The 72,089-nt window shown below is 37.5% G+C and overlaps 1 long non-coding RNA gene and 1 pseudogene across 1 annotated transcript; both read left to right on the plus strand.

Annotated features, from left to right (window-relative positions):
* The first annotated feature begins 6,534 nt into the window (after positions 1-6,534).
* Positions 6,535-33,917, plus strand: LOC115300102. Its single transcript, XR_003912503.1, has 3 exons — positions 6,535-6,609; positions 16,910-17,042; positions 33,559-33,917. It is a non-coding gene; the product is annotated as an uncharacterized LOC115300102 (long non-coding RNA).
* On the plus strand, positions 21,720-21,789 carry LOC115300553 (annotated as a pseudogene).
* Positions 33,918-72,089: the final 38,172 nt, after the last annotated feature.

Consider the following 72,089-nt stretch of genomic DNA (forward strand, 5'->3'; position numbering starts at 1 on the left):
GACCTCCATCCCACCAAAGGCAACCTATTCTATTTTGATTGTGCTCTCTAAGGAAGTTTTTCCTTATTTTGCATTAAAATCTGCATTTCGGAGGGGGTCATTACAATTATAGTTTAGTTATCATTTTTTTCTCAGGAGGGTGCCGAAATAAAAAAAAATTAGTCATTTAAGTTAAATCTCAATTCTGGTGTTTTGGTTACAAAAAGTAGCGATAATGTCTTTGGCAGATTTGCCTAAAAGGAAAGTCTGAGTAGGATTTTAGAAAGAGAAATCCCTACTAATCTGTCTTTCTTGCTCTGAACCTGAGAGGGGAAGGGGAGGAGCACCCCTCAAGCAGATGTCTTCACCTGTGGGACAGCTTTCCCTCATACAGTCATGGCCAGCCACCACCAAGCAAAAACACTGTGCTCTGGGACTGTTCCAGTCTGTCAGGGAGGCAGATGCTAGATAAGAAGATGCTGACAGGCGCTCTGGTGTTGTTCCAAGCTCCCCGTCAGAGTTCAACACCTTTGTCCTGATGTCCTCATCTCCATGAACCCTCCCCTCCCACTGGGCCGGGGAGAAATTGTTCTCTTGCCACTCTCCCTTGCTTAGCTGAGCACCTCAGTGTGGATTATTGCAACCGATGTTCTTTTGTAATCTAACCTTCTTAGAGCATGTGTTTGTGTGCATGTGTTTGTGTGCATGTGTGTGTGTGTGTGTGTGTGTGTGTGTGTGTGTGTGAGAGAGAGAGAGAGAGAGAGAGAGAGAGATAGAGAGATAGAGAGAAAGAGAGAGTTGGGGAGGGAGTGGGCTTTCAGAAACAGGGACACAGGATGACCTGCCTTCATATCTCCTACAGTCTTCTCAGGTTTGGTCTTGGTATCCTCCCTTCTCTCTTTCTCTAGTTCCTATTCCTCCATTCCACTTTCTTTCTGCTTCTGTATCCATGTGATATTCCTCTCCTTACTGAGGATTTCTCTTGAGATTTTTTCTCTATTAAGGAGGTCACTCATCTCAATTCCTTCAAGGTTTTACTGTTCAATTATGAAAACGTATTCCCTGTTTCAGAGTTGTCTCTTAGTTTCTCTCACAAACAATAAAGTTCTTCCTAGCTCTGGCTCACCTCAGAATATTCCAGTGGGACAAAAGGTTCATAACTCTCTCTCAGCAATGGTGCTTGGATTCAAGGTTAATGAATATTAAAGATTTGGACAGAGGTTCAGGCACCAGGTTGAATGCCAGATTTCCTGCTCATTATTACGAGTCTGCCATGTTAGTTTTAGGATTGACCTCCAGAGATTAGGTTTTGAATTAACAACAAAAAAGAGGGGGGACTTTAGTCCCACAGACTGAATATAGTTTGATTTGAAAATGGACACAGATAGGGGAAGGCTTTCAGTTTTTATTTAAAGTTTATTATAATCTTAGGTTGTTAAAGGTTGATACATTGAAGAAACTGGAAAATTGTCATTTCAATCTTTATCAATTCATTTACCATGATTTTCTTGTACTATTATATATATATTCTTCTACTATATTATATATACACATATACATATGTATATAAACACTCTCTTCTATCTTTCAAAGAATGTCAAAATTTATGGTAAGGTCTAGAGATTCTTGTCTATGTCATCGTGTATTTATTTTATGGGTTATTAAAGGTTAGAATTGAGTACGTGCTGAATTTCAGTTGAATTTCTCTACCAAAATATAAAAATGAAAAAATATGAAAGGTATTGAATCATTGAAAAGGAAATAAAATAATAAAATTAAAGAACATTTGTTAGATCTACCAAAGTGGCAAATGAACCAATGTCTGAAAGATTCAAAGCTTCAAAAAGATTCATACTGCAATGTTATCTGGCAACAAAGAGTAGCAAAAATGTACCAAAACATTTCAATTGAAGTATATACAAGAGTTATTCATGAATTACATAAAAATACAACAAAGCTATGATAAAAAGTAATTTTAGACATTATAGCATTTATTCCATGTTTTTAAATTTAAAGAAATTTTTTATTTTTTAATATAATTTATTGTGAAGTCATTTAACATACAGTGTATACAGTGTGCTCTTGGTTTCGGGAGTAGAGTCCCATGATTCATTGCTTACATACAACACCCAGTGCTCATCCCAACAAGTGCCCTCCTCAATGCCCATCACCCATTTTCCACTTTCCCCCTATACCCCACCCCCCACCATCAACCCTCAGTTTGTTCTCTACTTTTAAGAGTTTCTTATGGTTTGCCTCCCTCCCTGTTTGAAACTATTATTTCCCCTTCCCTTGTTCCTGGGTTTTCTGTTAAGTTTCTCAAGTTCCACATTGAGTGTATACTATGTTTTTAAATGGATGGTTAAAAGATCACTTAATGCCAAGACAATGATCATTTGATAATCTCTCAAGTCCTATTCTGGTATTTTATTTATAGAATTCTTACCTATTATGTTTAGATTTTGTGTACATTTTATTAGTGACTGTCTCAGCACCAAACCTTATGTTCATATCTTTGCAGTAAAGCTATCTATATATGAACTAAAAAAATGATCTGTTCTGATTCAGCTTTTCACATTAGCAGAATATTTTGGCAAAAATATTTGTTTCACATTTATAGAAGAAGATAACCATGGTTAAATGCAGAAAAAAAACAGTGCTAGGTAAATCAACAGCTCTCCATGAGCACCCACTCCGTGTACAGCAGCACCTTACACCCTGGGGAGACTATGAAGATGTATAGCAGCCTCTGCTTCCAGGACTGTACAGTCTATTACTTGTGTCCACACTTCATACGAATAATAGTTACGAGTGTAAGATATGGATAATAGTTGTGAAAGATAAATAATAATACAAGATAATATATAATAAGTGGCTGGTGAAGGATGCTGCTAATGAGTGTAGTTCTAGAAGAAGCAGGTGGTTTTTTTTTGCTTTGTGAAGATAGAGCATTTTCCAGAGGAGGGAAACTGAGAAAACTGGGGAGCGTTTTTACTGAGAATGGGTATGCTGATGTACCACAGATCTCCCAACTTGAGGAAAAGAGAGAAAATATTTAAAAAATTAAATAAAAGTTTTATTTGCTTACCGAACACAATTGTTTAAATGAGGATCCATCCAAAGCAGATGACATTGAATTTTGTCCAAATCAAGAACTTGGCCACTCTGCTCTTCCTAATGCAAGATGCTGTTGTAGGCTACTGCAACTAGATAATATGTTGTAAATTACTTTGGGATTTCAAAATTGTCTGGATGCATTTCTACATAGCTGCTGTGTCTTCTCTAGGTGATGTGTTGACTCAATGATTTATCTTATTATATACACTTTTTATTTTTTTCCCCTGCAGATACTTAACTAAGGGTGACCTCACTGGTTGAGTATTTCTTTGTAGAAATCTTTAACAGTGGTGCTTACACACATACAAATTCAGAAGAGTTTACAGAGGAAAGTTGAATACGCAGAATTCCAGGCATGTTCTGTACAAATATTTGACTCTATGTAGTCTTCACCTAGTATGTCTGATTGGTGTTTACAAAATTATATTAACACTTACTTTTTATTTCACTGCTGTTTATCAAACTGTTACAGACTTTAAGACTTACTGTTTTCCCAATCAATTTTGCCCAAACCATCTTATTATCATGGACCTTTCCCAACTGACTAAAGAAGGTAACAATTAGCCCTATCATCCAGGAGCAAGGTCTTTTGAGATGGAAGATTTAAATCTTTCAGCTTTATTTCATACTTCAATAATAGCTATAATTTGGCTAAGTAGTCTCAAGTAATTTCATCCAAATGAGTAGTCTCTAGGAGAGAGAAAATACATTTACAGGTGAGGACTTTGTAAGAAAGTATGGAATAATTCTAAAATGGCACCTCTGAGATACAAAAAATACACAGATGAGACAAAATAGTGGAGAGAGCTACTTGGAGACAAACACAAGGCAGAAATACTCTTTAACATGGTATAGAAACATCCATTAAGATGTTGGGAAGTGAATTGCTAGCCTTCAATTCAGGGCCTGCCTGGTCTGGAGAGAATTATCTACAGAATTCTCTTTCTGACTGGTGGAAGGCTTTCCGTATATGGAAAGGGAATGGGATCTGGAGTTTGACAGACCTGGACTCAAACCCAGTCCCCATGCTTTAGGAGCAATATGACCTTGAGCACATTACTTTGTCGCTTGGTGCCTCTGTTTTTCCATCTGTAAAATGAAAGCAACATCACTCATCCTTGAGGGAAGGCCCAGAATAATGCCCAGAATAACACTCCATAAATGTCCATGCCCCAGTTCTTCCTTTCCCACGTTGAGCAAATGCTCAGTCTAACAATTGCATTGTCAGCCACTGTCTACAGACTGAAAATTCTTAGATAGATTTAAAAATAAAATAAATATAAGAGAAAGAATTTCACATCTCTGCACAGATAGAAAGAAAAAGAAGTCAGGTGAGAAATTACTTTTATTCCAAAATGAAAGCCTGGATGGAAGTGAAGGAAACACAAGGTGGTACAGAAGAACAGTGGGTTGATTGTTAGAGTAATTAGTGGCAAAGCTTATATGTCAGGTTGTTTTTGGATCCCCAAATTACCACAATAAACCTGTGTGAAGCTTCTCTCTGTGAGTGGCAGCTGGCCAGCACATGGGTGCAGATATTGAAGTGTCCTAGAGACAGGGTATGATACCACCTGCACTGCTTTGGACCCCGGGCTTGAGGCTGGCTGATGGGCCCACAATGCTCAGCACGAGTCGTCCTGTATATAAGTTAAGAAAGCCCTGGATGTTTTGGGGAGGCTGCCTCTGTAGTCCCGGTTAGAGTGTGATTTGATAGTAAACCTCCAAAAAATATTTCCTCACCTGCTGTCCCCTTCTTACAAGTTTTGCTGTTAGGCATTTGTTTCTTTGGGTGAAAGTATTATCGTTTTCAGATGTTCTGTTGGAAGAATGGAAATAGGAGAATCTGCAAGAGGTTTTAGTGCCACCAGTTTTTGTCCTATTTCTTTACTTAGTCCTAGTAGGTAGTGGGGAATCAACTTGATCCTGAGCTTTGTTCCTTCCAGGACTGAGACATGCTGGGTATGTCTGGTGAGATGCTGGGGCAGTTCACAGAACTGTTTATACAAGCTGAGCATGTCTGGGTGGAAACTTCATCCTAAAGGCCAAATGAGCCAGACCCCATGCTTGGCTGAGTCATACAGTCTTAGACATTGAAGGAGAAAAATGATTTTGAACATGAAAGCATAGTGTTTGTCTTTTGACAGGGAAAAAGAATCAGTAAAAATCCCTTTCACTAAAAACATAAACAGTGAAGTATGAGAAACACCCGTGAGAATCCCTACCCTTAGAGATTAACCCAAGAAGGGGAGAGGCATTACCCCATTGCTACGTAGGTTACCTCGGAGGCCCTGGTTGCATGTGGATCGGTGGCCAGGGCTGGGTGGGACTTTTACCGACTTTGTGTGTGGGGCTACAAATTCTATGTTAAGAGGTGGGGAAACCTGTCAAGTCTGCTCGGGTCGCAGGTGGAAAATGTATGTATATGATCAGACTTGATAGCATATATATAAGGAAAGAGAAAGCAAAGGCATAGATTTTTAAATTTGATTATATTCCTATTCCCCTAACGGTGGAGAGATGAGGTCTGGTAAAATAAGGGGCCAATGTGAAGCAGATTAAGAGTTAGAGCAGCTGGGGAAGGAGTACCTTCATTCTCTGTAGAACAGTTTTGGTCCAGGAGTGATTTATTGTAATGAAAACAAAATGAACAAACAAAAAGAAAAAACTAGCTCATTAAGGATGTGGAAAGAATTCTGATGGAAAAATCTATTTAGAAACATCTGTCAAAAAATTTTCAGAAAATTTTACTGAAAAAAAAAATTAAATAAAAGCATTTAGTAGATTCATGTACCCCGCAAGTGATATCTTTGGTCTAAGAATTATTTGATTCAATTATGTAATGAATGTAACTTTATTCCTTTTTAAGTGGATGTTTTTAATTTGTGAAACAAAGTCAGGTTTATACAAAGTTGGGCTCAGTGTTTGGTAAAGCTTATATTCTCATCATTGGTGCTGTCTGTCTGGTGGCAGTGATTTGAAGGATGAGGTACAATTCCTGGCTGGGATTTCTGAAGTCAGAACAGGAATGACTTCAAAGTTCTCAAATGCTCAAATGATATGTCGGGAGTAGAAGAAAAACTATTAGTTGTGTTAGTTATCCAGGTATTGGTATTATTTAAAATAGCAGAGAATAGGATCCGAGGAGTTGGATGGGATGGGAAAGAGAAAGAAGGCTGCTAGAAGAAGTAGAAGGTGGACCAGATGTGTGTGTGTGTGGGAGCTTTGGGCAGCCCGAGGTCCGGCAGCTGGGAGGAGTGTTCCTGGGGGCAGGGAGCCAGGGGGAGGAGGGGCAGAATGGTGCTGCCTCCTGGAACACCCGGCTTGGACACACCCCTTAGAGACACACTCAGGGTTTCCTAGGAGATTCATGTGCCAACTTTTTCAATAATGGCTTAAAAGTTAGCGTCCTACTTCTTAGAACTCAAGCACTTTACCAAACATTTCACATGGCACTCAGTTATAATGATTGCATTTGCAAGAAACCAGTGCAGATTTCAAGAGTTTTGAAAATTGGTAACTTTAGCAATTCTCTCTCTTCAATTCGATGTAACAAACATTATTAGTGAGCATTATTATGTGCCAGGCACTGTGCTCGCCCCTAGGGATAAGAAGATAAATAATAAATGAATGTTTGAAGAGTGATTTAGAGGGATAGGTGTATGGGTGGGGCGTGAGTAGAGACAGATGATGGTCTAGGGCTTTGCTGAAGTGAAAATATTTGTCAGAAAGAACAGATCAGATAGAGTCATTACTTTTTCAGGAAATAGTATAATTTGGTGGGATTTGAATATAGGATGTGGAAAAGAATCTAGTGAGAAAGTTAGTAAGTATAAGTTTAGCTATTACTTTTTGAGCATTTTCTTTGTATGTAGAATTAAGTTAATGCCGATTGTAATGCCTTAAATGTTATGTTAAGAGATTTATATTTATATGTTATTTGAATAAGATAAGGATAATTCCCTGTAATAGAACTGAGAAGGAATTCACAAAAGACTGTAGCCATGTCATCATGGCTATAATCATAGAGTATTTTGTGTCAGGCATTTGGGCTAACAATGTTAAACATTATCTCTTTTTTTTAGGTCAGAGTTTATTATACTAGTTTAATGAGATGTGATCAGGGACTTGATTAGATTTTTAATGATGGGGCTAAAAAGGGGCAATAATTTATACAGTTGTGGGAAAAGTGTTTCAGAACCTTAATGATTCATTCATTCACTCACTTATTCATTCAGCAAACATTTATTAAAGCACTCACTCTTTGCCAGGCTCTGGACTAGGTGCCAGAAGTCAGGTGTATGTGGTATGAGCTTACTATGTGCTGAGAGCAATTCCAAGTGCTGTGCAGGAAGGTATCCTATTATTATCATTATTACAGATGAGAAAATTAAAAAAAAACAGAGAAATCAAATAACTTGTCCAAGGCCAGTGAGCTGCCACACAGGGTTTGATTCAGACCATCTATCTGGCTCCAGAGTTTCATTTCTTAACTCTCCACACTGTGTCCCACAGGTAGACTTCTGACCTCAAACATGTCGTTTTTTAGTTGGGTACAAGAACATAGAAGCAAATAACTAAAATGCTCCAGGAGTATAATTCCAGTACACAAAGTACCATGTGTCATTTTCAGTTTTAGGCTATTATGAATAAAACTGCTATAAGCATCCACGCACAGGTTTTTATGTGCACGTAAGTCTGCCTGAGTGTAATTGCCCTTGGATTGTACAGTAGCTGCATTTAGTGTTTGAAGAAACTGGTAAAATATTTTCTAGAGGAGCTGTGCCATTTTACATTCCAAGTAACAAAGCTTGAATGATCCAGTTTCTCTGTATCCTTGCCATTTGTATTGTCACAATTTTTTTGTTTTAGTCATTCTGATAGGTGTGTGGTCATAAGTAATTGTGGTTTTAATTTGTGTTTCTCTAATGGCTAGTGATGTCCACCATTATTTGCTTATTTGTTATCTGTAGATCTCCTTCAGTCAAATGGCTCCTCATGTTTTACCTGCTTACTAATTGGATTGTTTTTCCTGTTGAATTTTGAGAACTTTTTATATATTCTAGTTACTAGATACCAGTCCTTTGTTGGATATGTGGTTTGCAAATATTTTCTTCTAGTCCATAGCTTGTAATAAAGAGGTCTTTTCACACAGAAAAAGGTTTCATTTTGATGAAGTCTGATTTATCAATTTTTTGTTAGGTACCAAGTCTGAGAACTGTACCCAGTCCTAGATTCTGAAGATTTTCTCATAAGGGCTTTTCTGAAAGTTTTATAGTTTTCTGTTTTTCACTTAAGTCTATGATCTATTTTGCATTAATTTTTGTATAAGGTAAAGCTTAGGTTACATTTCTTTTTTTCTTTTCTTTCTTTCTTTCTTTCTTTCCTTTTCTTTCTCTCCTTCCTTCCCTCTTTCTTCCCCCCCCTCCATTTTTTTCTTCCTTCCTTCCTTTGCCCATAAGTGTCCAATTTCTGCAGCATAATTTGTTGGAAAGGCAATCTTTCCTTCATTGATTTGTTTTTCTGCCTTTGTCAGAATTTATTAGGCATATTTGGTACTCTGTATGTTATTAGGTTTTTGGTTCTCTGGTATGATCTGTGTGTCTTTCCCTCCAACAAGATCACACAGTCTTGATTACTACAGTTATAATTCTTGAATTCAGACAGACTGATTCCTCGCACTTTATTTTTAAAAACTATTTTAACTATTCCAGTTCCTTTGTATTTCCATGTAAATTTTAGAACAATCTTGTCTATATCTATAAGAAATTTTTATTGAATTTTGATAAGAATTGTGTTAAATCTTGTATATCAGCTTGGGGAGACATAACACCATTTTATGCGTAAGGGTTCTAATCTGTGACTATGTTTATGTCTTCATTTATTAGATCTCCTTTGATTTCTTTCATAAGTATTTTATACTTCTCAACATGTAAGTCTTTTCCTTGATTTAATTCTAGTATTTTGTTTTTTTGAGCAATTGTAAGTGGTATTGTATTTTCAATTTCAGCATTTATGTGTTCATTAATAGTATATAGAAATATAATTGATTCTTGTATGTTTATGTCTGTGACCGTGCTGAACTCATTTATTAGTACTAGTAGGTACTAGGGGTCCTTTTGTAGATTCTTTAAGACTTTCTGCATAGACAATCATGTCATCTGAAAACACAAGCAGTTTTATTTTTTTCATTTCCAGTATCTATGCCTTTCTCCCTCCCTTTCTTTCCTTAATGTACTAGTGAGAACTTCCAGAACTGTAGTGGTAAGAAGGCTATCACTGCCTTGTTTTTGATCTAAGTGGTGGTTGTGGTGGTGGTGATGGAGGTGTGTGCATTCAGCCTTTCATCATTACCCGTAGTTTTTTTGGTAGATTTTACAAATCAAATTGACAAAGTTCCACTTTATTCCTAGTTTTCTGAGAGTTTTAAAAATCACCATAGTGATTTTAAGAAATGCTTTTTCTGCATCAATTGATATGATCAAATGTTTTCCCTTCTTTGGCCTGTTAATATAATAGGTTAGATTGATTGATTTTTAAATATTGAGCCAGCCTTTCATTCCCAGAATGAAACTCACTTGGTTATAGTGTATACTTCTTTTTGTATTTTATTGAATTCTATTGAGTAATATTATATTAAGGATTTGTGTGTCTATGTTCATGAAGAATATTGGTCTGTGTACAGAATTGATGTATGTTTTTTAAAGTTTGGTAGAATTCTTCAGTAAAACCACCTATACCTTGAGATTTCTTTTTTGATAGGTTTCAGTTGGTGAATTCAATTGCCTTAATAGTTATAGAGAGATTCAAATTATGTATTTCATATTAGTTTAGTTGTGGTAGCTTGAGGAATTGGTCCACTTAATCTACTTTGTCACATTTATGTGTGTAGATTTAGTCATAGTATTTCTCCATTTTCCTTTTGGTGTCTGCAGGGTCTGTAGTAACATCCTCTGTATCATTACTGGTATTGATAATTTATGTCTTTTCTCTTTTCGCTTGTCAGTCTTGCTAGAGGCTCGTCAATTTTATTGATCTTTGGAAAAATAGCTCTTTATTTTATTGATTTTCTCTGTTTTTCTGTTTTTAATTTCAGTGATTTCTGCTCTTATTATTTCTTTCTTCCTGCTTACATTGGGTTTGATTTGCTCTTCTTTTTCTGGGTTCTTGAAGTAGGAGATTAGAATATCAATATGAAACTTTTCTTCTTTTCTAAGGTATGCATTTCATACTATAAGGTTCCCGCTCAGCACTTGTGTAGTTGTGGCCCACAAATTTTGATATGTTATATTTTCATTTTCCTTTAGTTCAGCTAAAGGAGACTCTTGAGACTTCTGCCTTCATCTATGAATTATTGTGTTGTTTAGTTTCCAAGTTTGTATATTTTCCTGTCATGTTTCTCTTACTGATTTCTAATTTGTTGTGGCTGGAGAATACAGTCTGGATGATTTCAATGCTCTTAAATTTGTTGAGAATTTTTTTGACACTTCTGATACCAAATAGGTGGATTCTCTGTCCCACCTCTCTCCCCATACCAACCAATTTCCCAACTTTCTGGACATCAGCTGGGTATCATATAATTTAATTTATTTCTGACACTAGTTAGTGTCAGACTCCGCAATTTAAGGGCTTAATCCCACAAGACTGTCCTCACTTCAAACACTAGCAAGTAATGGGTCCCCAGGATACCTACACTTTTCTCCAACTTGGTTACAAGTTGGAGTTTGCCACAAGCCTCCCTCAGATTTGATAATTTGCTGAAATGACCCAGGAAACTCAAGAAAACATGTGGTTATGCTTACTAGTTTATTGTATACAAATCACTAGCTAGATGAAGAGGCAGAAAGAGCAAAGTCCAGAAGGGTCCTGAAATCTTCTGTTCCTATAAAGTCGAGGAACACCACCCTTTTGGCATGTGGTGTTTTCATCAACCCCAAAACTCCCTGAACCTTGTAGTTGAGGAATATTTATGGAAGTTGCATCCTGTAGGCATGATTAAGTACTAACTCAATCTCCACATCCTTTTTCTTCTCTGGAGAATGGAGGTTGGGGCTAAAATTTTCCTTTTCTGGAGAAAGGAGGTCGGGGCTTGGTCTTTTTGGTAGGTAGCCTCTATCCTAAAACTCTTCAGGAGCCTACTAAGAGTTGCCTTATTTGAACAAAAGAAATGAAGGGGAAACCAAGACATTTTCAGATAAAGGAAAACTAAAAGAATTTGTCACTAATGGCCCTACACTAAAATAATGACTATTCACATTTTTTTTATCGCCCAGGAAATTCCAAAGATTTAGAAGCTCTGCATCAGGAACTAGAGTAAAAGCTCAAATATTAGAAAAAAAAATACTCCTAACATCTATATCACTTAGGAAATTACAAGCGTTTAAGGAGCTGTGTCAGGAACCAGGAACAGAGACTGAATATATACTTCCTCTAATGTCACACTTCCCCATATGGCATTATTTGAAGTTAATATGCCGATACTGAGGGTTATAGAAATGAGGTAAGGAGGAAAAAAGAAAGTGACAATGGTTTGGATTAATCACCATAGAATATATTAAAAAGGAACAAAATAAAAGAAAGCTGGGGACCGACTTATGGTTCAGAATCATAAATTTTTGGTAGCAAAAATTTTTTTGTGTTTTTCCGTTTTGTGCTCCCTTATACTCATCCCACTCCACTCACTCCACCTTCAATTTCTTACTTTCAGAGAGGCAAGGATAGAATCCATGTTCACAAAGCTTATGAATGGTGAAAGTTGATTCAAATCTAGATCCGTCTGTCTCCAAAGCCTATGCTAAAGTCTATGTAGGTTGAAATGTGAAGTTGATATTGGATCCATGGTTCCCTTAGAGGTGAATGTGGTAGAATTTAGGAGGAAAATATAGTGTAAATGTGGGCACTAGGGAGATGGAGAAGACAAAAAGAAATCAGAGGATATTTTTGTTAACCTGAATTGCAATTCACTATGTCAAGGTTTTATTTCTGTGTCAAGGGTTAATTTCCTTTATAATGAAAATAATACCTACATTATAAGTAAAGATAATGTGGCATAATAACTGGAAAGTATTTGGGATAGTGTACCACACTCATAATGTTCCAATTTAATACTGTTAATGTCTTTGAACACCATTGCTCTAAGTTTTCTGTTTAATAAAAGGAAGCCAAATTAGAATCATAGCAAATGAGTATTTTCTAATAAGTAGAGCTCCTTAAAGTGGAACTGGAAAATACATTTGCATTCATTTGAGAAAGAGCTAAAAATTGCAGTGACTATCACAGTATGGGTACTGAAAAAGCACTAGGTAGTCAGCCCATGTTTACTTGGGTTTTAACCATTTAACCAATTTTAACCATTACAACAAAATAGATTTGATGACCTTGATGTATGTGTCTCTTTTAACAATCTAATCCTTGTTCAAATTGAATCAATTTTTTCTGTTAGTCATTATTATAAATTTTCTTTAAAATCTAGGAATCAGCTCTATGGAAGGGACCGTGTCTTTAAGGCATATAATAAGGTGCTCAGCAAATATTTGTTAAATGAATGAATACCTCAGTACTTAGAAGAACTGCCAGTTATTTTAAACCCCAAATCCTCTTCTGTATTATGAGCAACTATCAGCATTATTTCCATGCTAGCAATTTAAGTTAGCAGTTCTTCAATACAACAGACAAACATAAGGGAAGGAAAAAAGAAAGAAAGAGGGAAGCAAACCAGAAGAGACTATTCACGATAGAGAACAAACTGAGGGTTGATGGAAGGAGGTTGACGGTGGGGTTTGGCCAGATACGGATGGGGATTAAGGAGGGCACTTGTAATGTGCACTGGGTGTTATATGTAAGTGATGAATCACTAGGTTCTATGAAGCCAAATTTACCATCTATGCCAATTAACTAGAATTTAAATAAAAACTTGAAACAAAAAATAAAATAGCAGATCTTCACAGGTGAATTGTCACTACTAGCAGTTACAGAAACATTGTTTATAAATTATTTACTTTTTTATTTAAGAGTGTGAAGTTAGAAGGCAGTCCACCAGAAACCCTTATTTCTGAACAATAGCAAACTCATGGGTTCCAAGACCAAATTTAGTGGTTTAGTGGTTTAGACCACAGAACTCTCTAGAAGCCCTTATATTCAAGATTATGGTTTCAGATACAGAATTAGGTTAGGTTAAAAGATATAGATTAAATCAGCCAAGAGAAGAAAGAGGCACATAGGGTGGAATCTAGGAAAGTTCCAAACACGGAGCTTTGAGTTGTCCTCTCCCCATGGAGCCACACACACAGCATTACCTTTCCAGAGGTAACATATGATGATACACATGGAGTATCAACCAGGGAGCCAGCCAGGGAAGCTGACCCAAGCCTTGGCTTCCAGAACCTTTATTTGGGCTCTGTGGTTGGCTGCCCACATCGCTGACCTCAGTTTCCAGGCATTCTGGGGGTCAAGCTGATACTGTGTGACTCAAAGTTCCTACCATATTTAACATTGTTAAAATATCCAGAAATTCTGTCAGACTATCTGGAAATTCAGAGGCTGTGAAAACTCTAAAATTTCATAGGTTCCAGTCCCACAAAAACTCCTATCAGTACTGGCATTGCAAAGGTTTAGAGAATACTGCCCAGCAGCTCAGGGCAGAGGGCAGACCTCTTCTGGGCAAGGGTTATTCTTCACTACATAAAGAAAGAAAACTCAAGGTTTAAGGAAAATCCAAGGTTTTTTTTTTTTTTTTTTTTAAGATTACTAGTTGTACTTACACAGATATATTTTCCAATATAGAAGATCTAAACACCAGTTTATAACTATGGTGCTGGAATATGGATGTGATCATCATCTTCTAGGCATATTGTTACTTCAGAAAACATGATTTAAAAAGGAAATAGAGCTGGGGCACCTGGGTGGCTGTTGGTTGAGCATCTGTCTCTTGATTTCAGTTCAGGTCATGGTCTCACGGTTTGTGGGTTTGAACCCCACATGGGGCTCTGTGCTATCAGCAGCAGCTTGGGATTCTCTCTCTACCTCTCTCTCTACCCTCCCCTGCTTGCATGTGTATGTCTTCTCTCTCTCTTTTTCTGTTTGTCTCTCTCTCTGTCTCTCTCTCAGTGTCTGTCAAAAATAAATAAATAAAAATTTAAAAAAAGGAAATAGACCTGACTTACAGGGCAGCTGAGAACTATACATATAAGCATAGATAGCATCAAACTATAATAGAAACCAACATGCAATAATAGCTATTTTATGTGACCAAGTCAGAGAATCTAAATATGGAAGTAGATCTTAGAGCTTCTAGTTTAGAATCCAGCCCAATAACTAGACTCTGAAGTTAGGCCTCTCCTACATGATTGTCCCCAAAATCAATCTTCTTCTTATTTCTACCATTCTTTCCAGTCATTCCAGACTCCTTGCTCTTCTTCCTCTTGTCTGCCAAGGAAGCAGGTGGTTTGTCCATCTGGAACTCCACATTTTGCTCCATTCTGATCATTTCCAAATATGATGAATCCTCAAAGGTTTACTTCTTGTTCCAATTATTTCAATTATTAGGTTTTTGGGTTGGAAGCAACAGCAACTTAATTAACTTCGGCAAAAATTTTGGACCTAGACACACACATAGGGAGAAGGCCATGTGATTTTTGTTGCTTAGGCTGCCTAGTGTGTGTTCCTCTGTTACAGCAGCCCTAACAAACTAAAACACAGACTAAATATGTATTTCCGGTCATTTGAACATCATGTTTTATAGTGGTCTCATCTCCTTGGTCAAAATCAAGCACAGTTCACAAAAGAATGTCCTCTTTTGCATATGCAATTCCAGTCTCTTATATTTCACTGTCATTAATCACCTTATACCTATTTGTTTCTCTATTTACATCAGATTTTATTCCATGCAAACACCATGAGAATCTGGACCAAATAGTCATATATTAGGTATAAAGACCTTACTTTCAAATATTATACTTTGCACACCCAGATCTCTATCATATTCTTTTAATAGATTCCAATTGTCTGTTGAAATATTCCATCTTTTTATTCATTTTGCCAAGATTTTCCTTTATTTTTAACATATAAATCATGGTTATTTTAAACTCCTTACCAACTATATTCCATATTTATATCATATCTGGGTCTGTTTTTTCTCTTAATTATTTGTCACTTTACCTACTTATTTGCATGCCTAAAACTTTTTATTAAATGCTGGATATTACCAATGATATATCATAAGTGCTCTGGATATCTTCTAAAGGACATTTAGTTTTTATCTGACAGACAATTAAATCACTAGAGGATCACCCTTATCCTGCCACATTTGATGTTATCCTAAGTCAGGATGGGTCTGTTTCACTTTTGCTCTTTCTCCTAGAGTCCAACCCTTGCTCCTAGCATACTCCTAGCATTCATCCTAACTTCTAGTCAATGATAATAACAAGCCTAGGGAGTTCACTAGCTTAACCCAAACTTTAATGTCTCCACAGAGTTGTGAAACCTCTAAAATTCCTAATTATATTTCAGCCTCCCTTCAGTTTTTCTCTGTTCTGTTTCTTGAAATCTCATTCTGTACATGCTCCGCTTTATGAGTCAGCTAAAGACCCAGTGTGAATTTTTGTGTAGATTTTTGAAGATCCTCTGTAGCTTCTTCTAATATCCTACCCCTCAAATCCCAGTCACCGTGGTAACTCCAAACACCAGTCTGTTTCCTCTGATAGCAAAAACATGCTGTTTTCTGTCTGGACTCTATTCCACCATATAGTGGTTTGGAAATTGTATTCAGGGAGAAATCAGGGTGAATGCAGGATGCAGCTCATGTGTTTCCCTTAGCTCCGAGATCTCAGCCTTGCATTGGTTGCTGCCATTTCCTGAAAATAATTATTTTATATATTTCTCCATACTGATACACCCTTTAGTGGGAGGGGAAGTCTTATACAAGCTAATTAATCATGGCCAAAATTTAAAGTCAGCCATAAAGTTTTTAAATATAGAGTTAGAGTCCTCATGATTTATTTCTTTGTTCTATATGCCCTTCTCTCCTCTCTTTCCATACCTTACTAAATGTGACATAATGAAGAAATATTTCTTTTTTAAAAATATTTTTTAATGTTTTATTTATTTTTGAGAGAGAGAGAGAGAGGGAGAGAACGAGTGAGCATGAGCAAGGGAGGGTCAGTGAGAGAGGGAAACACAGAATCTGAAGACAGGCTCCAGGCTCTGAGCTAGCTGTCAACACAGAGCCTGATGCGGGGCTCGAACCCACAAACCACAGGATCATGACTGGATCTGAAGCCAGACACTCAACTAATTGAGCCACCCAGGTGGCCTTGAAAGGATATTTCTAACAGACAATTCCACAAATAACTATAATCCTACTATAGGAAGACTCAAATGCTATCATCCTGGAGAAGAAAATAGACAATACAATGACAATAGGAATTTTAATCAATGAATAAATTGGTTTCTAGACTTCTGTGAAGCTTTATGGAAGAAATATGTACTCAAAATAGCATTCATAACTGCCTAATTACTTAAATGCAACCTTATGGAAAGACAGAATCAAGCAAGGGGTAAAGACAAACACTAGAAACACATAGTGGAAGCACAAAGCAGATTTCTTAGGTTAAGTTACTGGCAGAATTCATGTCGTTTTCCAGATTTTCATACCCTATGAAGAGGTATAGTTTGGTCAGGCACAGCCAGGCATCCTTCAGTTTTGTTCCAGGAAAAGGACTGATTTCAGGCCCTCTCCTATTTACAGAAGGGTTGGGAGTAGGGAGAAAACATCCAAACTGGGAAGAACGAATCCTAGCCTTTGTAACTGGAATGGCAGTCCTTTTGTTCTCAGATGCAATGGCCAGAGGAGCTTGCATATCCGCGCGCTTACATCTGGAGACCAGGAAGCTCTCCCGGACGGGCCGGCTCATCGACTTCATAGAGAAAATCTGATGGTCTCTTCACAGACAGTAAGTAACCACCCTACGAGTCGTTATCTCAGGGTTATCATGAAGGCTTTTTTCTAGCAGGGACTTTGGGGTCAAATACAAATACATCTAGGGTAGGTATTACAGATTCATCAGCTACACCTGAGAATGGGGCCTTCGGTGTCTCCTTTTCTGACAACTCGGTTTTGCTAACTTAGTGATGGTGGACCAATTTCATGGCTGTGAACGCAATGCAAATAGACAGATGAACAAAGACCCTACGGGAGGAAGTTGGGAGGCTCGAGGAACTCACCTCAGAGTGAGCAGTTTGGGCCCCCACGGACAGATGTTGGTTGCTCATATTGACGTATCTTATTAAGACGTATTAGTTCATTAGTACAAGTGGCTTGGAAAAAAGTGACTTTCAATTTGGGGGCTGCACAGAAGATCACAAGGGCAGGGAGTGGTTTTAAAACTCTAGGTGTTCTACCCACACACCAAACCCATTACGTTAGAGACGCTGGAAAAGGAGCCGAGAAAGAAGTTGTTTTCAAATCTCCACAGATGATGCCAATAGCAGCCAAGGTTGAGAATCACATTCTTAAATTCTTTGCTTCTGCTCTCTTCTGTAAAAATAAAACATCACTTAGATGATCCCTGAGCATCCTTGCCATTCAAGTCCTTCACCTCAATAATCCTGCATGAGAGCCCTTCCTTCACCAGTGTTCTCCTTTCACTGCTCATGAAAAACTGAGGAAAGTTCAGTGAGGTCATTTTTACCTTAGCTTTGTGGCTTTGGTGAATACACATGTTCTCCAAAGTTTACATGACTTCATAAGATGTTTGCCATGTCTGCTCACTTCAGTCATTCGTCAGAGGAAAAGAAGAAACAGCTTTGATTCAAAGAAAAGCGAAGTCAAACATGAAAGATATTACAAAAATAAACATTTTAGGAGTGAGATGAGCCTTTTTGTAAACACAGGAAGCACCTGCTTATTGGTACCATGCTATTGTGGAAATTATGTGCAAGTGTTTTCATAATTACAGATCTATATTCCATATATGGAGAGCAAAACTATTTCCATGAGTCATTTGCAGAAAACTTGGAAACCTCCTGCTTGAGTCCTGACCGTGCTCAGTGGCTCTCTCTCCCAGAGCAGATGCATAATGAGAAAAGCCATGATTGGCCAAATGGGCTTTCACAGGGAGGCTCTCGGAAGAAGAAAGCCTAGAGCCAGGCCCATCCCCACAGCACAGTCACCTGCTGTGGGCCGTTCAGTTCGTGCCAGGCGTTTTTATCCACAGCTCATCCTACCTCACAGGTGTGTCATAAAAGAACTATATAATGTGGAAGACACTCCACAGTGCTGTGAAGCAAGTAACCAAATAAATATAGGATGTTTACCTTGCCAAAAGACAGCATCTCAGCCTCCAACAGGAAGATGCCCAGCCACCTGCTAAGGTCAAATGGTTTGTGACCTGAAGCAAACTGCTTCTGTTCAGTACAAATGGTGTGACTTCCCGCCGCCTTCCAAAATCTTCAGTGGGCTCCATGTATATTCTTCTTAAATGTATCTGCATATTTAGCTCTTCTCATCCTTACTCAGGCCTTTGCCCCACCAGCAAGATCTTCTGCCATTATTTTTCCGTCCTGTCTCTCCTCCTCACTCAATCCCAGCTCCCACCATGGAAATACAACCTGTCATTCAAGCTCCAGTTTAATTAATAACAGCTACCGTTGCTCAGCATTTACTGTGTACCAGGAATTAAGCTGAATGCTTTACATATTTCATTTTATTGAATTCTTCCAACACATCTATAAGGTAAGTTTGATTAAGCCAGTTTAACAGAAGATAACCAAAACTCAGAGAGGTAAAATAACTTGTTCAAGATCCCAAAGCCAGAATTCAAACCCAGGCCTGTCTTGATCTAAAGTTGATATTATTACACACCAGACTGCAATCATTCTTACCAACTTTCCTTGCGAACTTTCTTGATGACTCCGTAATACAGCAGTTTCCCCCAATCTAAACCTAGCTCCCCTTCAGAACATATTTTGACATGCCTTACACTGCCTTGATTACTGTTTGATTTATATTGCTATTTGAATTTAGATGAGTATATTTAGTTTCCTTGCCTAAGTATAGCATATTAAAGCCCCAGAACTGTTCAAATGCTAAACGAATGCGCCTACATTCTCCAGACACATCAAACACTGGTCTTACTCTACACTCTTGAGTATATGTTTTTGTTACCTTTTATTACCTAGCACATTTTTATGTACAGCAATATAACCCCACCAATAATTTGTTCTCATTTGTTAAGAGTCCATATATGGAGGGTTAAATGATAAGACATTAGGTTGAGAGGGTGAGCAAAGGTGTGACCAGAGATGAATAAACCCACTTCCAAGGCATTATGTTACGATTTCTAAGTTGATAAGAGCCATCAGAACTTAAAAAAAAAACAACTTAGCAAAGGCATTCCTTTTTTGTAATGTAAAGAATGTTTGCCAAAATACGCTGACATTAGACTGTATTCTAAATATGGATGAGTCATAATATTTCCCAATCAGCTATTAATAATAGTTACTAGTATCTTCTTTGTTCAGAATGCTTTACTATGCCGTAGCACAAAGGTAGAGTCAAGCATAAAATAAATTAGCATAGTGTTTTACATTTTAGGAATAATGAACATGAGGTCTATCTATGCAATCTGATTTGATGGATTAAGAAAAATATTTCGAAAATTCAGAAGGCAAAGCACTCTAGCCAGATAAACAGAAAGCTGAGGGAAAACTTTTAGAGCTTGAATGAAATAGATAATACTTTAAGAGGAAAGAGCAAATTATATAAATGAGTACTTATTGAGGAAATGAAATAAAACCTGTTATGAGAGATAAAAATAATTGGCACCCAGGAGATACCCCACAGGGACTTCCTGTACCAACCACAGTATACTTTTTTTCTTTTTCAAATGAAGGAGGAGTAAAGGTTACATGTTGTGGCTTCCTGATGAGTATAAGGTTTCTCCAGTGCTCATTTTCCTAATTTCAAAATTACTGAGTAAGAATGCTTCCATTTTTATTGGGAACTCAACCTGGAGTATAAAGAGGACTAAGTTAAAGTAGAGAGGTGTGCATCTCAGGGAGCAGTGTGTTTGCTCATACTCAACTTGTGAACAAGCCCTGAGGACCCCTCAGCAGCATCCCTGCTTGGGGTATGACAGTATGACACCACTTCATGATGCGGAAGTCAGGAATGTGAAATTTACCTCACCCTCATCCCCAGTTTCAGTGTGTGGGAGTTCCAGTGTATTCTTCTCTTATTTATGAGTTTGTCTCCTTTTGTACAGACTGAGATAATACCCACTTGCTTTCCCTCAAAAGTTTCAGGGATGACTCATGAAAAAGGCTTCACTACTTAGTCAGTATGCAAAGGCACTGTGAGTAATAAAGAATTTTCTTTAAGCCTGCAGAAAACTTTCATCTGCATTTCCTATTTAGAATTTCGTTTTACTTTTCCTATTTATTAACAGCTGTGAAACTTTGAAGAATTATAACTGCAAGTCCTCACCATTTCCTGACCTCCCTATAGCTATAGATTTTCTAGCCATATGATCTTAAAGAGTCAACTTATTTTAGTGAAAGCAGCTCCAGATAGGGCATCAAATGACCCATGTTCAAATTTCAGTTCTGCCTTTTGACCTTGATTAAACCAAGCACCGCCCTGAGCCTCGGCACCTTTCTTTACAAAGAGGGGAAATAATACCTGCTTGCACTTACCCACAGAATTGTGGTGAGGCTCAATTTGAGAAGTATGAAAAAATGCTGCATAAATCACATCTCTGCAGAGGGGCTGTTCATGCTATTTTAAGTGTCCTTTAGCCCCATCATTTATATGAAACAGCAATTACATGCAGTTAAGGTTTTATTTCTTTCCAGTCTTTTTCTATAGTATATGTGTAGATTTACTTTTTTAAATGTAGGCAGTATTTTATTATGATGTAATTATGTATTATCATATTTACATGTATTGTGACATATGTACTTATATATTCCTAAGGTAATAAAAGTTCTTCCAAAACATGGTTAATAACAGCTTGATATGTCTATCACATATATATATAATGAAGTATGTTGGATACATGCATGTCTTTTCATGTTATTAAAAATTATTTCCAAACATGGTTAATAATGGATCCATTAAAAATATGTTGGGTGGGGTGCCTAGGTGGCTCAGTCGGTTAAGCATCTGACTTCGGCCCAGGTCATGATCTCACGATTCCTGGGTTCAAGCCCTTCTGACGGCTAGCTCAGAGCCTGGAGCCTGTCTTCAGATTCTGTGTCTCTCTCTCTTTCTGTCCCTCACCCACTCACACACACACACACTCTCTCTCTCTCAAAAATAAACAACATTAAAAATTTTTTAGGTAAAAAATAAAATTAATTCTAAAAAAAGAAAAATAAGGGGCGCCTGGGTGGCTCAGTTGGTTAAGTGTCCGGCTTCGGCTCAGGTCATGATCTCATGGTTTGTGGGTTCGAGCCCCGCATCAGAGGCTCTGTGCTGACAGCTAGCTCAGAGCCTGGAGCCTGTCTTCAGATTCTGTGTCTCCCTCTCTCTCTGACCCTCCCCTGCTCATTCTGTCTTTCTCTCTCTCTCTCTGTCAAAATTAATTTAAAAAAAATTAAAAAATTTAAAAAATATGTTGGGTAGTGCTCAGTGCAGAGAAGATTACCATGGTCTCTGCACAAGAATGACACACAAATTCATGAAGCATCCATATTTTTGCACAGGTAGAAAGAGGAGACAAATACCATATGATTTAACTTATATGTGGAATTTAACAAAGCAAAAGAGCAAAGGGGAAAGAAGAGAGAGGCAAACCAAGAAGCACTCTTAACTACAGGGAACAAACTGATGGTTCCCAGAGGGGAGTATGTGGGGGGAGGGGTAAATAGGTGGTGGGGACAAGGAGGGCACTTGTGATGAGCCCTAGGTTTGTATGGAAGGGTTAAATCACTGAATTGTATACCTGAAATTAATATCACACTGTGTATTAACCAACTGGAACTTAAATAAACACTTTTTAAAAAGGTGGTGGGTAATAATTCTACCGTCGGAGTGAACCATAATCTGTGGGATCACTCTTCACCTTTAACTCATTAAAAATACTCATTAACAGGTTCTATTGTTTTTGTCTTGTTTTGCTATTTTGTTGTTGATGTCACTGGGTTTTTTTTGCTATTATAACCAAGACTATAGTAAATATTTTTGTACAACAATCTTTTTATGAACCCCTAATTCAATAGAGGAGATTTCTAGAGCTCAAATCACTGAATCAAATGTATAGATTCTTCTACGACCTTTGGCTAGCGCTTGCTAACATATGGTCAGATTCTGCATGAAGTATTGTACTGTTTAGACAATGTAAGAGATAGCTTTTCTGGTAGCTCTGTCATAATTACCTATTTTAATCATTACCAATTTCATAGGCAAAAAAAAGAGTAACTTTCTATATGTTTATATGATCACTAGTGAAGTTGAAAATTAGTCATGTTTATTGATTTTAATTATGCCTGCCACAAATTTCTTATGTTGGCTCCATTTTCAGTATTTTCCTTATTAACTTTTATACCTTATTTCCACCTTAAGAAATTAATTATGCAGTCATCATAACTCATAAAATTTTACAAATTTGGCATCTACACTTTAATATTGCCGATGATTTTTGACATTGTAAGTTTTTTAAAAGTTTTTTTCCTTCCAGCCTTATTGAGATATAATAGACACATAGCATTGTGTAAGTTTCATTTAAGGTGTATAACATGTTGGCTTCATACATTCGCATATTGCAAAATGATAGTCAACACAGGATCCTAAAAATCAAATTTACCAGGGAGTTTATTCCATTGCTGCTTTTTTTGAAATTTTCGTGAATTCAGTAGAGGAAATCCATACTGCATTCATATAGTAATTCATAGGGTGTTTTTTTTAAAAATACTTATTGTGAGAGAGAGAGACAGAGCATGAGTGGGGAGGGGCACAGGGGGAGGGAGACACAGAATCTGAAAGAGGCTCTAGGCTCTGAGCTGTCAGCACAGAGCCTGACGCGGGGCTCGAACTCATGAACTGTGATATCATGATATGAACTGAAGTCAGACACTTAACTGACTGACCCACCCGGGTGCCCCTAGTAATTCATAATTTTGATAAAAACCAGCCCAAGTTCAAAGACTTAGCAACCTAGAGTAAAGTTAGGATGTGATGGTACCGATTATTGCTGCTCTACTAGGAAGTCAGTTTGAAAGCACCTGCAAGGAGATTATTAAGTATTTCTGGTGCAGGAGGAATTGGCATCAACCCAGTCACAGCTCTATTTATAGGCCACTCAGATATGTCCAGTGCCAAAGCATTTAGCCGATGACGAGCACCCAGAAATTCTGACACTTGGAAAGCAGAAGGTCTGTGCTGGTATGTCTGTAAGTCAGAGGGGCTGGGGTTCAGGCTCAGGCTCAGGGAGATGATGGAGAACAGGGAACAGACAACTCCAAAATCAGTTCTGCTGGGGAAGAGCGGTTTGCAAATGTCTGAGATGCGGAAGCTATAAGTAACAAGGTGACTCTAAAAGGAACTGGACTTCCCTCCCGGATCTGTCTCACCATTCTCTGCCTCTGTTTGCCTCTGTGCTAAGGGCAAAACTTCTTGCTTGCCCTACATTTAAATTTGATACTTCTGTCTTTAGAAAGGCCCATGAAAAGGCACACTTGCCTCCTTAGCAGCATGAATAGTAATCATGGCTAATACAATTAATAAGAATTAACATTATTTAGGCTCTTTCAGTGGTCCAGACCTTGTTCTGAACCCTTTCTATTCATGGAACCCTTCAAAACACCTTTAACTGGGAGGAATACAATTTCCTCCATTTTATGGTTTAAAAAAACCTGAGGCACAGAGAAGTAGATGACTTATCCAGGTTGCACAGCCCACAAGAAGATGAGCCAGGATTTGAAACCAGACAGCCTGGTTCCAGAATTGGCAACTTTATTAAATTCTATAATATTCTGTATTTACTAATACAAATTTTGATTCATGTATGTGGAAAGATGTGTGCATGTATATCTATATATTTGGAAAGATCTACGTATGTGACAACCCTGGATGTCTGTTTTTATTTACTATGGTCAATGGAAGGGAAGGATTAGGAATTAAAGAATTATTGGCTTATCTCGGCCTCTGGCTTTCCCACCTTCTGATATTTCTACCATAAAACAATAGAACAAAGGCATAACACAAACATAACCATTTTTCTACAGTTTGATATTTGTTAGTTCTGCTGGAGATTGGCTTATAAGGAAAGCCATTCTGAAGGTAACGATCAAAGTAAGATCAAGTTTATATATCCGCCTATTATATTCTTAGTACCTCTGGTGCTTCCCTAGGTACCAGCTTAGCACAGGACAGTGGAGTGGAGAGTATGTGGCGGCGAATCCCCAATAACAACACGATCTCGGCCAGCCTAACTGACAGACTCTTGTCCCTGTTGTCCCTTTCTCTTCCCACCTCGTTATCCATGCAGACTCAGGGGTCTCTCATGGTTGTGGTTTCAGGACTACTTATGGCCAAACAGTACTTGATATCTCAGATGGGGACACGAAGAAGCTGTACTACTGCCACCAATTCTGTCTCTTGTCTCATTCCCTCTGCTCCATCTCCCCACTGCCCTGCTAGACTAATAGTTTTAGTACAATTTAATCACATCCCTCTCTCCTTAAAATTCCTTCCATGGATTCCCACCTCCTACAGGTTAAAATCCCACCTCCCTAACATGGTGTCCAAGCTCCTTGACAATATGGCCTCTCTCCTGTCTCCAACTGAGACTATGAGCTCCTTACAGGGAGATAACCCTGCTCTCCAACCTTGTGATGGCATTTAATAAATATTTAATGGATGAATGGATGGGTGGCTCGATTAAAGAATGGATGAATAGTATCTTTTATATGGTGATAATTTCTTTGATTTATATTGTTCTTTAAAATTAGCAAAAACTCCAAGATACATTATTTCAATTAGACATGACAACAAATTTCTGAAATGGGTATTACTGGCAATCACACAGGAGGAACAGGTTCAGTAAGGTTAAGAGACTTGCCAGACATCACAGTTTGGGTCACACCAAACCTTGTGGCCTTTCTAATATGTCACAGTTCTTTTTCATAATGCATGAGGTGATTTAAATGTAGCTATTTAATGATGCAGAGATTTATAGAGTTTTACAGCTGGGAGACTCCCCTAGTCAACTCTTTTTATTGGAAACAGGAAAAACTGAGACTCAAAGACATGAAATTTCTCAAATGTGCCTACTCATTAGCAACAGACTGGAAAATGGCTTCCTAGATCCTAATGCCAATTTTCTAGGTTCTTAAATCCATCCTCTGCCACTCTCTGTGCAGCTGAACAACTTTAACCTTTCTGTGTCTCAGTTTCTTAAACTGATAAATCAGAGTAATAATAGTACCTGCTGCACAGGATCATTGTGAGGATATAAAAAGGATAATACAAGGGAAATTCTTCAAAAGCAAGTGCTTTAAAAGTATTATATATTAATCACCATCATTTTACATGGATTTTTTTTCTTTAATAAATCAATAACATTGAAGAGGTGCTACTTGAGTGATAGTGGTCACACTCAAATAATAAAAGTTGAAAGGCAGAAAAGCAATATGATGCATGCTCAGATGCAAATAGTAAGTTATAGGACTGGAAGATACTATGAGTGAATGATACAAAACCCTAACTCAAGGTCATAGGCAAATAAATTGTTAGGCTTTTTTTTTTTTTCCCCTTGAAACTTCCCACTTTCTGAGGGGGGGCAAATTATTTTGAATTGCAATGCATGGTTGAAAAATAACAAAGTAAGAAGCATTACTTTATTACTTATCCCCCCCCCCACAAAATGGCTGTATTCTTCTATCTGCTAACTGAAGCAGATATATGCACAAACATACATGTAAACCTAACTAGCAGTGAATGCACTGTCTTACCTACTGAAGGACCATTCAACTATAATCATCGCCTCTCCTATTGCGTTCCTGCCAGCTGGTTTTCTCTGAAGGGAAGGATTTTCCACATTTCTCATTAACCCCATGAATTGCATTTACTCATTGATCCCTTGCCATCTGAGCCTTCAGTAGTAGTCAGATTAGGCAGAGCTATGCTATAGTAACAAACAAAATAGCATTAGCTTACAAAATAAGAGTTCCATTTCTCACTCATGGCTCATGTCATAGAGGACTGACTGTAGCTCATTCTGGGACTCGCCTGAAGTAGTCATCTCTGTCTGAAATACTGTGGGCATCACAGCAGAGAAAAGGAGTTTGCAAAAGTGTGAACCTGCTCTCAAAGCTTCTCCCTGGGTGTGACACACATCACTTCCATTCATCTTCATTGGCCGAAGTAAGTCATGTGGCCAAGCCAGTGGTGATGAAGTAGATATTCATCAATGGCAATATAATCTATCACACATTTCTATTGTAATCTTTATTGACTCTTTGTTCCTCCTGAGTTATGCCAGATTCTGGTTTTTCAAGGTTAATGTAAATTGTCTACATCATTCTTCCTGTTTATCTCTGTGACTCCTAATTAGTTTTGTGAAATTTGATACTGAACATAGTATTACTGTCCTAAAGAAGATACACATTATTAAAAAAGCTAAAAGGTTTATTTATTTACCTATTTATTTACCAAAGGTAGGTTATCAGATCACTACATAAACTCATTTTAACATAAATTCTTCTGAGTTTCTGTATTGTTTCTCTAACTCTCTATTAGACCTGTAAATATAACTTCTAATCTTCTAAGTCTTTTCTCCCATGGGGCCTGGAATTTATAATAATTACACATTTTGTGTTTTCATAAATACTTGCTAATAAACTGAGAGCATCTAGTGGAATAAAGATAATAACCTTCAATCTTAGATTTATCACCAAACTGTTCTGCAATATGACAAAGGACAGGTCTATGTCTTTGGGTTTAGAAAGTGATGATGTCACTCTTAATGGAATTGGTGAGACTGAAGAATCTTCATTATTTAATGACTGTAATGGACTCTGAAAGCATCCTGCAATTCATATGCCTTATAATGCCAAGTCACCAAAATCCAAGAGAAGGGTAAAATTACTTTGGAAGTCATTCTTTCCATGAGTCAGGGAAAAAGCCAACTTTTGCATAATTTACCCAACATATAATTTCCAAAATTATATTAACCAATTTTAGTTTCTAAAGTATTTTTACCCAATATACCCACACTCACCTCAAATCAGTGCTCTATCTCCAGAGCCAGAACTCAGGTAAAGCAAGTTACTCTCTTCTGGAGGGCCTCATAAAATTCACTATTTTGCTGAAATCCATCAATATCAGTGTTTCTCACCTTTTTAGATTTTTTTTTCTAATTACCCACACACAATTTCAATACCACAGATACACTGTATGCCTGATTATTTATTGTATGTATATCTGTGCTTTGTATATTTAAAAAGTAAGAACTAGGGTGCCTGGGTGGCTCAGTGGGTTGAGCATCAACTTCAGCTCAGGTCATGATCCTGCAGTCCAGTCCATGGGTTTGAGCCCCATGTCGGGCTCTGTGTCAACAGCTCAGAGCTTGGAGCCTGCTTCAGATTCTGTGTCTCCCTCTCCCTCTGCCTCTCCTCTGCTCGTACTGTCTCTCTCTCAAAAATAAAATAAAATTAAAAATTAAAAAATAATTGAAAGTAGGAACTATTTTTTTCCTCGCTTTGGAGTAATGCTGCCCCATTGAGAACACATAACCTTTAGGACAGATGCTTTCTCCTGCCATGCACTTCTGCCTTTTTTACACTTACATCAGAATTTTCTGCTCTTCTTTTTCAACCATGCCCTTTTGCATTTTCTCACCTCAGGATTTTTGCACATGTGATATCTTCTTTCTGGAATAATCTCATTTCTGTGAGTCCAACCATTTTTCAAACATTAGATCAAGCCCTACTCCCTTCAAGTAGAAGTTTTTCTAAATATTAAATCAACTTCCTTTCCCCTAGAACACTTACCTTTAACAGACAATAATTTCTCTACCATAATATCTCAGTCTACTTTAGACTAACATTATTTAAGTACATGACTCCCTCACTAAATTGTAAGCTGAAAGATGGCAAGGATTATTAATCTTTGAGTTTCCCATTTTTCAGAGAAAGTGCTCAATAAATATTTGTTATATCAAGTTTATTAATTTTTAATTAATTAATTAATTATTAATCCAGCTGGTATTTCATATTGAAAATAGACTTCAGCTGCCTAAGAGCTCACATTGTTATTTAGGTGGATATGTAGACATGGATTCATACATACACAGGTGCCACCCAGCTGGGAAAATGGGATATTCCTTCAACTCTTCATCCTCTGCACATCAAACTTTGGTTCCTCCTTGGAAAGCTCCCTGGATCTATCAATGGCACACTATTCTTCATATTGCACAGGCTCAAAATTTCAGAAGCACTTTAGTGCCTCCCTTTCCTTCATCCCCTACACCTAAGTGGTTGCCCAGACTTGTTGATTCTTCATTTTTCATAAATCTTGATTTTTTATTCTTTTATATTTTTCTGCAGTTTTATTTTTTATTTTTAAAAATCGTTTCTTGTCAGATTGGTTTCCATATAACACCCAGTGCTCTTCCTGATTTTTTATTTTCTCCACTGCCAGCACCTTATTCTAAATCTGTGACATCTCATTTACAGTTAAGTCCTCAATCCACAGTTCTCGTCTTTCCACATCACTAATTGTAACTATTCTTCAATCCTTCCTACTCAGGATTATCTTCCTGAAACATAGACTGTGATCTTATTCTCTGTTGTTCAGCTGCTTAAGATACTGTAGACAATTCAGAATAAATCCAATTAATTCAGCACGAATGCTGTGGACTGAGTTGTGTCCTGCCAAAATGCATTTGTTAAAAATCCTAACCCCCAATGTAATATTATTTGGAAATGCAGTCTTTGTGAGGTAATTAGGTTCAGACAAGACCATAAGGATGGGGCCCTTGTGATGAGATCAGTGCCCTTGTAAGTAGAGTACTCATGCTGTCTCTTTGTCTGCTACATAGGATACCTTGTAAGAAGAGTGTTCTTGCCTCTCTTTCTCTGCCATGTGGGAATACTACAAAAAGGCACCAATGGCAAGCCAGAAAGAGAGCTCTTACTGGAACTCAACCAAGCCAGATCCTGAACTTGGACTTCCAGGCTCCAAAACTGTGATAAAACACTTCTGCTGTTTAAGTCACCCAGTCTATGATATTTTCTTATAGGATCCTGAATAGACTAATACAATAACTTCTGTGATCCTGCTTCAAATGGCCTTAACTAATCAATCTCAGCAACTAAGTCTCCCCACAAGCAATGTTCAGATCTAGTTAGGCCTATATCCTTTGACACAAATGCTAGAATGAATTCTCTACTTAAAAGAGTTAAAATGCTTTCCAAAATAATTGGTTACAATAAAGATTGTTATTATTTGGATATCTTTTCTAATGAATGCTCTTCCTAAAGTGGTCTATCAGGCTCAAAAATTGTAAAACGTATATATTGCAGGGTCTGCCCTAAGCTGAGAGAAGCATGCTTGCATTTAAATTCAAAATACCTTAGCTTCTTATACCCAAAAAACATAAAGATGGAGAAATTTGATTGTTCATATTTTGCATTTAACAAATTCTACTGTCCATCTATCATAAGCCAAGCCCTAGGCCAGGTGTTATCAGTATAATAGGACTGGACAGTTTCAACCTTCCTGGAAACATTATGATGAATGAGTCTAGCTCTTTTCTATAAGCAAATGTGGGAAATGACTTCATTTAATTGAGAATAGGTCTGCATGTGGTTTCCCATTTGGGCCACAGAGAAGCTGTTAATTGGCTTGCTTGGTCAGAAAGCCTCCCTTTTATTTCCATCTCTGAGGCTGTCTGTCTCTCTCTTTCTGTTTCCCTCACTGTCTTCTTCTTATGTATAGATAAATGGAATTCTCCCCCCACTGAATTTCTCCTTATTCAATGACGGAAGATTGAAGAGACAATTCTCCATTCTACTTTAGCAAGAACATCCTGACAGTCTGTGGGCTCTCTCAGAAACTCACGGTAGAAGCCATGCCATGCAGCTACAGGTCATTTTCATGTTTTGAGAATATACTCCCTCTGGGCCTTTCAAAATAAAGTGGAACAGTAGGGATCTAAGAAATTAAGCTTTGTCTCATGTTTTAGAGGCTAATTTCTCTTTCTAATGTTTAAACTGGTGCCCTACGAAAGATTTTAATTTAAAGAAAATAATTTTAAATTCAAATCTATGGATTTCTTTCTGGAGTTCACGTAATCCCAAACAGATATAATGTACTTTATTTCCTTTTGTGAGAATGATTTTGCATATTTTATGTGTCCTCCAAAGTCACAAAGCAGTCTATTCATTTTGATGACATAATGTTCTACTTAGCCAACTTTTATCCAAAGATCAAATATGCTAAACTGCGACAGCATTGCCAACAGCCAAACCCAACTCCACATAGAACCTCAGCCTAATATAGGCTTTCATTCAAAGCTGAAATAGAGTTGTGTCATTCACTCCCTTACTGTCTTTTAGGAACTTAAAGAAGGTCTACCCATGTGAGCTCCCCCTCACACCTCATGTGTATCTTGCACATCTTCGTAGAAGCCATTATCTTTCATCAGTGGGCCTGAAGTCCCCCAGTGGGGAGGGGCCTCACTATGCAGCGTCTTGCCATTTTAGAGTCACAAACTGAGTAGAAAGTACGTGAATTACACAGGTCTTCTAGTGATATGGAATTCAAAGTGAAAAAGTCTTCCTGGGAAAAGAAACACAAATGCTGAAAACTTGCTTTTCATTGACTTATGCCACCACAAACAGAGTAAGAACAGAGAGGCAAGAAATCTTATTTCTAAAAACCAAATTTTGGGGAGCACCCAGGTGACTCGGTCAGTTCAGCATCCAACTTTGGATGAAGTCATGATTTCACAGTTTATGGGTTTGAGCCCCTCATCAGGCTTTGCAATGACATTGTGGAGCCTGCTTTGGATTCTCTGCCTCCCTCTCTGCTTCTCCTATGCACACTCTTTCACTCAAAAATAAATAAACATTAAAAAATTTAATAAAAAATAAATTTAAAAAACCCCAAATTCTTAGGTCTCTGGCAGCTCTTTGTATCATTTCCTTCTTCTCTAAAATAGAAATAATGAAAGTTTCTCATTTCAAATGTCCTACTAAGAGCAAAGCCTTGGACATTTTCAGAAGAACAGACTTAACTATTTTTCATATATTATACTTTAAAAATACATTTATTTCAGGGCACCTGGGTTGCTCAGTCAGTTAAGTGTCTGATTTCAGCTCAGGTCATGATCTCATAGTCATGGGTTTGAGCCCTGCATTGGGTTCTGTGCTGAAAGCTCTGAGCCTGGCACCTGCTTCAGATTCTGTGTCTCCCCCTCTCTCTGCTTTTCCCCTGCCCACACTCTCTCTCTCTGTCTAAATTAACTAAAACATTTAAAAACTTAAAATATATATACATATGTATTTCAAAAAATAATAGCTGTAAATTATTGAATGCCTTTTGAGTGTCACATACTTCGTTAAATTCTGTTTCACCTTCCCTACAGCCCTGAGTGGGTATCAGTATTATCCTTAATTTACAGGTTAGAAAATTAAGGCTTATGCCTCAATTATAATAAAGAATAAAGAGGAGACACAGCTAATAAAGATTGAAGCCATAACTTTAACCAATGCCCTTTATCACCACATAATAGCACATCTCCATAATTTTCATGAGGAGCTTCATTTATATCGCCAGCACCAGTAACAGCCCCATCACTGACCCACCAGCTCTACCTTAGAAGCAGACAGAAGTCATTCAATACATCAGGCAAAACCAAGCAGATGAAGTTGCATAGCATGTTGGTTAAAAATGCCAATGAACCAACCAAAGATGGGGACTGCCAGCTCCATCTTTCTCTTATGGGAGCCTGAACAATTTATTGTACCTTCTTGTGTTTTGTTTTGTCATCTACAAGGTGTAAATGATAAAAACAATATCTATTTATGGGATTATTGTAAGTATTAAGCAAGATAACCCCCATAAGGCACTGTCCTGTACATCAGTTATTTGTGTTAACATATGAAGACCATATCCTTTTAAGCTTTGTAGTCTTAGTGCTTGCTTAACGCCTGACTTACAGTAGATTCTCAATAATTGTTTGATAATAATTGTTTGATTAATAAAAATCAGATAGGTCAGGATTCATTGTCAGAGGAGTATAAGCTTACCCCAAAGCCAGGTGTGTGGCAAATGTGAACTCAGAGAGATGACCAAAGTCAGGTCACCAGTCACCCAAAGGAGAGGTAGCAGATGCAAGCATAGTAAAGATGACTGTGGGGGCTAAAACTGGATCAAGGTCAAAGCTGGCAGAAGCTAAAGGGGAAAATGTAGGGCTTTGGAATATGGGTACATTTATCAGATTATAAGAGGTGACTTGTCTGCTTCTCCTCTTCCCTTTCCTCTTTAAACAAACATTTGCTAGGTACTTCCTTTGTATCCAGAACTGTATTAGGCTCTGAGATTATAATAAATAAAATCATTAGCATTACTTAACTTGCTTATTTCCTCAAAATGCTTATTTGAACTGCAAATAAGGTTGTTACTAAAGTAAAGGGGGATTTCTCCTGCTTTGATTTTTACTGAGACATCAGTATAATCTATATCTGATGCCAAATTGAATGTGAGACAGATCACCATATACTTAATTTGTCCCCACCAAAAAGTTAAAGTGGTTTCCAAAGTCATGGATCCACCTCACTTACCTTGAAAATATAAAAAGGAGAAAGAGAGAGAGAGAGAATGAAAATGGAAAAATATTTGAGAAGAGTATTTCTTTGGGGAAATTACACTTTGAGGTTTCTCCAACTTATCTGAACAGAAGAGTGGTCTACTGTTATCTCATTTTACTCCTACAGTGAATAGACTTTCCATGGCACCTAGCTGAACAGCTAGGTTTTCCTTTGTTGTTGATGGGTACAGAATACTGAAGCCTGAAGTAAGCCTAAGCTAGCCAGAATTACCTGTGGCAGGGTGGCCTTGTTGCAAAAGAGGTAGTCTCCTAAATTTTTGCTGGTGCAAGGGTTGTATGAGTGTTTCTGGTGGATGAGATGCAAGTCGGTTGGTAGAGAGGGCTACCATGTTATCAAAGTGGGCCCAGCGAGGCAGAGACAACTAGACAAGCAAAGAAATCCCAGGAACAAGAAACTAGAAGACATCTGATTCCTAGGGACTGTAGAAGGGCATCAGTGTGACTGTGCCATATAGAGATAGATCTGAAAGGGTCAACAAACCTAAATGTGGGAGGTCTCCAAGAATGAGAATCCAAGAAGAACCCAAAAAAATGCCCACCAGAGAGAGAATCATATTTGAAAAGTACTCAGCCCAGAAGAACCAATTTATGACCTTTTCTGTTCCCTTACTCCTGCCCTCCCAAACCTCAGTAGGGTCAAGAACAAGCTCAAAAACTGGTATGAGAAGATTGTTAAGGAGAAGAAACCACAAAGTGTAGAAAGACAGAAGCCAACAATATCTCTTCCATCATGTATATCAACTAGAAGAAGGCCTGAGTTGGAAAACGGGAAAGTATTGAATCAAGCTCATTTTGTATTAACATCTTACACTTGGCAACTCTGATTTTTTTTTTTTTATTGAGATGGGGTTTGTTTCTTAAAAGAGATGGTAGGATATGTTAATAACTAAGTAAGAGCGGAGAAGTTATGGAAGATACTCAAGTTCTGATTCACTAGCAAGAGATAATTACTCTCACTGATGTCTGAAATAAAGCTGAGGGAGACAGTAATGAAGTTGTGTTTTCATTATCTGTCATGAGTCATGTTTGCCCACAGAGGCCTGAGTCTTGCAACTAATCTGTCACCAACTCTCTCCATCTTCTCTCTCTTCCTCCTCCTCCTCCTTCACTCCTGCTCTCACTCTCCACCCCCTCCAATCCCTCTCTCCCTTCTGTCTGCATCTTTCTGTTTGTCTCTCTCTTTCTCCTTTTCAAGGACCTTTGGAATTGTCATTAAAAGAAATGTTAAGTAATTGATACTGTAACATACCAAGATAGGTAAGCAAGATTCTCAACACAATTCACCTTGCACCCTTATGAGTCAGTGTCCCGTTGCAGAGAGCAGACACATACATAAAGCACTTAGTCCAAAGATAGCTTTGCACATAATAAGTACTCGATGAATAAAAACTATTATTACTTTAAACACCACCTCTTGGACATGCTGAGAGACAAGTCGTGTTGAGAATCCCTCGCTTTTTCTTTTTAGATGTTGTTCTGCCATTACATACAAAGAAACGTATTGTGTTATGCGTTCTCTTTCAATTCATACCTTTTGTTTGCAGATACCAAGCCTCTTTCCAATCATTAGAAATAATAAATCACGTTTGTACATTCCAAACTCTGAAGAAAGTTAAATATTTACAAAGTTCTGCATGGCAAATAAAGAACAATTGATTGAGACAGGCCTTTAAGAATGGTTCTTTATACATTTTTAGAAAACTCTTTCAGAAATTTGGCTTGAATATTATAGCAAAAATTCGTCTGACCTTTAATGTTATCATTGCTTTTAACGTCCTCAGATCCAAGCAAGAATAAAATGCAGCAAGATAAACAGGAGCTGTTACTAACCTAGTATTACTCCAGAGTATAAATTTTTGATAGTGCCAATTGCAGTCACCTAAAAGACATAATAAGGTGAAGCAGATTTCTTTCTATTTTCCTCTGCCTTTCTCTGCTCCACAGTCAAATGATAAAAAGTGATAACTTTCCAACCATCTGATGTTACCAGAAAATCCTAAATTTTCTGGATTTTTATGAAAGCATGCATCCATAAAATCAAACATCCAAATAACCAACAATTATGTGGATTTTGTGGTTTGCACAGCGCTTCCACTATTCCTGACTCTTGCCACACTACCCCTTTCCCCATGAGCTAGGCTTCATCATCCTAATTTATGGGCTAGGCAACTGTAACACAAGGCCAACCAACTAGCAAGTGCTGGGTTATAACTCAACGGCTGGGCTCCTGAATCTTGTTCATTTCAGTATTTCATGCTTTCTCAGCATTTTTGAAAAATATTTTCTGCTCTTTACTGAAAGTTGATCATCTGTAAGGAAGTGAAGTGATTCAACATTTAGGCAGGACACACAAGGAACACAGAGGAAACTGGTTTGTTTGTTTCAGTTACTGAATAACCAGGAGATGCAGCAAACACTCTGGGCTTTCAGATGTCTTCCTGTGAAGTAGACATTCCCACTGCCCTCCAGGGAGATAAGGACAGTGGAAAGGGAGCAGATGAAGCTGGGGAGATATACCCCATGCTAACTGATCTTAAAAGTAGAGCTGTCTTCAGCCTTTGCAAGTGTGTGGTTTAGCATAGACCTTGACACATGGCATGAGTGAATTCAGAAAGGCTATGGAAAAAAAAAACGGTTAGGAAGATCCTAACAGAAGACCCAAAAGCATCTTTTGCTAGTTCCAAATCCAGCAGTAGGCAGGGCTGGGCAGCTTCATACATGGAAGTCAACAACTGCATTGTGGGCTAAGTGGTAAAGATGCAGGGTGGGCTTATCTGGAAGGATAAGAGATCTAAAGATACAGAGAAAGTGTCTATGAAGTGCTTTGAGCTCTTTAAAGATAAACACTGCTACTCTAAGTTGCCATCAGCAATGACTTGTGGCACTAGAAGGGAGATGTTAATTGTGTGTTACAAGTAGGCTTGCTTTGCATACACCTACATGAATAGTGACTGATAAGCCTGACTCATCAGATAGTCATCTCACTCTGCCTAGTACACAACAGAAAAGGTTTTGTCCTAACAGTGTTGTCTTCTCTCTTTCTATGCCATATCTTAAGGATTGTTCACCTCCATCAGCTACATTGTGGGCTATGCTCTTCCTTTTCCCCAAATGCCTGCAATGAAGAATTCTGCTCCAAGATAAGATTTTTATCTTCTTTCCCTATTAACCATTTCCTTATCTTTCTTTTACCTAATATTCCCTTCCTATCTACCCTCACACCAAGAAGCAGATATGTCCAAATTTAAGAAAGTTTAAGAAATAGAAAAACTTTGAACTTATAATGTAATCATGAGTGACGTTTCTGAGATATCTCATTTACAAAAGTAACAGAGTCTTATAAATATTGTCCAAAGTGCACTTAAAATGTATTTAATTTTTTACCAGGTATAATTACCAAGTGCTTTTCCATTTGCATTAAATTCACTTATATTATCTTTCAGAAAATCACTAGGTAACCAAATAAATAAATAAATAGACTCAGAATTCATCTATATTATTGTAGTATCATGTTCTTATAGCAGGTTGGCTTCAGCAATGCCATGAAAGGGATAATACTAGATCAGAACATGGATTTCATGAAAATTATAGCTAAATTTTATTTTTTAAGATTATTTATTTACCTTTTTTTAAGAGATAGAGAGAGCAGGTGTGTGCTGATGTGCACACATGAGTAGGGAATGGGCAGAAAGAGAATCCCAAACAGGCTCTGCACTATCAGCACAAAGCCCAGGGCAGAGCTCCATCTCAAACCATAAGATCATAACCTGAGCGGAAATCAGGAGTCAGATGCTTACCCTACTGAGTTACCCAAGAGCTCCTATAGCTAAATTTTAATTTGGGCTTTACTACAAGTATCACTTTAGACCCTAACAACTTTTGGGCATGGGACACTTTTGTCATTCTTCAACATACTTCTGTGCCTGGTGATCTATTAAACCGAAGGACTGGGCCATTTTAATACTTCACAGTCTACAAAGGGCCACTTGACTGGTCATTTTTCAAAATTACAAGTTTTGGGGAAAAATATACTAGAAGAAAGATTTTAACAGTTATTTCCTAACTTTTTGAAGGTTTAATGTCTTGCTTTTAGAATTCATTCAACATACAAACTAAAAGCCAGTTCTAAATTTGTCAGAATCCTTTCAGCATGCCTCTTTTCCTAAGCCCCATCTTGCCATGGAGATAAAATGCTACGCTCATACCACCAGGTCTAAAATTCCATTCACAGGGACACCATAGGTGAGCTCTGTTGCAGAAAGAGAATTAAGCTTGTCAAATACATGTAAGCAAATTTCCCTATTAGGTTAGCAAAAAAGAAATTTATCCTTACAAAAAACAAAAACAAACCCTGTGCTTAACGTGGACCCAGTTTTATATCTTTACTTTTCTTTCCCTAAAAGACTTTAAAAGTAACGATCAAGGTGTTTCAAATAAATGAGTGCCAGGTCAGAATAAGGTCATGGTCTGCTAGGAAGGAGATACTTCACAGCACTAGCACCACCTTGTCAAGAAAGTCGTAAAGAAAAACTATGCCTTCATTCAGGCTCCAGATCTGATAGCCTTATGGGAACATAGAGGATTAATCTCATCTACGATTAGATAGATGATAGATAGATACAGACAGACTGATGTAATGAAGAAATACCTCCTAACCTTCTGAAAGCTATAAAATTGTGTGTATGTTTATGGAGTGCTGGCTGCACCCACATCATACATATAGTTTTTTCCTTAATATGAGAAAAAAAAAAGAGTACATATCAAGCTACACGTTTTTTGCTTCTATCTAGGTATGACCCAGTATTTAGACATCATAATTATTATAGTGTGTTTAATTTTCCATTTCTAGACCCCCTCCTAGATTATTCAACATCCAGCAACACTCAGTCTATCTCTTTCAGATATTCTAGAAGAATCTTGCTTGGGAGAAACCAGTCATCTTCTGTTTTGATCTTCTGAAACCTGTCCTGTTCAAAGAAATCTGTCACTACCGACAGGTTGCAGGCATGCTTAGTACCACTCTCTGTAGTTGCAGTCACAACATTTACCAGTTTTTGTTATTCTTTGCCCACCCACAAATTCAACACAACCTAACCGACAGACTTAGGTCAGAACTACCTGTATATTGAAAAAATTCTGGTAATGAAGCTCTCTCCATTTGCTTTCTACTGATCACATTAAGTAGCCTTTTATTCCTCTTCCATGACTTCCCCAAATGTTGAAGCAACAATTGACAAGATCTTCCACACAGCATTTTTCCTTTTAGATACCCAGATGTCCTTTAATTGTAAACAAGGTAACTGCTGGCATCAGGAAGGTCAAGGTCAAGCAGGAAAATACAATGATTTGCTTATGATGTGCCTCCTAGAGATGCATCACCAGCCTCATGCCACTAAGACAACAGGTCGTGAATTAGAAGAAAGGCTGACATTTTCAACTGCTCTCTGGGAAAGTCATCTCAGGAAATATCCTCCAATTAATCCTCATCCCCTTAATCTGTTTTCCTTTCCTTCATTCTCTCCCATACTCAGTCTGGATTTTCCATCTTTTCAAGTTCTATGGAAGCCACTCCCAACCTCATTGCTGAGTTGTTGCTGGAAATATTAACAGGTTTATGAAAAGAACAAGAGCAGCAATTGCTTGGATATATTCCCTTTCAAAGAATGCTATGACAGAAATAATCTTCAATCCCTGGTCTCACCAGTGTCCTGAGATGCACATAACAGTCTTATTCTGTGTACTGAACACTTAGAACAGACATCTTGACAACACAATCTTGGAGATTCTAGAGGTACCCTATGGACCATCCCAAAGGCAAAGGTAGGACAAACCTACACCTGCTGTAGCCTGTCACACACACACACACACACACACAGCCACAGTCAATGTAGATCTGTTTGGGGACTGGGGTGGATTTTGAATTTCTACGTAAGATTTCTTTTGACAAAAAGCATTGTACTGTTAAAAATTTATTAACTCCAGTTTAACCTCTTTATTTTATAAATGAGAAAACTTGGTCTAAAAAGAGTAAATGGCTTTCCCAGGGCCACATAAATAATAAATAACCAAGCAAGAACTTGAATCCAGGGCTGCTGAATCTGTATCTAGCCTCTTTTTATTACTTCATTATTTTTCTTCATGTCAAGAAGTCAAATGTTTACCAAATATAGCTGTGACCTACATTAGTTTGTGCAGAACAAAGTAAATTTATAATTTATTAATTTCACCAACTATGTAAATTGAAGTTTAAAAATCAATAAAACTAAACTTTCTTCTCCCACAAAATTTTTTATTTTTTAAAATTTGTTTACTTATTTTGAGAAAGAAAGAGAAAGAGAAAGATTGAGAGAGAGAGGAGTGGGGGAGGGGCAGGGAAGGAGAGAGAGAATCCCAAGCAGGGTCTCAGCTCTGTCCAATATGGGGCTCGAACCCACCACCATGAGATAATGATCAATGCCAAAGTCACGAGTCAGAGACTTAACTGACTTAGCCACCTAGATACCCCCTGGTTTTTTAAACCCTCCCTAAATCCCTAGGAAGAAATTTCCTTCAAATATTTAGTCTGGTGAATATCAGTAAGATCAAGAAAGAGGCCTTGCACTCCTGCATATCTGTCAAGTCAATGTAATTATGTGGTCAGAATGACTCAGATCCAGAATAGAGTTTTAAAGTATCATCAATAAGTTTCTGGAAAGTAAGCTCTTGAGGACATGGGATAGGGAAATGATATGACTAAAGCTTCGGAAAACATGATTTTATTTTTAGTTCATCAACATTGTCTGTAATTACAAAGGAACCCAGAGAAGCAAGCCCTGCATTCAGGGCCACTTTTTTTGTGGAGACTTTCCCTCTTTTAGGACAGAAGCTGAGATGCTGAACAGTCAGCCTTTATAGGCTAAAGAAACAAACTTTCCCTGGTGAAATACTCTTTATTTTGGGTTATAACCCCAAAGGGCTGAGTCTTAGGAAGAAGGATAAACCAGAAATAGTTCAATCTTTGCAGGGACTGAAGCAAACTTCATATCATATTAATTTCTATAATTAGAGTGAGTTGATCTGGGATGGCTAATGCTGCTAGGCACTTGCCAAAAGAAAACATACAATTAATAAGGCTTGGGATAGCACTATCATAAGCTTCAAATTAACTTTATAGCTTTCATTATACATTGTTCAGCACAATCAAAAGTAACCAGACAATGTAATTAAAAACCAAGAGGAATAAGGAAAAATAGATTTAGGAGATCCAGATGGTGAAATTTTTATACACAGACTTTATTAATATGTCCAAAAAAGACAGAAAACAACATGAAGAATTTTGACAGAAATATGGAAACCATACAATAAAACCAAATGCAAATTCTAGATGTCAAAACTATAACTGCCATTAGAAACTCAATTGATGTAAATTACAACTGAGGACAGATTCTGTGAACTAGTGGCAAAATTTGAATAAAGTCATCAAAATGGAGCGTGGAGAGATAAAAGTAGAGAAAATACAGAAAAGAGAGTAAGAGATATAAAAGATACAGTGAGAAAGTCTAACTAACTACTTAGAACTGAAATCCCAAAAGGAAAGAAAGCTAATGGGACAGAAAGAAGAATTCCAAAGTTTCTGAGCAAGTGTCTTTCAGTTTTAGTAGTATCTTCTGCAATAGTCAATGCTAAAATAAAATAATATAAGTGTCAGTCAAGGTCCAAGACTTTTATAACTAGCCTAATTCCCATTTGTCTAAAGAAGCAAACTGTGAAAGTTATTCTCCTTACCTCTTTTAACTAAAATAAATGGGTTTTGAGGTATATGATAGTCATACTGATGCTTTACCTTTGTAGTGATAAAAATGATTTTAATGTATTTTATGGGTTTTTTTGTCTTAGGGCTTGTAAATATGATTTACTAGCCTTCAAAAATCCAAAGCAAAAAGTATCCTACAATTACTCTGAGTGAGCTTTCAAACATAATTTAAGCTTCAAGGAACAAGACAGCAAATATTTGGTATACTCCTCAGTTAAATATTCTTATCGAACTAAATGTGACCAAAAGGTGACTGAACTTTGGGGAATTTTTGCCCAATGATATGGCACAAAGTCAGTCCCTGGGAAAATTTGTAGTAATACATTCAGATTTTTAATATTCAAATGTGTTCAAATTTCATAATATTTCTCTCTTAAAAGTTGCTGCTGAAAATTTTGCCAATTCTGGGGCATTCTGGAAAGATGTGTCCTGTGGAAGCCATCTGACCTAAGGCTCACTTGGATTCCATTGGATATCACATAAAATGAGCTTGATCAGACTGTTATCTAGCAGCAGTTGCTTTTGAAGCTGAGAGGAATCTGATCATAAATTGCTTATCTCCGTTAAGAGTGAACAAATATCTCCGATATACTGCTTGGTACCTGAAAGGATTCATTTACTTCTAAAAGGTGAGTCATTGACTACTACCCACTCACTAGTCAGGCAACATCAATACTGGTAAAATTTTTCCCAGTGTTATCTTAGTAATATTTATTTTCCAGACTCAACTGAGGGAAAGGAAAATTGATTTGAGGAAGGAAAATTCACCGTATTTCTTCATATTTGTGCTTTATTTTTTCAAGCCTGATAAGTTATGCTAAAAAAATAACACACAAATAAAATTCCTTTACAGTACCAACACACTGTAAAAGGTCTCAAGACTCCACAACGCTACTGGGTTGTCCAGATGACAATAACAAGGGGTCCCTTTATATCATGTGGTAATGCCATTGTTGTACAGAGAATGAAATTTAATGCCAAAATAATTATAGCGGCAACTCCATGATAATAGTGATTTCAAAAAACTTTTTTTTTGGAAAGTTGAAAAAATTTTCTGAAAGCCTGTCAGAGATCAAAGAGGAAAGAAAATATAATTCTGAACAGAGACAAAGCAAATATTAAACGTAGCCACAGTTCATGTTAGGGCCAGCAGACGAGAGGTCAATAACACTAGAACTAGAATCCAAAATAGAATTTTCAAGTCAGAACAAAAGTCAAGAAAGAAAGGTAATCAGCCCAGTCAGATTCTTTCCACATATAAGCATGAAACTATTAGATGAAAAAGGATATTGGGCACTCTGTCTCCTTAATGAAAACAGAACTGATTGATAGAGCCTTGGCCCTTGGATAATGCCAATGTGAGTCAATAGGTCACTGTGCTCCCATCAATCAAGGGACTATATTGGCACTGAGATATTGGCAGAACAATGTTTTCAATGTCAGTTCTGTGGTTGTAGGTGTAGCAGACTCTCTCCTCCAATGCAAAGCCTTCTTAGTTGACAAAGGTAATTTAGTCAACATAAAAAGTAAACAAATTATGCATTTGGAAGCAGTATTTGTTGGACTTCACCAAATAGACTCGCTACAGCATGTACTTAGTGTATTTCCTGAATAAAGGCTGGGAGAAGAGAGAATCCACTCACATTTTAGGAATCACAACACAGCGACAATAGAGGCCATCAAATCCTACCTCTCACTCATGGGAGGACTATCTCTCTACAACTTCCCTGGTTAATGGGCAAGAACCCTCAACCCAAACACTTCTGGAGAAGGGGATGGGTAAATTCTTAAGACTGTCAACTCTACCTTTTTTCCCTTTAAAAAGATTGTATAACTAATATATACACAGGGATCAGATTTTTAAAAATTATAAAATATCACTCCCTCCAACCCACCTGCCTAGTTCTACAGCCACACCACCAACACCACTGCATCCCACCCTGCAACAAAGAACTATCATTATAAATGTCCTGTTTATTCTTCCGAAGGTTGATTTATTTAGTAGCAGTGTCTTCAAGTACAGCTGCTTTCACTACCTTTTGTTCTGTAAGTAAAATATTGCAGAGATTTGGCTGTTGTATATTCAGGGCTACAAAGTCCTGGAGAAGGTGAAATTGGATTTTGTGATTATGGCTTTTAGGCTGAAGAAGGATTCTGAAGCAGCTGGGAAGAGTAAAATATTCATTAGTTTAGTCTGTAGCAACATTCACGTGTTTAGATGGTTTCTCAAGCTCGGCCCCCAGACCTTGTACTTGCGCAGAATATACTGAGCAGGCAGTACTGCCAAAGCTTTGGTAAATTGTTTATTTCTGAGATATTCTTCATTCTCATGAAGAGACATATTAGATGTTAGCCTACCCAATTAAATTTATGGGATAGAAAGAAGCAACAACATGACATTAAAAGATAAGCTAACATTTTATGAAATCACAGTGCTTTTTGTTGAGTACATTAAAAAAAGTAAAGCCATGTCATCCAACGTGGAGCCTTCTGCACCTCCTGCCTTTGAGCAATTTAGCCATTTTAGCTGAGTGCACTAGTCTCTTCCAGGGAATTACGTCTTGCACTGACAGCACACCTTGGGCTCTTCCCTCTTATTCTCAAAATGAGTAAATCTTTTTGGCTAGCAGAGTAGATTATATTCTACTCATTTTAAGTCAATTACTCAAAGTCACAAGACTAGACAATGGCAGAGGCAAAAGATTTAGCACTAGTTCCCCCATCAATGGACCCCGGTCTCTAGCTTGCAGTCGGATTGTGTGGGAAGCTTGTTGAAAATGCACATGCCTGGGTGTGAAAGACGTGCTGATACACAGTGTCTGGTACAGGAACCAGAAGTTTTCTTTCTTAACAGCCACCCTTGGTGATCCTGAAATAGGTGATTATAGAGCACCACCAGAGGGATCACATAACGAAGTCTTTTTGGTGGCAAAAGCTACACCTTATCTCTGCATCCCTTAAACAGCATGTGCAATTCAGGATTCATGCCATTTCCTATGGCATAGAGGCAACTGGAGTTGTTTTCTCCAAAAGAGAAAAGATGTTTTCTTTTCCTCTGCCTTCCCAATGCCACTTCGAGAAGACGTTTACGTCTGAGACTTGAGAATTTTCGGTTGAAGCTCAGCTTTCCCCTTGTGATCTCCAGGAGAGGCTTGTATTTGTGATGTTCCTACTGCCTTAGGGAGTGAATATGAATATAATAGAAGCAAACAGAGCTTGAACCATGAAATGTTCCTCTTTCTGGACAAGCCACTGATGCCCTCTGTAGCCACTGATTAGATGCCATGGCCTGACTCTACTCCTGCTTTGTGTCTAGTCCCATCAACTCCTTCCAACTCTGCAAGCAGTTACCAGGAAACAGATAACCTGCTAGCCTTTCCGAAGACCCACTGCTCCTCTCCAGAAGTGCGTAAGCAAGCCGCCTCATGAGAATATAACATTGCTTCTGGGGTCATTCTGTTCATCAATCTCCAGAGGCAGCAGTTTCTGCAGAATTTGACACCCCTACTTTGTGCTGAAGTTGGAAGCTGCCACCTTTCTTTTTAGTAAGGAAAATTCAACCTTTGGCATGCACTTGTGCTGTTTTATTTTTTTTTAACCTCAGGTTTTCTGGCTCTAATGGAAAATACTTTCTTTTTCACAGTGCAAGTGTAGACATAGAATGTCAGAATAAATCTCATGTTGTGTGGGACTCCCAGGAACTATCACTGTGTCACAGAAACAACAAAACATGCTAATGAAGCAGGTTTTATTTCCCTCAGTAAACAGTCTGCATACATGTAAGTTTCCTGTAAACTAACAAAGGTGGTACGTTAGGAAGTTTCCTAGCAATTTCAGAATCATGGAATTGTATTTAATTTTCTCATTAGGAGAGTGATGGGGGCTAGAATGGATTAGGGGTTAGCAAACTTACTCTGTAAAATACTTTAGGCTTTGCAGGACACCATAGTCTCTTTTATAATTACTCAGTGCTGCTGTTGAGGCACAAAAGCAGCCATAGACAAAACAAAATGAAAGGGCGTGGCTTTTTCCATTAACACATTTACAAGAACAGGAGGTGGACTGTTTCTCCTGTGGGCAGTAACTTGCTGACTCCTGGACCCCGTGGGCTTTCCTAGCTCCCTAGATTTGTAATTTCACTCAAGCAAATTAAAATCCAGCTGTCAGGGGTGCCTGGGTGGCTCAGTCAGTTAAATGTCTAACTTCTGGTTTTGGCTTAGGTCTTGATCTCATGGTTTGGGAGTTTGAGCCCATCAGGCTCTGTGCTATCTCTCTCTCTCTCTCTGCTCCTCCCCTGCTCATGAGTTTTCTCTCTTTCTCTCTCTCTCAAAAAAAAAAAAATCTAACTGTCACTTGGTTACTCTCTGATTAAATCTATAATACTATCCATTTCTAATTTTATCTGTCAAAGACCATTGGCATTAGAAATAATACCATTATATTATCCAGTGAACTCTACATGAGATAAACTATTTCCTTAAGTAGGAGTCGACATTTTTTCATTCTACTGAAAAACATCTCTTTGATAAATGTATTCTTAAATACTTAAATTATTTAGCTTTTTTTTTAATGGTTGCTAGATACCTAACACTATTCCAAGCTCTGGAAATGATAGAAGGTAAATAAACATTATAGACACTGGATTCATGAGAGTCTTACAATATTTTGAGGTAATGGGATTTATATATACAAAACCATTACAAGCACAACAAAGAAGTTTGTAATACACAAAATAAATAACATTCTGGGTAAAAAAGAAAAGAAAAGAAATAATACCATTATTTATTTCAAAACTTGTGCTATGAATCTGATAAATATTTTTCAAACAGTAATTAATTGAATTCTCTCAACCCCCCCTGCCAAAAAAATATAGCCGTTCTTATGATCTGCCTTTACAGATGTGGGAAACTGAGGCCCAGAGAAATAACAAGGGAATTACTGCAGGCACATACAGTAATGGTACCGTTGGAAATCAAATTCAGGTGTGTCTGCCTTTAGAACCTGATTTATATACATGATGCCCTGTACTGATTTACATGGAGGTAGAATATTTTTGTATCCTGAAGAGTTAGCATGTGTGCTAATCCCTTATGGAGGAATGCGCATAGAGCAAGAATGAGGAAAAAGGGGGAAAAACCCCACGGAGATGGGAGCCATGGAAAAGAGGGGTTTTAATAAGTGGGTCTAACTGAGATACCACCTCACACCAGTCAGAGTGGCTAAAATGGACAAATCAAGAAACTATAGATACTGGCGAGGGTGTGGAGAGACGGGCACCCTCCTACACTGTTGGTGGCAATGTAAACTGGTGCAGCCCCTCTGGAAAACAGTGTGGAGGTTCCTCAAAAAGCTATTGATAGAACTCCCTTATGACCCAGCAATAGCACTGCTAGAGATTTACCCAAGGGATACAGAAGTGCTGATGCATAGGGGACATGTACTCCAATGTTCATAGCAGCACTGTCAACAAAAGCCAAAACATGGAAAGAGCCTAAATGTCCATCACCTGATGAGTGGATCAAGAAGATGTGGTATATATACACACTGGAGTACTACATGGCAATGAGAAAGAATGAAATCTGTCCATTTGTAGGAAAGTGGATGGACCTCGAGGGTGTCATGCTAAACGAAATAAGTCAGGCGGAGGACAGATACCATATGTTTGCACTTCATAGGTCTAACAGGAGAACAGGAAAAACCTAATGGAGGACCAGGGGGAGGGGAAGAGGGAAAGAGAGTTGGGGAGAGAGAGAGGGACGCAAAACTTGAGAGACTATTGACTACTGAAATGGAACTGAGGGTTGAAGGGGAAGGGGGAAGGGGGAAAGAGGTGGTGGTCATGGAGGAGGGCACTTGTGGGGAAGAGCACTGGGTGTTGTATGGAAACCAATTTGACAATAAACTATTTAAAAAAATAGGTGGATCTACAGTATCAAACATGATGGAAGTTGAGGCAGAGAACTGAGAAGAAACCACTGGATTTGAAAATTAGAAAGTATCTGATGACTCTCAGACCCTCAGTGGTTGGGGCCAGAGGCCAGATAGTAAGAGGAATAATGTGGGAAAGTAAATGTCTTTTTAGAAAACTGGCAGTACATCGGAGAGAAACGGGATACTGCTTCCAAATCCCCCAATCTTTTCATTCTCTCTCCATGGGGCACTTAAAGAATACCAGCTAAGAAACACATGTTCTTTCATAAGTTGATCCTTATGTTCCTTGGCAAGGTTGCCATGAGTTAAACATCAAGACTTATTTCTTCGGTGGAGTGACTACTTTGTGCAGTGGGAATACATTAGTCTTGACTCAGTCAGTGAGTGATGGCTGGACTGTCCTGGTGGTTGGGAGTATCACATCAGTGTCCCCGAGCTCACTTTCACTTTCAGAGCAAGATGAAATTAAGAGGCCAACTTGTTTGGAAGTGAGTTCACTGTGTCATGCAGATCTGAGAAATGTTGGAGTGACTGCTGTTCCTGAAACCAGAGGTGGTAGTGGAGTAAAAGGCAGGTCTTATTGGTTTTGTTTTTCTCATAAAATAGGAGAAATGGATCAACTGGAGCAGAGTTCAAGCCTCTCTTTTTGTCACTGAAGAGAAAGAACTCTAAAGGCCAGAAAAAATAAGATCATGTTTTTATGTCAATCCCTAAATTAGAAAGTTCCAAGTGATGCTATTTCTATCTACAGCTATCTAAGTGGGGTCTGGGGACCTGGTGCTAACTTGGAAGAAAGTTGGCCTCTTCTGCAAAAATCTTTAAACTGAACAATTGCATTCAAAACAGACTGTCTATAATGCCAAACTAAAAACAACTCATTTTGAATTTTAAAAGAATCATCATGTCAAACACTTTAAGATTAAATACATAAATATCTTGGGTGATCCAATATGGAAATTTGAGTGAAGGTCAAAGTTCTTCTATGACATTTAGAGATGTTTAAAACTTTGAAAAGAGAGGACACTATCGATTATCTGTCTGTATTAACCTTAGGGATTCATGAATGATGGGCATTGACCAATAATTAATCTCAAACCTTCTTTAGCCATTATACAAGCTTTAGTTTACAAGAAAAGCAAACATTCTATCTGAGTGTCTATTTTGTAAATTGACATAATTTCACCTATTGAAAATTTATTTTGGGGGGCCCCAGGGTGGCTCAGTCAATTAAACAGTTTGACTCTTCAGTTCAGCTCAGGTCATGATCCCAGGGTCATGGAATCAAGCCCTGGGTCAGGTTCCATGCTTCAGATTCCCCCTCTCTCTTCCTCTGCTCCCTCCCTTGCTTCTATTTGCCAGCTCTTGCTCTCTCTCGTTCTCTCTCTCTCTCTCTGAGAAAAAAAAGAAAAAAGAAAAATTTATTTTCCTCTTTTGACAGTGGTGATTTGTGACTTGCTCAGAGAATTTATTAGAAGCAAAGAGGTAGGGCAAAAGATCTGAATAATTTGTTCGCTAATTTGTGTAACAGGCTTGGCTAAAATGACATGTAATGTAATTTAAATATTTAAAGAACACATTGCTGATGCTATACAATTTTTGGTATTTTAGGAAATATGATTCTTTTCATCTGCCCTTAATTTTAATATTTCTTGTACTTACTTTTCTATTAATTAATCTATAAAAATGAAGGCCATTGGGGTGACTCAGGGAGTTAAGCCTGTTGTTGATTTTGACTCAGGTCATGATCTCATGGTTTGTAAGTTTGAGCCCCACATTGGACTCTGTGCTGACAATCGGGAGCCCGTTTGGGATTCTCTGGCTCCCTCTCTCTGCCCCTCCCATGCTTATACACTCTCTCTCTCAAAATAAATAAATAAATAAACTTCAAAAAAGAAACAGGAATTCAGAAACCCTTTTTCAATATTGTAGTAAATCATAATTAGTTAATTATGGTAGAATTGGAGTATAATTATTAATACATCTTTCTGTTCCTTTTATTTATTTTTACAATATTTATTCAGTTTTGAATTCAAAAGACCTTTAACTAGTTCTTTAAAAAGTTTTTTTAAATGTTTTTTCATTTTTGAGAGACAGAGAATGGTGGAGGGGCAGAGAGAGAGCAAGAGACAGAATCTGAAGCAGCTCCAGGTGCTAAGCTGTCAGTGCAAAGCCCCATGTAGGGGTTGAACCCACAAACTGCGAGATCATGACCTGATCTCAAGTCAGAAGCTTATCCAACTGAGCCACCCAGGCACCCTGGCCCTTAAGTTCTACTGCTAACTCTAAGCAGCAATAGTTACTTTCTCTTAGAAAGACAGACTAAGATATTTACCATAGTAGATTCAAATGTTGCCTGATGCGGTTCTCCTGATTTTCTCCATAGGTCATTATTTGATGAATGAAGACCTTTGGTTTTAGGAAATATTGGCTTAGTATGTGGTGTCTGGTACAGTGCCCACCACACACATAGTAGGCACCTAGTAAATAATTTTGCATTTGTATTCTTTTAAATAGTCTTTGCCTTTTTTTTTTTTCGGCTATAACTTCATTTTTTTTTCAAGTTAAATCTGGTTTGACACAATTTTATAGATAACCAAGATTCCTATGCTGCTTATTAGTTGCACTTAGGTATTTGTCTACTTTGCTTGGTGACATTGGGATTGTAGAAGTGAGCAAATCACCCAGTAGTTTATTAAGATGCTTATTATTCTTATGGTTTCATGTAAAGAAATGAAATTAAACAAACTCTAAAACTTACAGCTCACTCTGTGTACATCTCTGGAATAAGAAAGAATTTATGTGACTTTATTTCAATTCTTAGCATGAAATTTATTTTTTGAGAATCTATTGATTATTCTTTTTAGGATTAGTCATGACAACTTAGAATGTAAATATAGTTGACTTATAATTACTACCTAATAGCAATTTCTCTCATATTGAGACAGTTTCATTGTATTAACTGTATGAAACTGATAATTCTATGCATGGTTATTTAATTAAAAAGCTGATTACTGAGGCTTTCCTATTTATTTTGGAAAACAGAAATTTATTCCCAGTATTTAATTATGTTGAAACATGAATCTTCTCAGGCTGTTGCTAGGATATTGCAGACTAAATAATACTGCTACTTGTTTGAAGAATCTTGTTATTGCTATGAGAGCAATCAAACACAATTGCCAGAAGAAATAAAAATATTTAGGATCATCTTGTATTGAATTAAGTCTTCTGTTGTTCCAACTAATATTAAAGTGTGTCACCAAGACTATGCTTATCGTGGTAAGCATTGAGTGATATATAGAACAGTCAAACAATACGTTGTACACCTAAAACTAATATAACATTGTATGTCAATTATACCTCAGTAAGAAAAGGAATTTAAAAATTATAGGTCAGCAAGTCCAAGTTTGTTTTTTATTTTAAAGTGTAAACTCTAGATTTTAAAATATGATGAGAATTATCTTAGAAGGATGTAGAACCTTATTTCTGAAAATATCGAATATAGTACCTTTTTTTTTGGTGAGACAGGAGAGTAAAATGTCTCAAAAATAAGTTTCTCAATAAAAATTTCTCATAATTAGTATTTAAGAATTTCTTGTCTTATTTTGTTCATGTTTTAAAACTTCTTCCCATCCACTTTGTTATGGAGATAAAGATAAAAGGGAAATTTTAAACATAATTGATGGCAACATTCACTTGACCTAGACAACTTATGTTGACATCACTAAAAATTAAGCATCCACTTATGAACATAATTACTTTCTAAACTGATAGAATGTTGTTCTTTATTTGGTACTTGTTATGGGCTAAATTATGGCTCTCCCTGTTGGAGTCCTAACTCCTATAGTACCTCAGAATGTGAATGTATTTGGAGATAGGGTATTTTTTTTAAATGTTTGTTTGTTTATTTATTGAGAGAGAGAGAGAGAGAGAAAGAGAGAGAGAGTATAGGAGGTCCAGAGAGAGAGAGAAGAAGACAGAGAATTACAAGCACACTCTGCACTATCAGCATGGAGCTGGACACAGGGCTCAAATCCATGAACCATGAGATGACCTGAGCCAAAATCAAGAGTCAGATGATTAACTGACTGAGCTACCCAGGTGCCTCAGAGATAGTGTTTTTAAAGAGATAATGAAAAGAGGGTCTTTGGGGTGGGCCCTAATTCCAATATCCAACATGACTGGTATCCTTATAGTAAGAGGAAATTAAGTCACAAACAAGCACCGAGAAAGCCACGTGGAGACCCACGGAGGAAACGGCCATCTACCAGCCAAAGAGAGAGGCTTCCGAAGAAACCAGCCCTGCCAGCACCTTAATCTGGAACTTTTAGCTTCCAGAACTGTGACAAAATAAATGTCTATTGTTTAAGCCACCCAGGCTGTTGTACTTTGTTGTGGTGGCCTAGAAAGCTAATACAATACAACTAGAACTATGGGAATTCTGAGAAAAATATCTTCACTTTTCTGAGAGGTTTTATGGATTATAGTGCTGGTGGTTATAAACTGGATCAACCACAATGCATTGGTGGTAGTGTGCAGGTTTTGGTATTTTAGGAGATATGATTCTTTTCATCCGCCCTTAATTATAATTTTTTGTTTCCTCTGACTCCCAGTTAGGTAGATAGACAGGGTGTGTTACAGTGGATGATGAGAATTTGACACGTTCCAGAATATCTGAGCACTGAATCTATTGTCTTTATAGCTCCATGTGTTTGTTTAATGAATAAGTCACACTGTGTACATGTGTGTGTGTACATGTACATGAAGGAGGTGTGTGTGGGTATGTGTACTGAAGAGGTGCTGTAGTGCTCTGGTTAAGAGCACAGACACTAGAAGCAGGTGGAGTCACACTTTCTGCTCTACATTTACTAATTGTGATCTTGGGAAAGTTACTTAACCTCTCAGGTCTTCATATTTCTTATTTGTTAAATGGGTTCAGGGATAGTCCCTAACTCATAGAGTCATTGGGAGGATTAACTGGCTTGAGTATTTAGAATAGTACCTGACACCTAGTAAGTGCTGGTGGCTTCGAGTGAAACAGAATTTTAGTCCCAATGATTGGTGAGAAATCAAATACATAGTAAGTTAAAACGTCTATTTTGTTAAATAAGAAGAATGCACTTCTTTCCTGACTTCATTCATTCATTCATATATTTAAATAAAGCTTGATTTGAATCTTGCTTTCTTCAGCCAGCAGCTTGCATAATTTTGGTCGATTTACCTGACCTCTCAACTATAAAATAAGGGTAGCAATCTCTACTTTATAGAATTATTGTGAAGATTAATGAAATGAAGCAATGGGTTTGAAGAACTGTACATGGTGCCCAGAAAGTGGGCAGTGCTAAATTGTTGCTTTCTCTTCCATTCTTCATAATTCTTAAATCTCAATATGATATTAAGGTTATACACTCTAAGAAGGGAATCAAGGTGTGACAAGTAGGAAGGTGCTGAGAGATGAAATTGAACTGCTCGCGAAGGCATAGAGGAGAGTGGGGCAAGATCCAAGAGAGGACTGCAAATTCCCTGTCTCCCACTCTACCACATCATTAAGTTGTCCTCATAAAACACATGCTTCTGCCTCTCTCTTTTCCTTCCCACATGAGAGCGAATAGCATTTAATGCACAATCAGTGGTTGTAATAAATAGTCAGGTAGAGATTGGCTGAGGAAGCCAGATCATGGCAAGGACTTGGCAAGGGTGTTACTGTTTTTCCTGTTCTTACAAATGTGAACATGTTTTATGCTTCACAGGATTAGGGCCACAGCCTTTTGGAAGTCAGTGACTTGTGTGCTAAATCTCTGCTGGTCCCACCCTTGCCCTTTGAACCTCTTCTTAATGGCCTTATTGATTTGCTGGTATTTCCTGACCTTCCCTTACTTATTAATTCATGGCTCCCACAGTCAACCAAGGGAGAAGGCATCAAGCTCACTTTCCTCCCTGAATCTAGAACTGACACATCCCCTCTGCAGCATTTGGCCCAGTGGCTGACCTGTTCTGGATTTCTCTCTTGTCAGTACAATTCATTAGCTGATTAATGTCTATTTTAATCTCTTTATGATCCTAACACATTGCAGAGAAGTAAAGGCGAGTCTATTGATAAGAACAAATTTTTAAGTAGTATAGAACCAGTCTACACAAATTTTAGCCCTTTCTTAAAGGAACACAAAATTCCGGTAAGGCTGAAAAGGACTTGAGAAGAAAAGCTTGAAAGTTTTATAAGAGTCCAGAGGGTGGCAGCAGAGAATGTGAGAAAAACTCAAGAGCAATAATGGCTTAAAAGCGTGATTCGAATATGTTGCAAATAGTTGCAAAACTACTAACTATTGATGGCAATTAAAATAAGGAAACTGGCTAAGGAATTGTACGTTAGTACCAGAGATGCCTGCGTATGACTCATTGGCATCGTAAATTTGGGCAAGCCAATTAACTTTTCTAGGTATTATTTTCTCATTTGTAAAGTGGGGTTAATAATAGTTACAGGATTGCTTTGGGACTAAGAAAGATAATGTATATAAAAGGTTTATTAGCCTATGTCTAGAAAAATTGTGAGAACTTAGAGAAAGAGAGAAAGAGAATGGGGGGAATTATGTAAAAAATGAGCATGATATTTCATAATGACGTTTCTATAACATATTCTAAACCAGTGTGGCACTACAGCGAAAACGGAAGCAGTCAGCTCTTGGCTACAGGCAAAAAGGAGATGCAGTGCCTGCTGAGAGTATCTATCTATCATCTATCTAACTTTTATTTATTTTTAAATGTTTTTTTAAATGTTTATTTTTGAGACAGAAAGAGAGCATGAGCGGGGGAGGGACAGAGAGATAGGAGGACACAGGCTTCAGGCTCTGAGCTGTCAGCACAGAGCCCAGCATGGAGCTCAAACCCACAGACTGTGAGATAGTCAGTCAACCGACTGAGCCACTCAGGCGCCCCTATCTAAGTTTAAAATTTTAATTCTGGTGTAGTTAACATACAGTGTTGTATTAGTTTCCGGTGTACAATATAGTAATTCAATAATTCTCTACATTACTCTGTGCTCATCATGTGGAGAGTTTAAAAACAATAACAATACCAACGAAAAACTTTTTAAAAATCACCATACATTAGGGATTCTAAATCATGCCAGTGATAAAATGTTCTTATTTTGTAAGTAGTGTCTTTTATTATTTTTAGGTTTTATTTAAATTCCAGTTAACATTCAGTACAATATTACTTTCAGGTGTACAATATAGGGTTCCACACTTCCAGGCACTGCCCAGTGCTCATCCCAGCAAGTGCCCTCCTTAGTCCCCATCACCGGTACTCATACCTCTGCCCACCTCCCCTCTGGTAACCTTCAGTCTGGTCTCTGTGCATAGGAATCTGTTTCGGGTCACCTGGGTGGTTCAGTTAAGCGGACGACTTCAGCTCAGGTCATGATCTCACAGTTCATGGGTTCAAGCCCCACGTCGGGCTCTGTGCTGACAGCTCAGAGTCTGGAGCCTGCTTCAGATACTGTGTCTCCCTCTCTCTCTGATCCTTCCCCGCTCATATTCTGTCTCTCTCTCTCTCTCTCTCAAAAATACAATAAACAAAAAAATAATCTGTTTCTTGGTTTGCCATTCCATTCTTTTTTCCCTTTTGCTCATTCGTTTCTTAAATTCCACATATGAATGAAATCATATTGTATTTGTCTTTCTCTGACTTATTTCACTTAGCATAATACACTCTAGCTCCAGCCTTGTTATTGCAAATGGCAAGATTTCATTCTTTTCCTTATGGCTGAGTAATATTCCTGTGTGTGTGTGTGTGTGTGTGTGTGTGTGTGTGTACCACAATGGCTGCTTTTTAAAAAAAATACATCTTTTATTATTTTAGGACAAGAAATGGGAACATACTATAACATTTAAAAGTTGACAGATTTGTAATTTCAACATAGTTCAGTTGATTTCTTATATATTCAGATGTATTCTCACATAGGTCAACACAGTTTGACTAAAGTTAACTTCAATAAAATGACAAATTACATCTGCACTTAAATAATTTGTGGTTTAATACTGGACTATATCTTTCATGCAAGTCCAAAGTCAATACCACATCTTCTTTATCCATTGATCAGTAGACAGACACTTGGGCTATTTCCATAGTATGGCTATTGTAGATAATGCTGCTATAAACATTGAGGTACATGCATCCCTTTGAATTAAAATTTTTGTATTTTTTGGGTAAATACCTAGTTCTGCAATTGCTGGGTCATAAGGTAGTTCTATTTTTAACTTTTTGAGGATCTTCCATACTGTTTTCCAGAGTGGCGATACCAGTTAGCATTCCCACCAACAGAGTAAGAGGGTTCCCTTTCTCCAGACCCTTGCCAGTTTCTTGTATTGTTGACTTTAGCCTAAAATACTCTTTCTTATAGAAACTCCTCTGAATTTAATTTTTTAAATGACCTTTTTACCTTTTGGCCTTGACCTGTCTGCCTTCTATACTTATCTCTCACTGACGTATTCTTTCCAGTCCAATTGGACTAATTGTTCAATGGAGATAGTCTACACATTCCTGCCTCCACATTTTGATTATACAGTCCCCACCACTTGAAATGACTTATTCTCTTCTTTTCATTTATTTAGATCTTACTTTTTCTTTATGGGCTCAGGATGAGCCTACATTTTCAGAAAGCCTTTCCCATCTACTGGATCCCACAAGGATCCCTCCCTTCTTGTGTATGTAACCATTTTGGCATGTAGCACCTGCTATCTTATATTGTAATATACTGCCCCTCCTCCCAATGTAAATGAGGAGCTTTTTCATGGAGCTGTTACTTATTTCCATAATCTAGACCGGATTTAGGTTTTGCTGTATTCTGTACACTTGATGCTCACAACTGTGCTTGGAGTTCAAGCTATTCTATTTCACTAAATAAACACATTGGTGGGTATCTTCTATTTTGAACTTAATCTGAGAGATGCATAGATTGACTTAAATAGTGTATATAATGTAATATCAATCAACGATGGACATTTAAGAAATAAGACATCTGATTATGTTGGGGTTTGGAGGCAAGTGACTGGAACCTCCTAGAACTGAGCTGAGTTTGGAAGGTTCCAGGTCTGAACTCAAAATTCCAGATTCCACTGAAGAAAATGTTCTGTCATTTTCTGTGGGAGCTGGAATTATTTAATCCTTTCTTTGCAGGTGTGGAACCTAATGTAGGTTTTAGCATGCAATTCACATCGTGGATTACATGAAAAATACTGCTCTCTGAACTTAAACTTAACCTTGCATCTATATTCTAACGAGCTTTTGCAAACAGTATATTGTCAACGTTTACCTTGACATTCTAAGAGGCAGATAATTTTTTATTAGGACACATCAGGAAATGAACTACTTAAAATAAATTGAGAAGATCATTAAAGAAGAATGTACCATGTCAGAATAAAATGTCTTTTTTCGCATCTTCATATTCACTATGTTATCCTTTTCCCATGAGGTCCTTTGTGAAAATCTTGACCAGATCCTAAGGTGACAGGCTCAGTATCCAGAAGTAGAGGAATCTTAAAAGTTCTGGGAATCTAACATGTACTCTGGAAGACAGAAGCATGTCTGAACTGAGGTGGCTTTTGCTTAGAAGCAGTTCTGGACAGGTGGTTTCTTGTCACTTCTCTTAGACTCTAGTGAAGTTAGAACTGTATATTCAGTCTTTCATCCCTTGAGGTGGGATGTGAGAACTCATCTTACTCATTACTGATGAGAGTCACTATCTTAGTCATGTTGTGAGCCTCATTCCAGGAGCAAACCAAAGTTTGTCATTACCAAAGGTACAAAGAAAATGTGGTAAGGGAGAACATGGCATAAATCCGTAGCTGTTTGAGACTATTGTATAAAAAATGACCTACACTTATTCTGTATAAACCCAAGGAATAAAATGAAGAACGATGGTAATAGACTTCAGTTCAAAATAAGTAGAACTTTCTAATAATCTCTTGTCCACATATAGAATGAAGTGTTGTGTTGATACTGTGTTTCCCATGATGTGAAATACTCACATAGTAGGAATTCTGTGGCGTGTTAAAGTGTCATTGAATATAAATAAATTAATTCTAATTCTCTTTCTTACCTATAGTCTATAGTTTTTGATTCTGCCATTTCTTTTCCCAAATCTGTTGATTAGCCAGTCAGTATTTTTTGAGCATGTCAAATTCGAACGAATCAACATAAAAAGTGAATTATCTTTTTCCTTTCCTTTTTCCCATTCCTACTCTCATTATAATCATAGATTCTGATATTATCTTCTAACTTCTACTGGGTAGGGATATGGAAGAATAAGCCTCCAAGTAGAAAAGTATATGATATTAAAATATTCAGCGTATAAAAAATCATATGGGATTTTGGAAGACTGTGCACAGAATTTCACTTTTTTTTAAGCTTAGAGAGAAATATAGCCTTGTAATGAAGTCTTACATGCCATGTGGCAGGAAAAATCAGGAATTTGGCTCTACTGTTGTGCTTTCCTCTCAATGGGAAGCTTTATTCATATATTGAACAATTCTTTTCCCCAGCCTACATTGTCCCAAGGGAAGGATTTAATAAGGAATTGGTGCGAGGCACAAGTGGTCTATTTTGCCTTCTATTCAAGGGGCAAAGGAAAATTGCAAGCTTCTTTAGGTTTCTGACCCACATATTTTATGCAGGTGCCATATTGGGATTTTCCTGCGTGACAAGAAAAAAACAGACTCCCCTCCCTCCTGTTTTAGATTAAGGCTTATAGGCTTTGAAGTGAGGTGGCTTGAAGATCCTCAGAAGAAGGTAGTGCAAAGCCTCCTATATGTTATTCAAACCACTGGTTCTGAGGAAGAATGAAGTGTAATTATATTAGTCTGTGTCCAGTCCAGAAACTGAAACCACACAATAATTAGTCATTTGAATTGGAAAAGTTAAATAAAAAGAATCATTGACTATAATAGGAAATTGGAGTAATGAAAGATTAGTTAACATAAAGTGAAGATAGTTCTAAGGAATATAAGAATATATATAAGGAATATAAGAATAGTAGATTACCAATTGTTCTCACTTCCTTTGGTTTCTGCTCATTCTCTTATTATTTCTTTTCTTTTGCTTGGTTTGGGATTATTTTACTCTTCTTATTTTAATTCTTTAATTTTTCGGCTCATCCCACACATTTTGATATATATGCTGTGTTTTCATTTTCATTTAATTTTAAATCTTTAACTTCTCTTATGACTTCCTCTTTCACCCATGGGTTTGGGAATATATTGTTTGTTTGTTAGCATTTTAGGATTTTTTTCCAGGTATCTGTCATTGATTTCCAGCTTATTTAATTATGGTCAGAGAATATATTTTGCAAGATTTAAATTTTTTTGTTAGGATTTGTTTTATGGCCCAGAATTTTGTCTATATTGATTAATATAGAGTTTATTATCTGTATAATATAATCTGAACATAGGGTAACTAATTAATATTAGTAATTAATATTATATTATACAGTTTAATATAGTGTAAGGACCTTGCCACGGTATATTCCCAATTCCTTTCTGTCATTCTTTGTGCTATTGTTGACATACATTTTACTTTCCATATACTATAAATACACAATTTACTGCTATAATTTTTGCCTTAGGCAGCCAATGTTATTTTAAATTCTTTTTTAAAGTTTATTTCTTTTTAGAGAGAGAGAGAGGGAGAGAGAGAGAGAAACCCAAGCAGACTCTGTGCTGTTAGTGCAGAGCCTGTCGTGGGGCTTGAACTCAAGAACTGTGAGATCATGACCTGAGCCAAAATTAAATATCAGATGCTTAGTCTACTGGGACATCCAGGTGCTCCCATAGGCAGCCAATTTTAGAGCTATTAAAAATAAAAAGAATTTTGTGGTCATCTTAATTTATACCATTTTCAGTATTCTTAATTTCTTTGTATAATTCCAGGTTTTTTGTGTGGCATTGTATTAATTTTTCCCGAAGAATTTTCTTTAGCATTTCATTGTAGTATAACTTACTACTAGTCTGCTAGTGATAATTTATCTGTTTTTGCTTTTCTGAAAATGTCTTTAATTCTTCTTCAGTTTTGAAAGGCATTTTAATGGGATATAGGATCTCAGGTTGACAAGTTTTTTTGTTTGTTTCCTTTTAATACTTTAAAGATATCATTCCATTGCTTTCTGGATTGCATGGTTTCTGACATGAGGTTTGCTGTAATTCTCACCTTATTCTATATTTAATATATCTTTTTACTTTGCATTCCTTCAAAATTTTTATAACAGGTTTTCTATAGTTTTAATATGATACTTATGTGTGTGTGTTATGTGTGTGTCTGTATGTGTCTGTGTGTGTGGTTTTGTGTATTTCAGTAGTTTTAGAAAATTCACAATCAAATCCTTCTTTTTCTTCCTTCTAGGTTTCCAATTACATGGATGCTAGATGATTTTGTCTCACTGCTTTTGGATGTTCTGTTACTTTTTTTTCACTTATTTTTCCTCTTTCTGTTTCAGTTTGGCTGATTTATACTGATCTTTATTTATTTATTTTGTCTATTGATCTTTAAAGTTCACTGCTTCTTTCCTTAGCCATGTTGAATCTACCAATGAATTGGTAGAAGAAATTCTCATCTATTACTATATTTTTCATTTAAGTAATTTTTTCTTATGGATTTTATGGCTGCTGAAATTCCCATGTATTAATATATGTTGTCCAGTTTTCCCATTAGGGTCATTAGCATTTTAAGCATATTCATTTTAAATTCCCTAATACTTAGACATCTGGGTCATATCTGAATTTGGTTTTCCCTTGACAGTTTTTAAAAATTGCTTATTTATGTGTCTTACAGAGTTTTGCATGCATGCTCTTAATGTTCTGTAGAAATGCAATGACTGTGGTAAACAGAATCTGGGGATAGGTGCCTGGAAATTGTTACTCAGTCTTTTGCATGGGTGTTAAGTCAATCAAATCAGAGATTGAGTTGTGTTTGGCTTTTGTTGTTAGTAGAGTTACCATGCGTGCGTATTTCACAGTGCATTTGCATATTCCTGTTGTAGACTCTTCCTACCAGTAATCATCCTCCAGTAGCCTCGCAACTCGTTTTACTGTGCTCAACTGTATTTAATAATAGATCTTATTTAATTGTATTAGGTCTGTACCTGTGATATTACTGGACTCAGTATGTACTTGTGCCATTGTTTTCTTACTGATGGAAACAAAACTAAATTCTTGAGAGCTATGCCTGAAATGCAGAATCAGACATTTGTTTATATACCTTCACCCCTCCTGCCTCTTTTATCATTCCTGCAGAACCATAAGCACTTTTGCCACATGCTCTTCCTTTTTGGTTCATAGTCATGTTGGTTTCTTCTTGGCTTATTCATCTCAACCGAGGTAGCAGAATGCCTTTGTTTCCTTTCTTATTTAGTAGCCTGATTGCTCCTCCTTGTGGACACATTTTGAAAAAGTCATTCTATTTTCCAGAACTTCTACATCCTTTCCATTTACCAAAGACCAAACATACTGCCTTTTTTTCATTAATTTATTTAATTTATTTTCCTTATAAGAATAGCTAGTAGTGCAATATTTTAAAGTTATTTTAACTTAGTATTTAACTTCTTTTTTCATGTATTTATGAAAATAGAAGGTAGGTAGGTAGGTAGAGGTAAAATACTCCCTTTCAATATTGAGAGATAAGCAAACATCTTGATGTCACTTGTTCTAAAACAAAGTGTTGGCGCATTCCAGTGTCAGTGCCTAGTTCACAGAGAGATGCCAGAATTAACAATATTCTACCCACAGTGCTCACTACCAAAGAGAAACACCTTTACTTCTGAAAAAAAAAAAAAAACCAATAAAAAAAGTTATGGTTTTGGAAGTTGTAGTAAAATCTTGATTTGGTGTTCTTTTTTTACTCATGCGGTTCAAAGTATATTGTATGACAAGTAGTTTTTCTTTTCTGAACCTTACCATCAATTTCCTCCTTTGATCATATTTCCTATCTTTTATCTCTTATATCAAAGGCATTTTTATTAGTAAGGGCTATTATCTCCTTTCTTCTGAAGGCAGTCCGATAGCAATCTCTAATATCCTTTGAATAAATTTCATTCAACACAATTATCAGTGCAGGCAAGTCTCCTGCTTAACCAAAATTCGTGGTGTCGTTTTTGCTTGGGCATCTGAACTCCATTAGTAAGGAAGAGTTTCATGTTTTGTACCCAGAGTACAAAGATAGTCATAAAGCTTTTGTTCTTGTTTCCAGAAGTGTGGTCAAGAATGGGCCTTAAGATACCATAGATGCCTTCCTAGTAATTGTTTTAAGAAATAATTATCTTAGATGAAGTTAGAGATAAAGAGATTTTCCCGGACAATTAATTATCCTGTATATAGATCTGTGCGTTCATCATTTCCTTTTCTAAAAAATGTTTCAAGCATTATTCCTGGGACTTCTGTCCCCTGTTTTTACCTTACAGCATTCAAAGTTTTTACTTTTTGGGCCTCTATGTATTATCTCATGTATCAGGGTCAAGAGAGAAGCATCAACTAATAGTGGCTTAAATAGTAGAGGCATTTTAAAAAATGTTTATTTATTTATTTGAAGAGAAAGAGAGAGCAAGCAAAGCAGTGGTAGAGAGAGAGGGAAAGAAAGAATCCAAAGCAGGCTATGAGCTGTCAGTGCAGAGTCTGATGTGGGGCTCCAACCACAAACCATGAGATCTGAGCTGAAATCAAGAGTTGGACGCTTAACCAACTGAGCCACCCAGGTGTCCTGAGACATTTTTTTTTCTTGCATTTGAGAAGTTTGGAGCAGACAGCATAAGGCTGAAGTGGTATTACATAGTGTCAGGAAAAAAATCTAGACTTCTGTCTCCTTTACTGTCTTTCCACTTTACAGTCATTATTTCTATGTGTGCTGGGTGGTCCAATAAAGCTCCATTCCAGTCAGATAGTAGAAAGGGATAGACCAGGTCAAGCACCTTCTCCTCAAAAGTATCTCCTAGAAGATGCCTTCTATTACTTTCACATTCACACAGGCTTGTGCCCAGTCACACAGCCACACTTAGGTGCAAGCAGGGTTGGGAAATGTCTCCATTCTGAGCTGCTGTATGCCTAGCTAAAATTTGAGGTTTCTAGCACTCAAGGCAAAAAGGAAGATAATTTTGGCAAACGACTATTGGTGTATGCCACATACCACATTGATATGCACATTTCTAAGAAACATATCACAGAAGCCAGTCAGAGTTGAAACTGAGAATCCCATTTATTTTTACCAAGATGACTCATAAGTTCAGTTGCATACCATTCATGTGCGGGGACTATCTGTGTGCCATAATCATTTTGAATTCAATTCTATTCTTACACCTCAGTATAATTAAAATTAATTCATAGCCATTTTTGATACAAACCCCAAATTATTTGCTTATAAAAGTGAACAAGAAAATATAGAAGTTACTGACTAGCAATACATTAGTATGTCTCAGTGAACTCTGTAACCATTTCAGTACATGTGTTCGTGCTGTTAGCTGTATTAACCTTTCATCCCGTGCTTGCCTTCCCAGTTTTGTGTAGTGTGGTGTTTACATCCACTCTAGAACTGAGTTAAAAATATTCAGGAAGCTGTAACAATGAAAGACATCGGTAAGAATATTCTCACATTCAGAAGATTGAAGGAAATATTTAAGTGAGGACTGGATCCAATTAGAATTATTATTACTACTCTGTTTCCCCAGGTTGAGTTGTTTGATTCCACAACTTCGTCTTCTTGTTAACAAAATACGTGCCAGTTTTAAACATAGCTGTTCAAGAGGAATCAGATAAAAATTAGCCTCTGATTTTCAAGGAAAATTGTAATTTTTGTATAAATGTAGCCCAATGCCTTTACCAATATACATGTAGTTGGTTTGTTAGATTATAAAAAACTTTCTCCACAACTCCTTCAGTCTCAAACTACTGACTTTTTTCTGCCCTTAAGAAAAACTCTTTGAAATAGTACTCTGTATTTTATATCTTCAATTACTCCCCTCCCACTCCTTTGAGGCCCATTCAATTAAGTTTTTTCCCCCATCATTCTGCTCAAACTCTATCAATAACTTCTAGGTTTCTAAAACCAATGGTGACGTCACAGTGTTCATTATATTGATGTATCTGCAACATTGGTACCATTGATTACTCCTTCCTTTTGGAAGTTCCATTTTCTCCTGGCCTCCAGGATGAGGTACTCTTTTGGTATTTCCCTTATCTCAGTTTCTTTTGCTAGTTTTTCCCTATTTTCCCAAACCCTTCACATAGAAGTGCCTTAGACCTTACATGTGAACGTTCCTGTCTCTAGGCACTCATGGTCTTCTCAAATCTCATGGTTTTAAAACCAATCTGTGCACTGATGAATAAATGATATAGAACTATATCCTAAATACATTTACATTACAGTTGCTCTAAGTCTAGGCTCCTATTTCTAACTACTTACTTGAGTTTTCAACTTAAAAAAATTGAATAATCATTTTAAATGTAACATGTCCAAAGCTGAGCACCTGATCTTTTCCTCAAAGCTTCTTCCCTAGTTTTCTTGATCTTGATCAATGATATCTTCATCATTGCAGTTGCTATATCCCAAAGACTTGGAGTTGGGTTTTTGAAATTATCTTCTCTTATATTCCATATGCAATCATTCAGCATTACTTCCAAAAGAATATCCAGAATCTGCCATTTCTCACCATCTCCACTGCTGTCATTATAAACCAACTCACAGACAGCTATGCCTGGAGATTATTGCAGTAGTTTCTTAACTGTCCTCTATTCTTGTTCTCTTGCCTACTCTTTGTTTCTTCTTAGCAGTTATGCCATTCCTGTGCTCAGAACCTGCCAGTACGTGCCAGAACCTTCTCATTTTTACTCTAAATGATAGCTGAAGTCACTTTGAGATTCTCATCTACAAGACTCTTTCTGCTATCTGGTCATGGAGCTCCTGATTCAGTGCTGAGGATGGGGCAAGAGACAAATGAGCTCCTTTTACAGCTTCCCACATTGTTGGGGAAGTTGGGTTCTAGCTTACATACTCTCCCTTTCCCTTGCAAGATAAATTACAGGCTGAGGAAGATCTTTCCTGGCCCAAACCATACCACCTGGGGACACAGGTGACACAAGTAAAGTAAAATTGTTCTTCTTACCCACTCCAATGCATCCAAACTTGTTTGTTTTGTTTGTTTGTTTGTTTGTTTGTTGTTGTTGTTGTTGGTTTTGCTCTGACAGAGTGCTGGAACTTCTCTGTAAATGTGGACTTCCAGGAATGCTCTCTCATCCATGAGTAATTGTCAAAATCACAGGGGCTCCCAGACTGTGGGCCAAGACAGACTGGAGCAAGTTCCTTGCTACTGCAGGGTTCACAGTTGGGACCAAGGTCTGTCTGCCTGTTGCCTGATGCATGGATGAGTGAGATTCCTTCCAAGTCCCTTGGTGTCTGGGGCTGGATCCCACAGCTCCCTCAAAGGCACTTCTGTCTGTGGACAGATGCCAGATTTTTATTGTTGGGAGTGGGTACAAAAAATGATGTTGACATCACTTCTAACTGTAATCGTGTGTTTAGTGTCCCGACTTCTGTGGCTTTCTTCTTGTTTCCAGTGGTTTTCTTCAAAACCAACTGGGGAAGAATTATTTCTCATTCCTCTGAGTAAGAATAAAACAAAATCCTAAGAGGGTAATAAAGAAAAGAAAGATTAGCTCCTCCAACTTGAATTAAAAATAAACAAAACGCTGACTCACTAGAAATTATTGATAAGAGACTTGTGCTTCAAAATGTCTGCTTTAATGATTCAAAGGCAAATAAAAGTGACTGGATGAATTATCTATTACAGAGAAGATGTTTCACTTGACCCAATTTAGCATGAATGACCCTAATTGCCTCTTTGAATGTGGGAAGGGCCCATTGCCAAATAGTGGCTCCCAGTTGTAAATGGGTAAACTTTCAATAAAGAAATTGTTAGTGAAGAAAGTCTCCATGGAGAGCAAAGGTTGAGCTCCAAGTAGGTCATGTTCTGCGTACAAGTAAATGGGGTGTGTGAAAGTTGGTGGTGAGGCCACAAAGGCCATGTATATGAGGCAGAAATTACTTTTGCACAACCACAACAGTATGGCTGAGCGTGAAACCTATAATGCTGAAGATAGTACTTGTCTGAAATGTTTTATTCTTAACAAAAGTTTTATTTTGATCCTATAAGAATTTATGGAAGATAAGTAAGCAGATACATTGTTAGAGTGCGGAAGGGTTGAATGAGTCCGTAGTCCTAGCTCTCCCACCTCTTGGCTGGGTTCTTGGGTCATAGTTTCATCATCTATAAAATATAGGAATAATTGTGGAAATCCCTTTCAGCTTAAAAAGATTCTATAAATCAACAATGAAGAGAGTAAGAGTTGCTCCAAAACCTGAGATGGAAGAAATACCATGTAGATGTTTTTTCTGGATAAAATCAAATCTGGTTTATTTATTCTGCAAACAATCATTGAATGACTATTATGTGCCAGACAAGTGCTGAATTCTGGGGATAGTCTTGGAAAAGAAGGCAGACAGGTCTTGCCCTCCTGGAACTCTTTCTTGCTCTCATTTTCCAAGTATGAATTCTAATATCACTCATTTTTTGCAGGTCCTGCTCTATATCTTGGGTTATTCCAAACCTTGTGATTTGCACAGTCCAGGAGAAATAAGAGTAATCCCTGGCTCTCTGATCTATGGCCATCACACGTGTTTTGTTTTTGTCAGTTCTATAAGATATTTAAAAAATTTTTTAAAATATTTGTTTATTATTGAGACAGAACCAGAGCATGAGTAGGGGAGGGGCATAGAGAGAAGGTGACACAGAATCCGAAGCAGGCTCCAGGCTCTGAGCTGTCATCACAGAGCCCAACGTGGGGCTCAAACCCACAAACCGTGAGATTATGACCTGAGCCAAAGTTGGACGCTCAACCGACTGAGCCACCAAGGTACCCCTCCATAAGATATTTTTGAATGTGTCTGGCTCTGCAGGTAGCATCTCTTCTCAAGAACTAAGTGGTGTTCCAGGGACTTTGGCCATGGCTCTATTTGCCTCCTTCATTTCCATCGAAACTCATGTAGCTGTCAGTGACTCGGATCCTGTCCTTTTTATGGTGTTATGAACTAGTAGGCCAGTGTATGCCACTCCACAGAGCCCCACCTTCATCCAACTGCCCAGTCTCTAGGAATCAAGCTACCATGAGGCTTTGAACGACTACTCTGATCAATGCTCAAGTTATAGCTTCCACCATGCCCTACTCTGGGCAATGTAGTCCTTATCTTCTTCAGGCCTAGGTCTGCAAGCCAGTGAGCCAAGGATTGAATTGACTCACAGATGGGTTAGTCCTCCAATTAGCTAAAGTCTCCATCCTGCTTTTTTGTTCCCAACAGTAAAACTGAGCATCTGTGTTCTCATTCTTTCCCTGTTCCTTCTCTTATATTTGTGGCTTAAGTGCACAACCTCTAGAACAAGATTGTTCGAGGTGAATCCAAGCTCCACCACTCACTAGCTATATGGCTTTGTCAAATCATATAATCTTTCTGCATTTCAGGTTTTCATCTTTAAACTCCACATAAATAAAAAGATGCCTATCTCATAAGTATGTATTGCACTTAGAACCATAACTAGAAACATAACTAAATAATAATAATTATTATTGTTATATTATTACTGACTTGGCTTTTATAGCTTTTGAATGAGATCAGTGGACTAGACCTTTTAACATAAAGGCCATAATGGCTTCCAACTATTGAACTATTTCTTCAAAGTAGTTCTATACTCCACCATAGCCTATGAATAGTTTTGACCTTTAACAGAACAACAAAAAAATGTTTAACTATCTCATTGGCAGTGAACAAAAAGGTCGAATGGACTTTTATTTTTAGGGACGAAGGATGTGTGGAGAAGTATCTTTCATTTCCTTTGATATTAGATTACTAGTATTTTTAAATCACCCTATCCCATTTTAACAGGCCAAAGAAATTTGCCCAATTTCTAACTCCAAAGTCTGTACAGATTTTCTTACCCTGCACCTTACTTAAGCATCACCAGGAGGAGGTTTCTACTGCTTTGAGAAATTGGCTAAATTCCCACCCCCATCTGCTTTCTAGCACTTGTGGCTTTTTAATTTCATATCACTTATAATTCAATATAATTTGAGTTGCTTCTTAAAGTCTCAGGCTTACCTTGTTAGCTTGTCAGTCATCCCTTTTCTGTGGTGAGTCAAAAATATTTTTCACCTGGTGAATAAAATATGGATATTTCATTTCATTGAACCATTTCAAGTTCCTAACATTGAATTGTTGATATCTTGAGATTCTTTGCACCTGCTTAATTTTGATGCACGACCTTTATGTTGCTTTGAAAGTCAAACTTCTAATGGGGAAGAATGTATTTTAATGTGCACATTGGCATGTTTCATAGGTTCAAAAGTGCTTTCTTCTATGTGCAGAGAATGAAGATAAATGATCCTCTGATAGCCTGTCAGCCAGAGTTGCATTGCTATATCTGACCATGTCCCTTAGGTGGAAATGGCAGCCAAGAGCAGCAGGGTTTTTATTTATTGTTAGGACATTTTGTACATGTTATAGGATGACCATAACCTTACTTCTTGTTGCCTCATCTCTTGGGTAAATAAGCCCCTGCCCCTTTCTGGGGAAGGAGGAAGGAACTTTCTCTAAGACTGTGCCTTTACACACACACCTTTTGCCATTTGCTGGGCCTGCAACTCACTTGAGAGATGTGGAGACCTGGAGCAGGGCTGAGTATTGGAGAATTCAGGAAAAAGGGACCTTTTTTTTTTGTTTCAAATGACAAACTTCAGTGAGATATATTCGTCATTGCAGTGGTTCTAGTTGTTAAGTAGCCAGGCCTAGAGACTAAGAAGAACGAAAGAAAAGAAAAAAATTAGCTATGTTCTAAGAATTGTATTTAATTCTTGGCAGGTATTGTCTCTTTTTATCTCACAATAATTCAATGACATAATAACCAATGTTATACCTATTTATTTATTTATTTATAATTTTATGCCCATTTAAAAGGTGAGAACATTTGGGATCAGACAGGCAAAGTAACTTGTCCAAGGTAACATGTCTGGAAAAAATAGAAACAAAATTAAATATAGGTTTACTTATTATAGGTCACACAGTGAGTGAAGTAAAAGCTCACTTATTCTGAGGACTTTACTATGTTATGGAAATTTTTTATTTTATTGATCATTTATGATAGATTTATAAACTATATAAAGTTATTAAGCTACTTTAAAGGAGGGTTTTTTTGTTTGTTTTGATCAGGGCTAGCTGGACTTCATTCTTCGTTATTTTTATTATCAGAAAATTCAAGAAACTCTTCTTTGTTTTTTTTTTTAATGCGGTGTAATTGACATACAGCATTATATTTGTTTCCGGTGCACAACAGAGTGATTCAACATTTACATACATTGCAAAGCGATCACCTGGATCCGTCTAGTTACCGTCTGTCACCAAAGTGATTACGGTGCTATTTACTATATTCCTTATGCTGCACTTCATATCCCCATGACTTACGTGTTTTATAACTAGTTCATACCGCTTATCATTCCACTCCCTTTTCTTCTGGTAACCACGTTTGTTCTCTGTTTATTTATGAGTCTGTTTCTATTTTGTTTATTTGTTTTTGTTTTTAGGTTCCACATGTAAGTAGAATCATATGATATTTATCTTTCTCTATTTGATTTATTTCACTTACTATAATACTCTCTGGGTTCATCAAGGTTATCATGAATGGCAAAATTTCATTCTTTTGATGACAGAGTAATATTTCTATTCTATATGTACCACATCTTTATCCATTCATCTATTGGTGGACATTTAGTTGCTTTTTTTTTAATGTTTTATTTATTTTTGATACAGAGAGAGACAGAGCATAAGAGGGGGAGGGACAGAGAGAGAAGGAGACACAGAACCAGAAGCAGGCTCCAGGCTCTGAGCTAGCTGTCAGCATAGAGCCTGACGCGGGGCTCAAACCCACGAATGTGAGATCTGACCTGAGCCGAAGTCGGAGGCTTAGCCGACTGAGCCACCCAGGTGCCCCACATTTAGTTGCTTTTATTTATTTATTTAAAATTTTTTCTTTTTAATGTTTGTTTTTGAAGGAGAGAGAGAGACAGAGTGTGAGTGGGGTAGGAGCAGAGAGAGAAAGAAAGACAGAGAGAGGGAGACACAAAATTCAAAGCAAGCTCCAGGCTCTGAGCTCTCAGCACAGAGCCCGATATGGGGCTCAAACACATGAGCCATGAGATCATGACCGGAGCTGAAGTCAGAAGCTTAACCAACTGAGCCATCCTGGTGCCCCATTTAGGTTACTTTTATCTCTTGGCTATTGTAAATAATGCCGCAAGGTACATCTGGATACATATATCTTTTTGAATTGGTGTTTGTGTTTTTTTTTTTTTTGATAAATATTCAGTGGAATTGCTAGATAGTATGGTAGCTCTATTTTTAATTTTTGAGGAACCTCTATATTGTTTTCTATGGTGGCTGCACCAATTTACATTCCCAGCCCACCGAGAGGGTTCTCTTTTTTGCACATCCTCACCAACACTTGTCTTTTTGATAAAAGCCATTCTGACAAGCGTAAGATGATACTTCGTTGTGGTTTTGATTTTGTACTTTTTGATGGTTAGTGGACTTGTCCGCAATGACTTTAAATGCAAATAAAAAAGTTCTCCCTATTTGTGTTTAAGGAGTATGGGAATATTGATGAATATATTGCTAGTTAGGCTCTGGTGAATTATCTTTTTCAGGTAGTGGTGATTTACTTTGAGAATTCATGGAGAAATGAGCAAGCATAGAAAACTGCTTTCCAAATTTTACAATTAAGTTAGTTCTATAGAAAATGGGAATATTTCTCAAGATTCAACAACTATTCCAGGACCTAGTCACAATTCTTGTGACCTATTTTGTCATCCACTCAGAAATGGACACCTGTGAATTCTAGCTGTGGGCATTCTTGTTCAGTTATGACCAGTATAGGAAGGTGACGTGGTAAAAACATGACAACTTTAATAGAAGGTGTTACGTGCCATTGCTTTCCTCGCAGGGCAGTGTGGGGGAAGGGTATAGTAGGTACTTGGATCCCTCCACAACACAGCTCAAATTTGCAATACAAACCTCCAGCTCTATGTACACCTATATTTACTGTAATAGCTGTAGAATCTAGAAATGACATACAATTTTGCACTAAAATCATTATAATTTGGATTCTCAAGAAATAATACAGTTTCAACTTCTAGTTAAAAATAGAGAAAGGGGCGACTTAGCAATTTTCTTTTTTTACTTAGATTTTTTCTAGGTATACCTGCTACTTTATAAGAATCAAGTGAACCTTCACCTCCAGTTGTGGCATCAAGCATCTCATTTAATATATACATCTTGCCTCTAATGGACTGAATGTTTATGTCCTCCTCAAAACCATATGTTAAAACCTCAACCTCCCAAGGTACTAAGGTATTAAAGGTGGAGACTTTAAGTTATGAGAGCGGAACCCATATGAATGACATTAGTGCCCTCATAAGAGATGAGATCCCTCATCCCTCCCTCCATGTGAGGTCATGGCTAAGAGGTGCTACAAACCAGAAATGAACCAGAAATTGGGTTCTTGCAGACACCAAATCTGCTGGCACCTTTACCTAGGACTTCCCTATTTCCAGAACTGTGAGAAATAAATTTACGTCACGTGTAAGCCACCTAGTCTATGGCCTTTTGTTACAGCTGCCAGACAGACTAAGACATTGCTCAAGAACTAGTCTTTCCTCCAACACATCTTTACAGTAACATGATAGTGGCTTCAGAATTTTTTAATGTACTAGTTTTTTGATTTTATGTAAGTTTATTTAAATTTTCTGAGCCTCAGATTTCCTATGGTATTTAAAATGGGGTTAATATCTTTTTTACTTCGTTGTAAAGCAATTAGTAAGCCTTAATGAAAAAAGCTTGTAAGATATATTATATTTGAATCATTTATTAAGTAGTGTCTTGAACAGAGAAAGGGTTAATTGAATTACATTGGAATGAGTTAATGTAATGTAAGGGGATTGGAGAATGATTTTTCTTCTTTAATCTTCAGATTTTGAGATCCCTAGCCATCAGAAACTCCTGAAAACTTCATTTCAATTAGATCTAGTTAGGCATGAAGGAGAAGGGAAATATCGAAAGAAGGAGAGGCATAAGCGATCCCCCCTCTTCTCACCTGGCCTATCAAAGTTCTCTTGAGATTGAAACTGTGGCTCTCAGTAGATTCCTTGAGTTGCCTGGTGTCAACTGCTACCAGCAATTGTGCACAGTGGGACTTGCCACCAGTCATCATGATGTTTAGCACTTGTGGAATCAAAGCAAGCCACAGGCATAGGGAGGCACATGCTATCTTTTCCTTCTGAGCAGCACCCTCTTCTGATTGAGAACCATATGTAGATACATTGGTTTCTTCTAGAATAAACGAATGTTAAGACCAAAGATTTTTCTACACGCGGGAGCAGAAACACAGTGCTCTTGGGGCATGCACCAGCCTCCATCTGTGATTATTGGGCTGACGTATGTTAAGGACACAGGATGTGCTTTAACATGGGTGTGTGGGGGCTGAATATTCAAACGGGAATAAATCAACAGCCCGCTGCTAATGTATTATTTAAAAATAAATATTTCACAATGTACCAGCAGAAATATAAAGTGCAATCTCATGATAGGAGCATAGAGATTGGGCTTTCTTTACTCTCTTAATGATTTTATTCGGAGAAGGACTATCTTTCCTTTGTATCAAACATGGGTAATTTGGCAATTATACCGGCTCTCTGCGGGAGGGGGCTGAGACAAAGAGAGAGCTCGGAAGGAGAAGCAGTTCGAAGTGGAATGTGTTATTGAACAGATTTAAAGGTATTTTAATCACAGGCCTTTAATGCTATTTTAGAACATGTGTGTGGCTCCCTCACTTACCTCCTCCCTTCTGCTGCAGCTGCTGAGAAATAGGCAAATTGCTGTCAGAAAGACGAATACAGTTTATTTATGGGCCCTGCACTTTTTATCCCAAGTGTTATGAACGAGCAGGTTCACAGAAACATGTGCCTAGAAGTGCCCTGTGATTAGAGACCTCTGTCTCTCAAAGCACTTCCTCCTCTCTTCAAAAGGACTTGGCTTCAGACGCCCATGAAAAGTAGCTACCTGTGCAGGTTCTGCTCATTGATTTGCCACTGCCTTTATTCTTGTGAAATATGACTTTCTATTCATGCTATCCTGGTTTCTATTCTACCCTGTAATTTGTGCAAAAAGGAAAGTATCAGATGTGCCTGCTTAACAGTCTCTATTGACATTTTGCAGAACAGAACAGATTGGACCTATTTTCTTCCTGCAATCAGTTTAAAGTATTTGAACCTTTCCAACAGCTGTGAGACAATATTTATTCTTAGTCAGCAACGGAT

The sequence above is a fragment of the Suricata suricatta genome, chromosome 8 (assembly GCF_006229205.1).
Source record: "Suricata suricatta isolate VVHF042 chromosome 8, meerkat_22Aug2017_6uvM2_HiC, whole genome shotgun sequence".
In the NCBI taxonomy this organism is placed as follows: Eukaryota; Metazoa; Chordata; class Mammalia; order Carnivora; family Herpestidae; genus Suricata; species Suricata suricatta.